The sequence below is a fragment of the Bubalus kerabau genome, chromosome 17 (assembly GCF_029407905.1).
Source record: "Bubalus kerabau isolate K-KA32 ecotype Philippines breed swamp buffalo chromosome 17, PCC_UOA_SB_1v2, whole genome shotgun sequence".
In the NCBI taxonomy this organism is placed as follows: Eukaryota; Metazoa; Chordata; class Mammalia; order Artiodactyla; family Bovidae; genus Bubalus; species Bubalus kerabau.
This window is the reverse complement of record NC_073640.1, coordinates 40,575,947-40,648,035: the sequence shown is the minus strand read 5'-3', so window position 1 is coordinate 40,648,035 and position 72,089 is coordinate 40,575,947. Positions and strand designations below refer to the sequence as shown.

General features: G+C 41.8%; 1 long non-coding RNA gene across 1 annotated transcript; it reads left to right on the top strand.

Annotated features, from left to right (window-relative positions):
• The first annotated feature begins 21,948 nt into the window (after positions 1-21,948).
• On the top strand, positions 21,949-45,067 carry LOC129632409 (uncharacterized). Its single transcript, XR_008704510.1, has 3 exons — positions 21,949-22,252; positions 43,364-43,433; positions 44,832-45,067. It is a non-coding gene; the product is annotated as an uncharacterized LOC129632409 (long non-coding RNA).
• The last annotated feature ends 27,022 nt before the right edge of the window (positions 45,068-72,089 follow it).

Below are 72,089 nucleotides of genomic sequence, written 5' to 3'. Positions count from 1 at the left end.
CCATAAGGAAATTCAGGAACAAGCGCTGGCTCACAGATGCTTCAGTATCTCTTCCCAAGAGCCGCTGTGGGAATCTGAAATGGTGAAGGGCGGGGATGGGAGGGGGTCCAAAAGCCAGCCAGGAGAAAAGGTGGGTAAGGCTATGCTGGGAAGGAGGGGAAGTGATAGGAACAATGTCTGCATGCCACAGTGCAGGGGACAGAAAAGGGAGTGCAGAAGTATGTCTATTCCATACCCTCAGCTCACACGAACTCTGTGAAGATCCCCCTGGGGTCTATGGACAAGTTTCTCCTGTGGACTGGAACTCCACAGTGAAATACCCAGAGAAGTGGCACACCTAGAATGTGGGAGTCAGTCCTGGGGCATTTTCCTCTTGCTGCTACTCAGTTTCTTCACCCATGAAAACCAAAGAACCACTTCTCTTTTCCTCTCTCCATGAGGGCAACAGAAAATTTTTAACTCAGGAAGTATGTATGGGTACCCATCAACCCTGTGGATGGTGTTAGGCATTGAGATAAAACATGGAAAAGATACATACAGGACAATCATAATTTAGTGACAGAAACAGACCCCCAAAAGAGATTATAGCAAAACGTGAGGACTTTCATGACGGAAACATGTAAAGGGTGTTATATTTCAGCACAGATTGGAAGGTCCCTGAGGGACACACAGTGGTGAAGAGATAGAACCGGGACCAGGACCCTTGCTTCTGGTTTCCAGGTAGCTTCAACAACTTCCATGTGCCTCCCTGTGTCCAAGAAGAATGGATGTTGATGCCAATCAGAATTTGTGACTCACTGTATGAGAAGTCTCATTTCATTTAAGCAAATTCAGAGCACAGAGATTATTTGAATAAAAATAATTAAAACTCCCGAAGAGTAAGTTTCAAATAACCATGGATACAAAGTACACACATGTTCAGAGAACACACACTCTCAGGGTTGACCTTCCCCAAGAAGACATGGTCCTCCATTCAGAGGGTGACACCCTCCTCTAAATCCTTCCACATCTCCAAAAAAGACCTTAGTCCTTCCTGAATGGGCTCATTCCTCTTGTGCATAGCCCTAGATGTTAGGATGTTCATCATGGTGAGATTTCTAACCAACCAGGAGAACTGAAACATTGCTAGAAATTCATTCATTTATTCTACAAATATTTATTAAACACCTACTCTATGCCATGCACTGTGCTAAGTCTAAGAATTCAGTAAAAATGTTAATTGTATAGAGCAACTTCACCATAGAGTTCTTGGAGATAACACCTAGCTAGTCTCACTCCAACCCAGTTGTCTTTGAAGACAGTAAGATTAAATCTCTTTTAGAAGATATGCTTTGATCATGAATCATTCCTCACTCAGCTAATAGCAGGATGCCTCATATTTACAGCGAAGAGCAAGGTGAACATGCACACTGCCTTCATGGGGCATACAGTCTAGTCTAGACGGGGGACAGCCCGACCCAAAATTCAAGGATTATAATTGAAACTTTGTTGAGAGCTTGGGCAAGGGCAAGCCACCTCCTAAAGGTCTGAACACGTGGACATATCTGACAGGGAAAGGAGATGCGCTCTGCACAGCTGCTTCCTCCTCACTGACTCCTCTAAGGAATCCCCTGAACATTGCTCTCCTCTGCTCCTCCACAGCGCTGCTTACCATTTGCCACTATCCATGCCTCTCCCCCTCTGCACCCCGGGAACACAGGCCATATCTAGTTTGTGTATCACCAAATTTTCATCCCCTGATATTACACAACATGCTATGAGGCACTTACTACTATCTCCATTTTACAGAAGATGAAACTGCAATTCTGTCACAGGTACGGGTGATGAGTTAGCACTGAAAGTTGATCCAGATCCACCTGATACCAAAGACTTGCTCTCAACCACTGTTCTGTCCCTTGACTCAACAGATGATTCACCTTCTCTAAGCGGATACATCTGTTATGAGATCAGTTACATTGATTTAATCAAGATACTAACTGTGGTTGAGCCAACCAGAAATCTATTTCTCTCTCATGTGATAATCTAGGGTAGGTTCAGTGACTGCACATGCTTACTGGCATTTAGGGTCCTTGCTCTTGATGCTCCGTCATCCTTAGTGCATGGACTCCATCATGTGAGTCACTATGACCAACCCCGCCTCCATCTTCACCTTCACATCCAGGCAATAGGAAGGGAAGCAAGGGAAGTAGAGAACACGGCCCTTCCCTTTAAGGACAAGAGCGGAAAACTGTGTACATCGCTTCCATCCACATCTCACTGGCCAGATCTTAGTCACATGGCCATGCCTGACTGCAAGGAAAGCTGGGAGATGAGTACCAGGAAGTCAGGTACCAGCTAAAAATTCTGACTAAACGGAAAAGGCAGAATGGCTATCTCCAAAACATGGCTTCAGGAGTTACAAGTTTCCACTTTAAAAGGCAGTGAGAGAAGTCACTGTGAAGGGGGAAAAACAGAAGTTAAGAGGAAGGAGGCAGATACATCAATGAGTATAGGTAAGCTCAACTCCTTCTCTACCGGGACTCTCTAACCACTTTCATCTTCTAAGCTCCTTTCCTTGATGATTTATTTCTGGAACAGGATTCCTGATTCTCATGAACTCTTAAATTGAAGGATATTATGGTTTCCTGTTCTATGGGCTCAATTTTCAAGATTATACCTTTGAGTTTAGTGAATAAAGGAAGAGCACTGAAGGGAAATAGAGTCCACTTCTTTGGTGCAGAATAATCTTGGGAATTTTTATTTCTAATAAAAACTGATGCTTGGGTCTGTCTCAGTCTTACAGGGAAAAAAAGTTGAAATTGGGCTTTTCCCCTAATATCTCCTCACAAGTGTACTAGATAAGGAATACCCCTTAATCTCTTTACCTTGTCATACAGTCTTTAAAACTTAAGATTAAAAAAAAAAAGCTAGATGTCTTCAATGTGTAGGTCATGATGTTTTAAAATACAATTTTTTGTAATTTCTTAGTTACACACAAAAAAGTCACCCGTCTTTGAAACTGATTTATCATGTGGAAAGGGCTTACAGAAAGTTGATATCAAACCTTATAAAATTTTTTAAAAGTCTGAGGCATTCACAAAATAAAGGCAATTAAGAAATACAGAGAGTGTAACTAATGGGCTTGAGTGAGGTATGTAATTATAAATAAACTCTAATTAAATTATTTCCCATGTCTTGGTTATTATCCACAGGAACCCATTTAAGTGAACTCACAACTGATTTTTATAAGCAGAAAGAAAATACAGACCACTATAAAAGGCATGTAGTCCTGTTCCTTTGGCCATATTTCGTTGTTAAAATGATAAAGCTATATTGATGAGATGTTTTGGGATCCTGGGCATCTTGACTAATAAAAGAGTAATGAAATATAGAGGATACGCCCTTTAGGTGGCATCCAATGAGCCGTACTCTCATATAATACCTCCCTTGTAAGTAGGCCTGGAAACTATGACCCCACTAACTAGTATGGCAAGAGTAAGGGATTTTGCAGATGTAATTAAAATCTCTCAGCAGTTAAACAAGTTAATCCAAAGGAAGATTATCCTGGGTCAACTTGACCTAATCAGATGAGCCCTTTAAAAGGAGGTCTAGAGGACCTCCATAATACTTCCCTGGTGGCTCAGACGGTAAAGTGTCTTGCTTACAAAGCAGGAGACCTGGGTTCGATCCTTGGGTTGGGAAGATCCTCTGGAGAAGGAAATGGCAACCCACTCCAGTACTCTTGCCTGGAAAATCCCATGGACAGAGAGGAGTGTGGTGGGCTACAGTCCATGGGGTCGCAAAAGTCGGACACGACTGAGTGACTTCACTCACTCACTCAGAGGATAGAAACTTCAGCAAAGTGTCTCTCTCTCTCTCTCTCTCACCCTAAAGAAACAAACTGACATGAATTCTACAGATGCACAGAAATAAATTCAGCAAACAACCTGGGGGAGTTTGGACACAGATTCATCCCTTGTTGAGCCTCCACATGAGAACACAGCCCAGCCAATACTTTGATCTCAGCCTTTTTCCCTGAGCAGGGAACCCAGCTAAGCAGAGCCCCGACTCCTAACCTACAAGAACTGTAAGATAACAAATGAATATTGTTCTAAGCTACTACATTTGCAGTAATTTGTTATATGGCAAAAGAAAACTGATACACACGGCTGGCCTGCAACATGTGCCAACATGCTGAAGGAACAGAGAGGTGTACGATGCAAAGCAAACGTTTAATGCCTGTGCGTTGCCCACCCCCAGAGCTTTTGCTCTTTGACATTGTTCGCCTGCTACTATCCTGCCTTCAATCTCAAATTAGGTTTCTGACTATGATTCAATCTTTGGCTCCCTATGAGAAATCTTTTTTATATAAAATTAATATATAAATAAATTTTCTCTTGGAGCAATGCAGTGTGGAACAGACCCTGCCAGGCTCTCTAACGTCCATCACAAAGAAAGATTACAGAAGGGAGGGGGTGGAGGCAGAGCTTTATCCTCCATGGGGAAGCAGAGAATTCATAGTGATCTTATTGCAGATGTAAAATTAGGTCAGGGGCTCTATAAACTGATTAAAGCTAATGCTTCACGCTTCCAAGGAAAACAGCCAATACAAAAGGGAATGAGCTCTGGCTGAGGATAAGAAGGAAGGAGGGCCCTCTATGATCACAGGCTGTTCAGCCATGGAGGATGCTTGGCCAAAATGAACATATAAGAAAGGAGCAACCAAAGAACAGCTGGAGAAACTTCTAAAACCAAAGAGACAGCCTATATCCACATAAACCTAAAATCAGGATGGCAGTCAGTGCACCAGTAACTTGAATATCCCAAAGTTCAGGAAGTCTTAATCACCCTGATTCTCCCCTAGGTTGATCCCTATCCGTAGCCTAGCCCTCTGGGACCTTGAGTCTTGACACATGTTTCACAGGCAGCTGTGTTGGAATATTCTGTTCTGTGTACCCTAGAGTCAACATCTTGCCAGTTCAGGATAATTTCAATGCCTGGATCAGAAAGCACAAACAACAGTTTATCCCCAAGACTCTTCTTCAATCCCCATTTGTCTCCACAGCATTACCTCCAACTTTCTTTGTTTCATCCTCTTTCCTCTTCACTGATATTTCTTTCTCACATTACTTCCCCAAAGTTACAGAAAAGCTATCTTTATTTCCTTTATATCCTAGCTGCTTCCTCCTAACTTCTAGGAAAACATTTCTTAGCTTTTTTTTTTTTTTTAATCTTGTCCACATTCTTTAATTTATCTTATGGGTTCCCCAAACAACCCAAGTCACTACTAAATGGTTAGAAAGACAGATTCTCTATAGCCAAAGAATAGTGGCAGCTTTTGCAATGCAGATGTGTCTGATTTGAATTGGTAACATTTTATTGAGTTACTAAAACATCTTGACCTTTCTGCTAAAAGTGTATATATATATGTGTGTGTGTGTGTGTGTGTATGTGAATATATATATATATATATATATATATATATATATATATAAAACTGCTTGGTAAAGAACATAGCTATTCTGATCCTAAATACTGATCTAATAACTCATGGAGAAAATTACCTAATTTACACACTTGATTTATACCACATAAGAGAAAAGAAGAGTTGGGTAAGGCTGAAGGTCACCTCTGTATGGCTATTGGGCCAAATGACTCAATTTAGACTTGAAATCAAACATCGGGGAAGGCCACCTGGGACCTGAATCACTTACATTTTCATTTCAGTCATGATTAGAGTCATTCAGTCCATTTTTAGTTCAAGGCCAGTTACCAGTAAACACTAAGTCTGGAAAACATTGTCTAAGTTATCTGGTCTACATAGAGTGGAAAAATAATAGGTCTACTATGAATTTCATGAAAAACAATGTGTTTAGTTTTGGTACAATTCTCTATGAAAGAAGTTCAATGTCAATTAAAGGTACTTAGTTTTCCTGCATGAGGATGAATATACAGAATGGTTTATGGTCACCAGCCCGTTCTCTTAGCCTCACCACTGGCTCTGACCAAGAGGGTCCCATAAAATTGGTTGCTGTGACTGAACCCTATGGATGGTGCTTACAGTAAGGCCCTAGGGCTATTCTAGGTCCATTTCAATATGGACAGGGTTTTCAGAAATTGGAGAGAAAAATAAAAATCAAAGCTCCTGATCCATCTATTCCCTAGAGCAGAACTTCCTCACCAACAACATCATGTGAACGAACTGGAGAGAAAGACTCCTCCAATCTCACACCCTTGAAGAAAATCCTTTATGGAAAAAAGCATGAGTTTTCAATGTCTCTCTAGTCCCCTACAGCAATAGCAGGAGTAAAATCTATTTTTAAAAAATTAACTGAAGTCTAAACTAAACTTTTTCTTAACTGAGAAAACCAATGCCTCTCCTAAACAACTGGTTGGCTCTTATGTATAATCCTTACCTTGTATATGTTTTTATCTCAAAATTTCTTATTTCTCCTCCTAAAATACATGGCTTAGCTACTGCACCAGGGTAACTGCCTATGTATCACTATCATACGTCCTAGGATATGCCTGGTCTTTATGGGTGCCACCAAGCCCTCCTCCCCCAGGAATGAGGGGTGACATCCTCCTGACATCTGTGCCATATTTCCATCTTGTCAATGTCATTCCTGCTTATTTAGTCAAGAGTGGACCTTAACTTAGCAAAACCAATGGAAATGAAGCAGAAACTGAGTGAGAAACTGACATGATTCAAAAAAAGCTTGAACATGAGGTAAACTTAAGCTTTCAAAAAGATATATTTGGTGGGAAAAATGGGAAATTGAGTGAACTCAGGCTGCATAAAAGGGTAAACAGAAATGGAATATGCAGGCAGGGTGTCCAAAGCATGTGTCACTCAAGAGAGGACTGCAGATCAGAGGGACATGGGTCCCCAGACTTGCCTCCTCTGTTTTACATCATCCTCAGGTTAGCTGGCAGCAGGGAAAGCTCATGGGAAATGGTTTGACCTAAGAAAGGTGATTTAATTCCAAGTCAATTCATAATTATCTCAGACAGAGGCACACGATGTTAAGTATATCATGCTACTTGTCAATAATAATAATAATAGTAATGCTTTGCTAAGAATATCTTCATCCTTGGCGGAAGGAAGGAACTTTTTTATTTTTTAATTTTTTTAAGTCTTTTGGCCACACCCCGTGGCATGTAGGATCTTAGATCCTCAACCAGGGATCTAACTCACATCCTCTGCTTTGGAAACGAGGAAACTTAACCACTGGACTGCCAGGGAAGTCCCCAAAATGGATCTTTTTACAAGATAAAGTTATTTGAGCTTCAAGAAAGGTAATGAAGATGGACAGAAGGTACTAGAAGCAGAATTTTCTAGAGTACAGAGCACTAGGCTGAGAATCATAAAATCTGGACATTATCTCTACTTTTTTATTTGGTTCACAGAATTTTTTTTTAAGACCAAGAAAGAATAAGCATTTGAGACATATTCTTATCCTTTCTTTCCCAAAATGGAAAAAGAGAGACATAATAGATGATGATGTAGGTTTGTTTCCTTAGAATATCTTCCAAGGCAATGGAGAAAAATACATGTTTCCAAGACCATCACCAGACTTCCTATGGATCTCCCAACATACTTTCCTCCTACTTCTTCAGCTTGACTTGATAATTCTTGATCTGAGTCCTAGATCTGCCACTTATGAGTTATGTGATCTTGGACCAGTGACTTAACCTCGTAAGCCACGTATTGTCAAATAGTTAGCTAACAGTACCCATGTGTACCAGTCAGAGCCCCAGCAGGAAGCAGATGGCACACTCAAAATGAGTATTCAAGGAGAGTTTAATAAAGAGACTGATTATAAACTTGAGAGCAGGGTTTTGGAAAACAAGAATTAGCACCAGTACCTTAATACTAGCAACAGCAGGGAGCCACTACGACCCCTAGACCTGAAGGGGCACAGAGAGGGAGTAATCCCTACATCCTAGGAAGAGCAGCTGCATGAGGAATATGCCAGAGAGGATCTGGGGTCTTTGGTAAAAGGGGTACAACCAACTCTTGGCCTCTTCCTGTGGAATAAATACTCCAACCACGCCTTCCTCCATCTTTCCAATCTCTTGATTTGGAGTTGCCAGATTCAACTGAGAATCACAAAGCAATAGATCCCACTGATAGGATCCAAACCAGTAGGTGTCCTGGGGCACAAAGAACAGTGAGGAAGGAAGGGGAGTGGATATGGAAGGAAGGACAGAGGGAAAATATTCAGGAGACACCTCACAAATGTCCCGAGCCCAACCCTTCTGATGGTCCTCCAGTGTATCATCCTTCAAAGTCAAGCTATACCTGAAATCCCATCTTCCATTTCAAGCTTCCAACAGGAAGAGAGATCACCTTAATCCCTCCTGAGATCCACGTTCAAAACAATCTCTCTGCAGTTTGCACATAACCATGTGCTTATCTATGTTAACACACACCTGTTGATGATTGATGATCTTTATTCCTACCTATTCAGAAAACTAAGATCATGGCATCTGGCCCCATCACTTCATGGGAAATAGATGGGGAAACAGTGGAAACAGTGTCAGACTTTATTTTGGGGGGCTCCAAAATCACTGCAGATGGTGACTGCAGCCATGAAATTAAAAGACACTTACTCCTTGGAAGGAAAGTTATGACCAAACTAGATAGCATATTGAAAGGCAGAGACATCACTTTGCCAACAAAGGTCTGTCTAGTCAAGGCTATGGTTTTTCCTGTGGTCATGTATGGATGTGAGAGTTGGACTGTGAAGAAAGCTGAGCACTGAAGAATTGATGCTTTTGAACTGTGGTGTTGGAGAAGACTCTTGAGAGTCCCTTGGACTGCAAGGAGATCCAACCAGTCCATTCTGAAGGAGATCAGCCCTGGGATTTCTTTGGAAGGAATGATGCTAAAGCTGAAACTCCAGTACTTGGGCCACCTCATGGTGAAGAATTGACTCATTGGAAAAGACTCTGATGCTGGGAGGGATTGGGGGCAGGAGAAGGGGACGACAGAGGATGAGATGGCTGGATGGCATCACTGACTCGATGGACGTGAGTCTGAGTGAACTCTGAGAGTTGGTGATGGACAGGGAGGCCTGGCGTGCTGCGATTCATGGGGTCACAAAGAGTCGGACATGACTGAGCAACTGAACTGATGCTATGTACATGGTATAGAATCATGGAACTTTAGAAATAGAATAAAGGTAATAGATTAAATTAGGGATATCAGCTACTCTTCCACTCTACAAATATTTATCAGGCTTGGATTTGACCATCTGTGCCAACTTTAAGTGACTGGTGGTGACTATCTGGAGCATTATGCTGGGAGAACAGAAAGCTGGACCCACACACAATAGGAAACATGTTTCTTGCAGCGGACTGATAGGGAAAGTGACAGCATACATACATAAAACTACTTTATCTTGTCAAACACAGACACAGGATGCCTAGTTAAATTTGAATTTCAGACAAACAGTGTATAATTTTTAGTACAAATATATTTCATGCCATGTTTGGGGCATATACTAAAAAATTATTTGTTGTTTGTCTGAAATTCAAATTAAACTGAGCACCCTGTACGTTTATTTGTTCAATCTAACAAACCCGTCCTTGACCCTGAATGAAATGCTCAGCCAAATTTGCCACTTCATACATGGGGCATCTGAGGCCCAGAGATATCAATAAATTTGCCAGTGTTATATAGCTAGCTATAATAAAATCACAACTAGAAGTAAAGGTTCTAGTGTCTCATGCTGTTCCCCATTGTCTTAGATCAAAACTTTCTGAGGATTTAGGTAAATCTGTAAGCCAACTAGCAAACCATCCCAAGCCACAAGGCCCCTAATGAGCTCTTTTAGATTGATTGAAAACATAACCTGGGAAATGTCATAATGACATTTCATAATAGTGTTATGTTAGTTTGTAATGTACAGTATATTACACAAATTCATCAAATGCTTACAGAATTAATAGCACCATGTTACCATTCTTATTCAAATTTTAATGGGCATGAACATCTATATTTATACTCAGGACTTCCAGATCAGGCAGCTATTTGGTTTCCTATAAAGACAGAAAAGCAGTGACAATCTAGAAACCTATCACAGCTAAAAAGTGAATTAAAATGTGAAATGAGAATTTCTACCTTTTCAATCACTGAAACCGCTTCTAAAGCTAAAATGTATTTAAAGGGACAAATGTTTTGCCAGACACTTTCTGATATATGAAGAAGCCAGTTATCCTACAGACATGCCCAGCATCAAGGACACAAAAGAACACCAAGGTTACTGCCTGTGACCTCTCTGCCTCTCAGTCACTCCTTCTCAACCCATATATTTAGTTCCAGTAGTCAACAGAACTCTCTCAGTACACAGCAACAGCTCCAAAGGAAAAAGATGGCTTAGCTATGTGAAGTTAGAAAGTAGTTCCATCATACTGTTCACAAGAATCATGTAAGCAGGTGTTATGATTTATCACCACCTGTGGTAGGCAGTCTCAGAATGGTTCTCAGAATTATGTCCAGACCCTAATCCCTGGAATTTGTGAATGTGTTATGTTACTTAGGATAAGAGAATTAAAGTTGTAGAAAGAACTAAGATAGCTAACCACATGACTTTATGATAGACAGATTATTCTGGATTTCTGAGGTGGTCCCAACATAATCACAAGAGCCCTTAAAAGTGGAAGAGGGAGGCTAAAGTATCAGAGCCAGAGAGAGACAATGTTAGAAGGACTCCATCAACCATTGCTGGCTTTGAAAATGGTTGGGCACCATGAACAGATGAATGTGGGTAGCTGCTAGAAACTGGAAAAGACAAGAAAACAGATTCTACCCTAGAGCTTCCAGAAATGAATGACTTTAGTGCACTGAGACCTATTTAGGGGGTTTCCCAAGTGGCTCAGCAGTAAAGAATCCACCTGCCAATGCAGGAGACACAGGTTTGATCCCTGGGTCGGGAAAGAACCCCTGAAGTAAGAAATGAAAACTCACTCCTGTATTCAAGACTGGGAAATTTCATGGACAGAGGAGCCTGGTGGTCTATAGTTCACAGCGTTGCAAAAAGTCAGACATGACTAAGAGCACACACACACACACACACAGAAACACAAGACCTATTTTCAACTTCTGATCTCCAGAATTACAATAAATTTGTGTTGCTTTAAGTCACTTTGTTTGTGGTAATTTGCTACAGCACCATAGAAAATTAAAACCTTTGTGAATTATCAACAATTAGGTAGTAATACCACTCCAGTACTCTTGACTGGAAAATCCCATGGATGGAGGATCCTAGAAGGTTGCAGTCCATGGGGTCGCTGAGGGTCAGACACAACTGAGCAACTTCACTTTTACTTTTCACTTTCATGCATTGGAGAAGAAAATGGCAACCCACTCCAGTGCTATTACCTGGAGAATCCCAGGGACGGGGGAGCCTGGTGGGCTGCCGTCTATGGGGTCACACAGAATCGGACACGACTGAAGTGACTTAGCAGCACCAGCAGGTAGTAATACACTGATACTTATCAGTATCAAATGAAATATTTAGATAACAATGTCACTCTCAAACATATGAGTTATAAAAAGTAACTCTGATATTGAGGTGAGCAATGAAAATAAACAAGAATGTAACCCTGCTATCTGGAATTAATCTAATTGGAAAAGCAGATAACAATGCATGGTTAAGAAACACACAGGCTATTGATCAGCCCAAATCTTGTAATTGTCAAGAACAGGGTAAAAGAACAAAACTGCAAAACTGAATGGGGCCGTGCTGAAGAGACTCTTGCTAACTAGTGCTGAAATGGAAACCATCAAAGATAAGGCTGCATGAGAATATAGCAAACAACAAATGGAAAGTCCCCTTGTGATGATGAATCAGAGGGTGGAGATTGGCCCTGGAAAGATGAAAGACCCTGGACAAAGGAAGAGCCAGCAGAGTCTGTGAATAGAGACCGGGAGGATTTGCAAATGCTTCATGGGCAGCAAAGGCATCTGGTTACAGCAATGGTGCCATTTAGCGGCATTGACCTCGTACGAGAACTCAACTTCCCAAAGACAGTGGCTCTGCGAAGGCAAGTCACCTCAGTGACAGGGCCTTGGTAGCTAGAGGAAACCTCAGTACAGCTTGTACAGCAGACACATCACCGTGTAGTGGCAGCAACAATGAGAACAATGGGATCAAAATCATTTCCACAGCATACCCATGAGAAAATGAATAGGGTGGGGATGTACGTCTCCCAGGGAAAGCCACAAGAATGAGAAAACCTCAAAGTGCAGCAAGTATCAGGTTCACGCAACACAAGAATACCCAGAGCAAGAACTGATCAAAACTAATTCCACAATTCAGGGATTTAGAGAATTAATCCACTTGTTCTAATCAACCAGGTGAAGAGAAAGTGCGTGAAAGAACTGACAGATATGCAGACAGACAGACATACACAAACATTCAAATGAACATGAAGTAGATATTGAGAACCATCTACAAGCAAGATTTAGAAAAATCAAAAGTGTTTTAGAGAAACCGAAATGCAGTTAACAAGTATTTGCTGAATAAATGAATCTCCAAGTGTCAGAACAATGCCTTCAACATGAAGTGGTGTGGTAAAATTTAGGGGTCATAATTTCGAGGGAAAAATGCTCATCAGGAGCATAAACTCCTGTAGTGAGAACTCCAGGAAGTTAATGGCTGCAGTAACAAACAGGGGGGTTACTCTGGATACAACAAGTTCACATTCTCACACAGAGCAATGGGAGAGTGTGGAGTTGGAAACCATTATAATTTAGTTCACAACAGAAAAATCTGAAATTCTGCCCTGTCACTTCCTAGCTGTATGATTCTTGGCGAGACAGTTGAGTCCATGTTTCCTCTTTTGTGAAAGGGAGATAGTATAATAATGATGTAAAACTCTCTGCACGTGAGGCGATAATAATCATATTATTACTTCACCACAAGACACAATTACAGCCACCAAGATTTTAAAGCCACGTAATGTAGATCACTTTGGGTTTCAAGTGGGATAATTCTCAACTACAAATATGTATCTAATAATATGTTTGAAAACAACCAGAAGATGAACATTTGGCTCGAGTCATAAGAGCAAGCCAGAAAACCTTTGCACAGCTATTATCTTGTATACAACTCTTCTCTCTCCTCTCAGCTAAGAAACAAAATCTTCCCCCAAAATCAGTTCATGTAAATTCTCTTGGTGACTGTTAATTCATCCATCTACTTCCACTTTGGTTTAAGCTGGATGATTTTAGTAAACAATTAAGACAACCTTAACTTTAGTAAACTAATGCTCAAAATTCTCCAAGCCAGGCTTCAGCAATACGTGAACCGTGAACTTCCAGATGTTCACGTTGGTTTTACAAAAGGCAGAGGAAACAGAGATCAAATTGCCAACATCCACTAGATCACTGAAAAAGCAAGAGAGTTCCAGAAAAATATCTATTTCTGCTTTATTGACTTGGCCAAAGCCTTTGACTGTGTGGATCACAATAAACTGTGGAAAATTCTGAACGAGATGGGAATACCAGACCACCTGACCTGCCTCTTGAGAAACCTGTATGCAGGTCAGGAAGCAACAGTTAGAACTGGACATGGAACAACAGGCTGGTTCCAAATAGGAAAAGGAGCACATCAAGGCTGTATATTGTCACTGTGCTTATTTAACTTATATGCAGAGTACATCATGAGACATGCTGGGCTGGAAGAAGCACAAGTTGGAATCAAGATTTCCGGGAGAAATATCAATAACCTGAGATATGCAGATGACACCACCTTTATGGCAGAAAGTGAAGAGGAACTAAAAAGCCTCTTGATGAAAGTGAAAGAGGAGAGTGAAAAAGTTGGCTTAAAGCTCAACATTCAGAAAACTAAGATCATGGCATGTGGTCCCATCACTTCATGGGAAATAGATGGGGAAACAGTGGAAACAGTGTCAGACTTTATTTTTTTGGACCCCAAAATCACTGCAGATGGTGACTGCAGCCATGAAATTAAAAGACACTTACTCCTTGGAAGGAAAGTTATGACCAACCTAGATAGCATATTGAAAGGCAGAGACATTACTTTGCCAACAAAGGTCCCTCTAGTCAAGGCTATGGTTTTTCCAGTGGTCATGTATGGATGTGAGAGTTGGACTGTGAAGAAAGCTGAGTGCCAAAGAATTGATGCTTTTGAACTGTGGTGTTGGAGAAGATTCTTGAGAGTCCCTTGGATTGCAAGGAGATCCAACCAGTCCATCCTAAAGGACATCAGTCCTGGGTGATCATTGGAAGGACCGATGCTGAAGCTGAAACTCCCAATACTTTGGCCACCTCATGCGAAGAGTTGACTCATTGGAAAAGACCCTGATGCTGGGAGGGATTGGGGGCAGGAGGAGAAGGGGACGACAGAGGATGAGATGGCTGGATGGCATCACTGACTCGATGAACATGAGTTTGGGTGAACTCCAGGAGTTGGTGATGGACAGGGAGGCCTGGTGTGCTGCAGTTCATAGGGTCGCAAAGAGTCGGACACGAAAAATAAAATTAAAAAAAAAAAAAAAAGAGTCGGACATGACTGGGCGACTGAACTGAACTAACTTTTTTTGGCCTGCCACAATCTAGTACAACTCTACCTTTCCAATCGTATTTACTACTCTTTCATTTCCTTATCCTGAAGGTTCATCCAATTGTAATTACTTTGTGTTTCCAGTATGGTTCCTTGAGAATTCGCATCTTTATGCTGACAGGATTCTTTTCCCTGCAATGGAAACTCCCCACCTCCTCTGGCTCCCCCACCTTACCAAATGCTGCTGTTGCTAAGTCGCTTACCATCCTTCAAAGTACAGTTCTGATGCCACCTCCTTCTCCATGCTCTGACACCCTCAGTGGATTTGCCTTGGGAACCCCCTGAGGTAGACACATTCTGCTTTGGAGGTGATCATTCTTGAAGCTAGAATCTGTGCATGATTCATATTTTAACTCCTCCTCCAACAGAGCTGCTAAATCTAACACAGTGCCCCTACAGGTTACCATAGTGGACAAAAATTGTTTACTGGATGGGTGAATGTGTAATTTTCTCCCATTGCATGGCAGGGCACTATAATGCAGTAGATAAAGGTCTGGGAATCAGAAGTCTGGTTTGGTCCCTAACTAGCTATGTGACCTTGATATCAAATCACTTGACATTGCTGAGCTTTGTTGTGTCATTGTGAAAAATTTAAGATGATGTAATTTCTAAAGCTTCTTAGAACTCAAATGTTTGAAGCACTAAGAGACTGGGATGATGACGCCTCATAATGGAAAGATCAAAAAGAAGATCAATTCATAGAGTCTTCAGAAAAACAGTGAGGGTGAATTCAAGCATTTTGAGGATTATTACTGATGAAGTCACATCCCTGCTTTCTCTACCTGGATCAGGCTAGGCCAGGATTAATCTTGGAAGGTTACACAGGTCCTATCCTCTAAGTAAGAGACCTTGGGGATGCTGCCGCAATAGCCTGGCATCATGGCCCCTCTCAGCCCCAGTCCCCACAGCAGAGTTGGTCAGATGAACCAAGAATCCAGATCAGCAGGGTGTGGGCAAATGAGGTCGCACTGCACAAAACATCAAACTTGGGCCTATTTTAAGTAGGGAATTTGCCCATCTGCCTTGCTTAGGCAGGTCTGGAGAAATACTGTGAGGAACTTTTACCTTTCTCTGAGGCCTCCTGCGTGGGCCACAGCCAAAGGCAGATTTCCAGACCTATCAGACCAATTATTTCACAAGTCCTTAGTCTACTGTTCCTTTTATTTCCATTACTATCTCATTCAATCAGCTCCTGAGTGCAGTGACAGGACTTGGCCTCCTTCTTTTGAGAGCTCCGTCCCTGTCCAGTCCTCATGGCCTAGGAGAATTTGTTTTGTTTTACTAATGGCTGAAATACGTTTTCTTTCTGAGATTTAGCCATGGCTCCTGGTCCAGCCACCCGAGAAGATAGTGACTTTCTCTCATTTATACAGTTACCCTGAAGGTATTTATATAGACTGTGGTCACTTCCCCCATAGACGCCTTTCTTTGGGGAAAATATAAATTACTCCTTCAGTCAGACCACTCAGGTTTGCTCTTCCAACATTCGTATCATTTTTGTGGTCTTTCTTTTATTTCCTCTACATTTTATTTTCTTCTTAAATTGTGGGGATGTAAACCAGAGCTAGCTTTCCAGATGTGGTTAGAATCTTTTTTGGATGAGGAAGAACAACACAATTCTCCGCCTCTCGCCCCTGGCCATATACCCTGTGTTTGAAAGTGGAATCCCTGCCGCCAGGGTATCGCTGAGTGACCCCTATTTAGTTGGTCATCAACTCTTCCCCTCAGGTATTTTTCAGATTCACCAGCTCTGCAGTTACCAAATCTCATTTTCATTTGCATCTTGGCTATCTGATCATGGAACTTTATATTTATTACATCCCTTTCTGATCGTGGAACTTTGTATTTATTACAAGTGTCTCCCATCTTTCACTGGTAGTTCCTGTTTCTAATTGGTGGAGGTCACCTGGCTTTTAGGTTCTAACCTTATGTGGTGTGTGTATGTTTCTAAGCTATCTAGGCTAATCTTTAAAAAATCTATTATTGCTAACAATAATAACAGACACTGTTCTCAGAAAGTTCCTGCTTTTGGAAGATTTCAATATCTTGAAAAACATGTTTCATTTTATATCCGGCACTACCTGTGCAGATACCAGAGCATTTTTTCCTAAAACCAGAAGCACTTGGTGTTCGTCTCAGCTCTTGCATCTGGCTGTATCATGTTATTCCAGAAAAAGAATTCTGGGTCCCTAGACCTATACTGATGATCTATGTGCTAGCCATTAGCCACATGAGGCTATTTAATTACATTAAACAAATAAATTTATTGAAATAAAATTAAGTAAAATCAAATAACATTTAACGTCGGTTTCTAAGTTTCACTAGCTAAATTTCAAGAGCTCAGTGGTTCAGTTCAGTTCAGTCGCTCAGTCATGTTTGACTCTTTATGATCCCATGGACTGCAGTATGTGACGCTTCCGTGCCCATCACTAACTCCCAGAGCTTACTCAAACTCATGTCCATTGAGTTGGTGATGCTATCCAACCATCTCATCCTCTGTCATCCCCTTCTCCTCCTGCCTTTAATCATTCCCAGCATGGGGGTCTTTCAAATGAGTCAGTTCTTTGCATCAAGTGGCCAAAGTATTGGAGTTTCAGCTTTAGCATCAGTCCTTCCAGTGAATATTCAGGACTGATTTCCTTTAGGATGGACTGGTTGGATCTCCTTGCAGTCCAAGGGACTCTCAAGAGTCTTCTCCAACACCACAGTTCAAAAGCATCAGTTCTTCTGCACTCAGCTTTCTTTATGGTCCAACTCTCACAACCACATATGACTACTGGAAAAAGCATAGCTTCAACTAGACGGACCTTTATTGGTAAAGTAATGTCTCTGCTTTTTAATATGCTGTCTAGGTTGGTCATAGCTTTTCTTCCAAGGAGCAAGCATCTTTTAATTTCATGGCTGCAGTCACCATCTGCAGTGACTTTGGAGCTCAAGAAAAGAAAGTCTGTCACTGTTTCCATTGTTTCCCCATCTATTTCCCATGAAGTGATGGGACCAGATGCCATGATCTTAGTTTTCTGAATGTTGAGTTTTAAGCCAACATTTTAGTGGCAGGTACATGGCACTGGAGTGACTTTGAGGAGATACCCCACATCCAAGGGCAAAGGAGAAGCCCCAGCAAGATGGTAGGAGAGGTGAAATTGCATTTAGAATCAAACCCCATACCCACCAGAGACGCTCAGAGGACTCAAACAAACCTTTTGTGCACCAGGACCCAGAGACCCCACAGAGACTGAGCCAGAATGGTGTTTGAGTGTCTCCTGCAGAGGTATGGGTCAGCAGTGGACTGCTGAAGGGGCTGGGGCTCTGGGTGCAGTATGCCTGGGTATGGCATAAGCCCTCTTGGAGGAGGTCGCCATTAACCCCACCATAGAGCTGCCAGAAGTTATACAGACTCTTGGAGGGCACAAACAAAGCCTTTGGTGCACCAGGACCCAGGAGAAAGGAGCAGTGACTCCACAAGAGACTGACCCAGACTTGCCCATGAGTATCCAGGAGTCTCCAGCAGAGGCGTGGGTCAGTGGTGGCCTGCTGCAGGGTTGGGGGCACTGCGTGCAGCAGTGGGTGCATGGGACCTTTTGAAGCAGGTTGCCATTATCTTCATTACCTCCACCATAGTTTGGCCTCAGGTAGAATAACAGGGAGGGAACACAGCCCCACCCATCAACAGAAAGGAGATACCACTCGTCCAAGGTAAGGAGCAATGGCTGTGCTTTGCTGGAGCAGCCGTGAAGAGATACCCCACGTCCAAGGTAAGAGAAACCCAAGTAAGATGGTAGGTGGTGCAAGAGGGCATCAGAGGGCAAACACACTGAAACCATACTCACAGAAAACTAGTCAATCTAATCACACTAGGACCACAGCCTTGTCTAACTCAGTGAAACTAAGCCATGCCCGTGGGGCAACCCAAGATGGGTGGGTCATGGTGGAGAGATCTGACAGAATGTGGTCCACTGGAGAAGGGAATGGCAAACCACTTCAGTATTCTTGCCTTGAGAACCTCATGAACAGTATGAAAAGGCAAAATGATAAGATACTGAAAGAGAAACTCCCCGGGTCAATAGGTGCCCAGTATGCTACTGGAGATCAGTGGAGAAATAACTCCAGAAAGAATGAAGGGATGGAGCCAAAGCAAAAAGAATACCCAGCTGTGGATGTGACTGGTGATAGAAGCAAGGTCCGATGCTGTAAAGAGCAATATTGCATAGGAACCTGAAATGTCAGGTCCATGAATCAAGGCAAATTGGAAGTGGTCAAACAAGAGATGGCAAGAGTGAATGTCGACATTCTAGGAATCAGCGAATTGAAATGGACTGGAATGGGTGAATTTAACTCAGATGACCATTATATTTACTACTGCAGGCAGGAATCCCTCAGAAGAAATGGAGTGGCCATCATGGTCAACAAAAGAGTCCGAAATGCAGTACTTGGATGCAATCTCAAAAACGACAGAATGATTTCTGTTCGTTTCCAAGGCAAACCATTCAATATCACAGTAATCCAAGTCTATGCCCCAACCAGTAACGCCAAAGAAGCTGAAGTTGAATGGTTCTATGAAGACCTACAAGACCTTTTAGAACTAACACCCAAAAAAGATATCCTTTTCATTATAGAGGACTGGAAAGCAAAAGTAGGAAGTCAAAAACACCTGGAGTAACAGGCAAATTTGGCCTTGGAATACGGAATGAAGCAGGGCAAAGACTAATAGAGTTTTGCCAAGAAAATGCACTGGTCATAACAAACACCCTCTTCCAACAACACAAGAGAAGACTCTATACATGGACATCACCAGATGGTCATCACCGAAATCAGATTGATTATATTCTTTGCAGCCAAAGATGGAGAAGCTGTATACAGTCAGCAAAAACAAGACTGGGAGCTGACTGTGGCTCATACCATGAACTCCTTATTGCCAAATTCAGACTGAAATTGAAGAAAGTAGGGAAAACCACTAGACCATTCAGGTATGACCTAAATCAAATCCCTTATGATTATACAGTGGGAGTGAGAAATAGATTTAAGGGCCTAGATCTGATAGATAGAGTGCCTGATGAACTATGGAATGAGGTTTGTGACATTGTACAGGAGACAGGGATCAAGACCATCCCCATGGAAAAGAAATGCCAAAAAGCAAAATGGCTGTCTGGGGAGGCCTTACAAATAGCTGTGAAAAGAAGAGAAGCAAAAAGCAAAGGAGAAAAGGAAAGATATAAACATCTGAATGCAGAGTTCCAAAGAATAGCAAGAAGAGATAAGAAAGACTTCTTCAGCGATCAATGCAAAGAAATAGAGGAAAACAACAGAATGGGAGAGACTAGAGATCTCTTCAAGAAAATCAGAGATACCAAAGGAACATTTCATGCAAAAATGGGCTCGATAAAGGACAGAAATGGTATGGACCTAACAGAAGCAGAAGATATTAAGAAGAGATGGCAAGAATACACAGAAGAACTGTACAAAAAAGATCTTCACAACCCAGATAATCACGATGGTGTGATCACTGATCTAGAGCCAGACATCCTGGAATGTGAAGTCAAGTGGGCCTTAGAAAGCATCATTACGAACAAAGCTAATGGAGGTGATGGAATTCCAGTCGAGCTATTCCAAATCCTGAAAGATGATGCTGTGAAAGTGCTGCACTCAAATATGCCAGCAAATTTGGAAAACTCAGCAGTGGCCACAGGACTGGAAAAGGTCAGTTTTCATTCCAATCCCAAAGAAAGGCAATTCCAAAAAATGCTCAAACTACCGCACAATTGCACTCATCTCACACGCTAGTAAAGTAATGCTCAAAATTCTCCAAGCCAGGCTTCAGCAATATGTGAACCGTGAACTTCCTGATGTTCAAGCTGGTTTTAGAAAAGGCAGAGGAACCAGAGATCAAATGGCCAACATCCACTGGATCATGGAAAAAGCAAGAGAGTTCCAGAAAAATATCTATTTCTGCTTTATTGACTATGCCAAAGCCTTTGACTGTGTGGATCACAATAAACTGTGGAAAATTCTGAAACAGATGGAATACCAGACCACCTGATCTGCCTCTTCAGAAATTTGTATGCAGGTCAGGAAGCAACAGTTAGAACTGGACATGGAACAACAGACTGGTTCCAAATAGGAAAAGGAGTTCGTCAAGGCTGTATATTGTCACCCTGTTTATTTAACTTATATGCAGAGTACATCATGAGAAACGCTGGACTGGAAGGAACACAAGCTGGAATCAAGATTGCCGGGAGAAATATCAATAACCTCAGATATGCAGATGACACCACCTTTATGGCAGAAAGTGAAGAGGAACTAAAAAGCCTCTTCGTGAAAGAGAAAGAGGAGAGCGAAAAAGTTGGCTTAAAGCTCAACATTCAGAAAACGAAGATCATGGCATCTGGTCCCATCACTTCATGGGAAAGAGATGGGGAAACAGTGGAAACAGTGTCAGACTTTATTTTTCTGGGCTCCAAAATCACTGCAGATTGTGACTGCAGCCATGAAATTAAAAGACACTTACTCCGTGGAAGGAAAGTTATGACCAACCTAGATAGCATATTAAAAAGCAGAGACATTACTTTACCAACAAAGGTTTGTCTAGTCAAGGCTATGGTTTTTCCTGTGGTCATGTATGGATGTGAGAGTTGGACTGTGAAGAAAGCTGAGTGCCAAAGAATTGATGCTTTTGAACTGTGGTGTTGGAGAAGACTCTTGGGAATCCCTTGGACTGCAAGGAGATCCAACCAGTCCATTCTGAAGGAGATCAGCCCTGGGATTTCTTTGGAAGGAATGATGCTAAAGCTGAAACTCCAGTACTTTGGCTACCTCATGTGAAGAGTTGACTCATTGGAAAAGACTCTGATGCTGGGAGGGATTGGGGGCAAGAGGAGAAGGGGACGACAGAGGATGAGATGGCTGGATGGCATCACTGACTCGATGGACGTGAGTCTGGGTGAACTCTGGGAGTTGGTGATGGACAGGGAGGCCTGGCATGCTGCGATTCATGGGGTTGCAAAGAGTCGGACACGACTGAGCGACTGATCTGATCTGATCTGAGCATGGCCCTGCCCATCAGAACAAGATCTATTTTCCCCCTCAGTCAGTCTCTCTCATCAGGAAGCTTCCATAAGCCTCTTATCCTTCTCCATCAGAGGGCAGACAGAATGAAAACCACAATCACAGGAAACTAATCAATCTGATCACATGGACCACAGCCTTGCCTAACTCAGTGAAACTATAAGCCATGCCATGTAGGGCCACCCAACACAGACGGGTCATGGTGGAAAGTTCTGACAAAACGTGGTCCACTGGAGAAGGGAATGGCAAACCACTTCAGTATTCTTGCCTTGAGAACCCCATGAACGGTATGAAAAGGCTCAGTGGTTAATGGCTATCATATTGAAAAACACAAATATGTAACATTTCCATCATCACAGAAAGTTCTAGAGGACAGTGCTGGTCCAGATAGCTGGGGCCCACTGCTTTTCCTTCTTTACATTCCATAGATGTCACCACCAGGCAGTAATTTTTTCTCTTCTTTGTGCTGCACTTTCAGTTCTCATCAAACTCTTTCTGCGTCAGTGAAGGTGGAGAACAGCTGGTCCCCATCTTCACTGAACCAACACTCACTCACTGAGAACCAGCTAGGAACCAGGCCCTGCTCCAGGATCTGCAGATAAACATTAAATGAGGTAAGGTCCTTGTCCACATGTACCTTCCATTCTATTGTCACAGCCATCAATACGTATAATAGCGTGTCCGTAGAAAGCACTAAAAGAAGGAAAAGAAAAGAGCAAGCAGAGAGAAGGCTGTCAGGGAAGCCATCTCTCAAAAGGAGATATTTCAGCAGAAACTTAGAACAAGGGAGTGAACTGTATGATGCTTTAGAGAAAGCACCTAAATTGAAGGAGGCCAAGGCCCAGGAGCAGAGAAGGCAATGGCACCCCACTCCAGTACTCTTGCCTGGAAAATCCCATGGACGGAGGAGCCTAGTAGGCTGCAGTCCATGGGGTCGCTAGCAGTCGGACACGACTGAGTGACTTTACTTTCACTTTACTTAGAGAAAGAGTAAGTGCAAAGGCCACGAGGTAAGAATAACTTTGACATGTTTGATAAAGGCTAATGTGGCTGGAGAGAAATAAGAAAGAAGTAGAGAGCTAGAAGAAGAGGCAAACCCAGATTTCATGGAGCCTGAAGCTTATGCAATTTGGAGGATCCTCTTTAAAACAAAGAATTCCAGCAAAACATTTACTTCTGCTTCATTGACTATGCTAAAGACTTTATGTAGATCACAACAAACTGCGGGAAATTCTTAAAGAGATGGGAATACCAGATCACCTTACTTGTCTCCTGAGAAACCTGTGTGCAGGTCAAGAAGCAACAGTTAGAACCAGACATGGAACAACAGACTGGTTCCAAATTGGGAAAGGAATACAAGTCTGTATATTGTCACCCTGCTTTAACTTATATGCAGAGTACATCATGCAAAATGCCGGGCTGGATGAAGCACAAGCTGGAATCAAGATTTCCGGGAGAAATATCAATAACCTCAGATATGCAGATGAAACCACCCTTATGGCAGAAAACGAAGAGGAACTGAAGAGCCTCTTGATGAGAGTGAAAGAGGAGAGTGAAAAAGCTGCCTTACATGTAAATATCATGTATGAAATGAGTTGCCAGTCCAGGTTCGATGCACGATACTGGATGCTTGGGGCTGGTGCACTGGGACGACCCAGAGGGATGGAATGGGGAGGGAGGAGGGAGGAGGGTTCAGGATGGGGAACACATGTATACCTGTGGCGGATTCATTTTGATATTTGGCAAATCTAATACAGTTATGTAAAGTTTAAAAATAAAATAAAATTAAAAAAAAAAAAAAAAAAAAAAAAAGGTCAGAGTGGGCAGTGGCTCAGTTCCTGGAAATCTCAGTCCCCTTCTCCAAAATAGTTGGAATAATTCTCCCACTTATTAGCCTATGAAATTATCCAGCTCATACAAACTGCTGCTGCTGCTGCTGCTAAGTCACTTCAGTCGTGTCTGACTCTGTGCGACCCCCCATATTTTAGGGCCTCTCGCCTTCTGAGATGGCCTGAACTCTGTGGAATATGTTTCTCCCTAAATAAACCTGCTTTCCTATTTACTTTTCAGAGCAGATTCCTCTTGCCCGCCCTCTTATATCCTTCACAAGTGTCCTATATTAATAAACCTACTTTTTGCCTGTCAAAAAAAAAAAAAAAAAAAAAGAAAAAGCTGCCTTAAAACTCAGCATTCAAAAAATTAAGGTAATGGCATCCAGTCCCATCACTTCATGGCAAGTAGATGGGGAAACAATAGAAACAGTGACAGACTTTATTTTCTTAGGTTCCAAAATCACTGCAGATGGTGACTGTGGCCATGAAATTAAAAGACACACTCCTTGGGAGAAAAGTTATGACAAACCTCAACAGTGTATTAAAAAGCAAAGACATTACTTTACCGACAAATGTCTGTCTAGTCAAAGCTATGGTTTTTCCAGTGGTCATGTATGGATGTGAGAGCTGGACCATAAGGAAAGCTGAGCACCCAAGAATTGATGCTTTTGAACTGTGGTGTTGGAAAAGACTCTTGAGGGTCCCTTGGACTACAAGGAGATCAAACCAGTCAATCCTAAAGGAAATCAGTCCTGAATACTCATTAGAAGGACTGATATTGAAGCTCCAATACTTTGGCCACCTAATGTGAAGAACTGACTCATTGGAAAATACCCTGATTATGGGAAACATTGAAGGCAGAAGGAGAAGGGGATGACAGAGGATGAGATAATTGAATGGCATCACCGACTCAATGGACATGAGTTTGAGCGAGCTCCGGGAGTTGGTGAAGGACAGGGAAGCCTGGCGTGCTGCAGTCCATGCAGTTGCAAAGAGTCGGACATGACTTAGTGACTGAACTGAACTTTAAAACACAAGAAATAAAATGAGAAATATGAACTTGATTAAGGACCTCTCAAATCTTGGAAAGGAACCATACGAATGAAGGGCCATGAAATAAACTTCACAGCAAAGCCATTTCCGGTGAAAGAAGATGTGAAAGCTTTAGATAAAGACCAGACTTTTAGGGTCTCAGAGACTATGGTAAGGATGGGAAGACACAGGATGAGGTTTTTTAGTGGATAAGGCTAGGCTCTGATTTACATTGTAAAACTGTTTTTGCTCTATGCTTTTATAGCTTCTGAGTAAGAAACTGACAAGGGAAAGAAGGACAAGGATGGAGAGAGGGAGACCAATCAAACCCGGAGACAAGAGATGACCATGCTTATGCCAGGGTCTTGGGTGGTATAAACTGGAGGGTTAAGAGGTGGATGGGAGGGCATTTTGAAGGCAGAACCTGAAGAATTGTTAAGGGCATTGATGCAGAAGGTGAGAGAAGCCTGTATTTGCAGTAAGAGGAACTAAAAATGGGCAGCGATGAAATCTACTAGGATAGTTAAGCATTAAATTTGGGGTTGAAAATCAGGAGTTCGATTTGCCCACATTTAACGCCTGCTTCTCAGACATTTAGCAGAAATGTTGAATAGGCACTTGGTTATACACATTTGATCTTCCCTGTAGCTCAGATGGTAAAGAATCTGCCTGCAATGCCAGAAACCTGGGATCGATCCCTGGGTCAGGAAGATCCTCCAGAGAAGGGAAAGGCAATCCACTTCAGTATTCTTGCCTGGAGAATCTCTTGGATAGAAGAGCCTGATGGGCTACAGTTCGTTGTGTCGCGAAGAGTCGGACACGACTGAGCGACTAACACTGCTGCTACTGCTATACACATTTAGAACTCAGAGGAAGAAAGAGGCTTAGCATACAAATTTGAGCATTATCTTACACAGATTGTATTTAAAGATAGATGAAAATACCTAAGGAGAGAATGTAGAAAGAGAACAGGGTTTAGAGACAAGTTCCATGGGACTCCAACATTCCATCATACGACCCTTTTAAAAAGCTGAAAAGATATTAAGCTTTAATTACTCTCTTTGATTCTTTACTCTTGACTTTGTGGGCCAAAAATTCTCCAAATTCAATTCTGTAACAAGTAAGGGTGGACACCGTGTCTATCTTACTTGCTGTAGAATCCCCATCACCTCACATGGTTCTGGCATAAACCCATTAAGTATTAAATGAAACTTGAGTTCATTTCTTTCATACCTTCATGCTGCCCTCATACCCATTCTGGCTTTAGAATAGCCACTCCCACGATCCATCACAATTCCTGACTTTGGTGGCCCAGAGACAGTCTAACAAAGACCCATATGTGCTGGTCTTCCTCAGTAGAAACACACAGCTCACCCCTATACCAAACTTAACTTAAATCTCTATATCCACTGTTGATGCTGATTCTAAGAAATGAAGATGCTGCTCTACACACACTCTCTTAAGACACTGCCATTTGTGAAGAGAAAGTGCATGTATTATTGAGTTTCACAGTTCGGAGCGTTCATTATGTGATGAGCAACTGGGTAATACCATGAGCCACAGACGGTAACTAAACACAAACTGTTTATCAGACCTGGACAGTGGTTTATCATAGCTTTTCTGAGTGGGAATGGTTTTCCCATTTTGTAGCATTTGTAACTCTAAGTAAGCAGTTGTGTGAATGGGTACATTTTTGCTGTAAGATGTAGTTAGTTTTCTTGACTTCCCTTAAGACTCAAATCCCATATTAATTGAACCTGATCATATTCAACCCAGAAGTCTATCTTGCAGGTTCTGCCTCCAAAATTTATCTCATAGCCATGTACTTCTCCCCACCAAAACTGCTAGCACCCTGTCATAAGCTCAGATAGCATATCAACTGGAACTCTTCAATAGCCTTTTTTTGTTGTTGTAACATGAGCCTTTTTCTTTATTTTTTAAAATTAGGGTATATTTTTATTTTTAACAGCAAAAACATTTTGTATTGGGGAATAGCCAATTAACAACATTGTAACAGTTTCAGGTAATCAGTGAAGGGACTCAGCCAAATATATACATGTTTCTCCGACAGCCTTCTAAATGGCCCCCCTGCTTCCATGCTTGCCCCATTCCTCATTTCTATCCTTTGAGTTTAGACACAACCTGGGGACAAACAAGATTTAAAACACAAGATTTGAAAAATTTTAAGGCACTTCTGTGGGAAAGGGCAGTTGAATATATCCTTCTCAAGTTTAGCACGATCCCTTAAGCTAAGCATCTTCAACCCCGCTTTGCTTACAAAGAACTCTTTAAGGATGCTCAACTGAGGTGTCTGCTTTTCCTTCTTCCTGCTAAAAATGGCTCTTGGATGCTTTTATTCTTAGTGATGCCGTTCTATTGTAGCACCAATATAGTTATATAAGTGCATCGTTTCATGCTCTATTCACCTTCTGAATCTTTTAACCCGACCTCTCTCAGCTGAGAAAAGAAATACTATGGGTTTAAATCTATCTGCTATCAGCTGCAGCAGGGTAATTCTTACCCGAGGGCCCCAAACCCTCATTTCAGTTCGACTAATCTGAACTTCTTTCGGAGGCAATGCTATTTCCTTCACTACCTGGTCTGGCTGTGTGCTGAGCCCCAGTTATATTTAGGCAGTGGAGGGGAAAAATAGGGATATTAACCTCTAACACTGATGAAAATAATAGCCACAATAAAATCGGGATGAAAAATGCAGGGGTAGTAATTATTCTGCTCTACCTTACCCCAGAGGAAATAGTTTTCAGATAGAGCCTCAGGAATTTGTAAAAGGTCCCTTCATTTGGGGGTTTATAAGGCAGGTGGAAGGGCTATCGGGAGGCAGGGGGAGTGGCCAGAGCAGCAGACAGTGTGGCGTTAAGTGATGGTGCCCCCAGCAGAATCCCTCTCCTCTCCCTCAACTCTTCAGAGGTTGAAAAATCTGAGGATGCAGGCTCTTGGAACCACTTCCCTCCTCTGTTCTATCTGGCAGCAACCTAGTGTGGAAAATATACTAGGCTATATTTCAAATAACCTAAACCAACTGGCAAAAAGTACTAAATTCTTGCTTTTGTGTCTGGCTCTTAAATTCCTGCAGACCTGACTTAACAGACAAGAGAGGGTCATAAAACTGAACCTGTGAAACAAAAATAGACCTTTCGGGACTTCTCATACACACACAGCAGGGGTGCCAAAATCGCTTTCATTTTTTCCTGTTTCCAATCATGTTGTGCTTCCTCCACACACATGTATGTCTGAGCAGGCATGGGAGAGCAAGCATCTTTCCAGGCAAGGCATGGGCCACTGAAATGTGTGGAACTGCAAGGGCTTAAACTCTTAGGGTCCCATCTTTGTGTAAAACAACAACTCTACCTTGCTACAACCTCTCCATTGCTGTAATTAATTTCAGGCACCTAAGAGAGCATGTCTTGGTTCTGTGTGCTACTCTAACTGCTGTGGTTTAAAAAGGCTTTATGCTTTGAGGTTTCCTCATTCAGAAATCAAATAATTTAAATCTAAAAAAAAATACACAAGTGCCTTCTGGCTACTGATGACAGGGAGTAGCAATAATAAAAAATAATAATAGTAAAAAATATGCAACCACGTTAATGCCAGGGACCTGGGGATGCAATAGACAGAAATGAAATTAGAGAGGAAATCATGATATTGCTGAAGTGCTGGAGTGCTGCTCTCATACTAAGACCAGGGGGATTGGGATAAGGTAAAGTTAATTGCATTTCCAGATGACAAACCTCTCACCTCTGAACTGAATGGCTCTTTATAAAAGCTATCAGTAATAAACTGTAAATCTCAGCCATGATTGCAAATAAAGGTCATCCCTTTCATGCTGCCACTTTCCTGGGCCTTATTACATTCCCGCCTGAACTGTTCCTGCTTCTTAAGGTGTGCCAGCTGTCCATATAAGCAATCAGCACGGCTTGCTTTCTTTATTTTTTTAAGGCATGACATTATCGGATTTACATCCTCACACATTGTGCAACTGAATTGGGCCAATCCCCTACCCCTGGAAGGGAAGGCAGCACCAGAGGTAGGATTACTCTTCATCTTTTCCCATGAATGTAAAGGAGGTGCTGCGTTCCCCTGCTTCACATCCGAGTACTGTCACGCTTTGTGAGAAGAGGCACACCCCACCCAACACACTGAGCTTAGATGCCGGAGCCCCATCTCGTGTGCGTGGCAGGGATCTCTGTTTTTCACCACTCCCTGGACCAACTAGCCTCCTTTGGAAAGCTGAGTTAAATTTAATTGAATGTAAATAAGTAAATATTCATTAATTTCTACTCTGTTGACGACATTGTCCCTAAATCCTTTTTCCTCAGTGCGTCTCTCCAATTCCGTCAACAACAGTAGTGAATATTTGGTGACTGCTCACTATGCACTGAGCTTGTTTTCTGTGATAGATACAGTGCTGAGTATGTAACAGTACCTCATCTAATCCTCACATCTGTATGACTGGATTCTGTTTCAGCTCCATTTGCAGATAAGGAAACTGAGGTTCAGAGAGGTACTGCCTCAGACTTCCCAAATGGTAGAGATGAGATTTTTTTTTCTCTTTAGCTGAAGGGACCCCTGGATCCTGGAAGAGACTGAGAAAGATGAAATAATACAAAACAGCAAAGCCAATTGCTGGATGCAAAGCTGACTTCAGAAGCTCACTCGCAGGAAATAGACCAGGCACTGGAGGTTACCCATGCTGGGAAAGGGAACAGGTGCACTAAACACTCCTAAAACAAAACTCTAAGAGATCCTGCACTAACCACTGCCCTTACTGCTGAAGAGCGTGTACCGAAAAAAGGCATTAGCCTTCAACTCAAAATGACATGGTTCCAACTCTGAATATATTTGCCCATCATATTTATCCATTTGCCCATTTATTCATTAAATCACCACATGACAGGCAAATAATCACCCTGTGAGATTTCAGCTTCTCTATTACCTTCCCTTGTCTACAAGAGCTATTGTGTTAAATGAATACTGAAAATACCTTGCAAAATATAAAATATTCCTCAAAAACAGGTTTAAAATTTACAACAATCCCTTAAAGAGTAGCAGCAATGTACATTATTTTGTTTGAAACTTGATTTTAACTATTTTTAAAAATCAGACAGGGAAAATCTTAATCTGAGAACAACCACTGATGATGTATTCACTTTTATCTACTCAGAGCTACAATCATTTCCCATGTGTATGGTTTTGCAGCATACGAAAGGACTTAAAAGAGCTTAATACCTTGCTCTTGCCTTCCAAGAGCTTACAGTCTCATCTAATTAATAAAAATAAAAAGATAAAATGGCAATGTAGGATTTAATCAGCAGTTCAAACTAACACAGTGAAACCATATCAATGTAAAAATAATGTCCAACAATTTGTACCTGAGTTCAGGTAATGTCAAGGTCACTTCATAGTAAGGAGTTCACTGAAAGGGGATACTCTAGATCTTGAGTAAGGTCCAGAATCTTGATTAGTGAAAGGAGGACATCGCATACTTAAAATGCAACATAGATGGTAAATAAATCTCTGAAAGGAGGAATTATTCTTATTCTGTGGAACATTAATCATAAGGGTTCTATATGGAAAATTCACAGGTGAGTGGGAAATGAACTTGGAAATTTCTGGGGAGATAAGCCAGAATTAATTGTTTTCTCTGGTATCATGGGATGCATCTGCTCTGGGGTAAGCCCCATGTGTCCTGGGTCCTGCCCCAGGGTGAGTATCCAGCTGGAATCCCCAGGAGATGGCCACACAGACTAGAATGCAGTAACCCACATCTCATATTTTGAAGACAAAGACTGTCATATGACTGTAACATTCCTAAATTCCCAAACATTTGTAAACATGTATCTTGGGAATTCTGGACATCACTTTTCTCGTTACTGACTGAGCCCAAATTCACATATCTAAAGACCACCAGGGTATGATCAGTGAGTCCAGTATTGGAATGACACACACAATCCAATTATAAATGACTGTCCAGAAGTTAATTTTTTTAGTGATGTGGATAATTCATCTGAAAAGATAGCCACAACAATGAAAGAGGAGGAGGAGGGAATGGGGGGAAAGCAGAAGGAGTGTCGTTTCATTCTGGGATGTGATTGAGAAGAAAACCCCAAGAATGAAATGGCCTTTACTGGGCCCTAAAATCCTACACAATGTTCATTCATTCATTCATTTTTCATTTACTCTACCACATCCACCCCATGTGCAAGGTGAAATGTTTAGGCTCTACGGAGGTAGACACAGTCCTAGTCTATGAGGACCTTAAGCCAGAGAATCCCACAAATGAAAATTTAAGACATATAAGCACAATTCAGGAAAAGCCGAAATGGAGCTACATACACTCTTATTGGGCAGCAACAAAGATCACTTCTGATGAACCTATTGTCCCAAGAATTACTAAGATCTTCTCTCTCTTCATCTAACTTAGACTTCCAAGTCAAGACGGGGTTTTAGCCACCATGAACTCCTACTATGTTCCAGCAAGGCTTATTCCAATTGAATTCTCATGTTGACTCATCTTTCCCTGTTAATTTCTTTCACTTATGAATAACCTCATATTTTTAAAAGTGTATATATGGCAGACTGCCTCCCATGAAAGTGTAACAGAACTGTTAAGTGTCATTACTATTCAAAGGCTGCTTTTTCAGACACCTATTTGCTATTTACAAGGAAGTCCCTGGGTACACATGAAAGATAATATCAGTTATGCTGTAACAATAATAAAGAAGACTTGCGTGTAAAAGCAACAGCTTTCACTTCTTACATATTAAAAGCTTTAGCAGTGATTATGATGAACAAAACAGAAAGGGATAATTTTCTTGTGAAGATGAGAAAATTAAAATAATTTGGGAACTATGGAGGAAGCAAGGGTGTTAAAGCTAGTTATTTGAACATTGCCTGCCTCATTACCTGAGCAAGAGAGCATGGTATCTGAATAAACCTGGAATCATTAAGTTTTGTTTTTTTTTTAAGAGACATCCATGTTTGTCAAACTTTAGTATTCATCAGGACTTTCCCTGTAGGTCTTCTGAAGGCCCCATCCCTGAAGATTCTGACAGAGCAGATCCAGGCTGTGACCCCCAAATTTGCATTTTTAGCAAGTTTCTAGGTGATGCTGCTGCTGGTAGTCTTATGATCACACTTTAGGAACCACTAATATAGATCAGAGTTTGGCAAACCCTAGGCTGCTGCTCCTCTTGTAAAGTTCTATTCCAACACAGCCATGCCCATTGTCCATATATTGTCTATGGTCATCTCAGACTACAAAAGCAGAATTGAGTAGTTATTACAGAGATCACTGGGCCCACAACACTGAGCATGTTTATTATTTGACTCTTAACAGAAAAAGTTTGCTGGGTATAGATTATAACCAGAGTCATCATAGGGCTGGGAGGAACCATCTCTAACTGGATTCTCTTTTTATTAAAAAAAATAATAATAAAAAACCTGTCCATGAAATTGAGAAAAGCTCAGACTAGAGCCCAGGTAGGGCTCGCTGGCCAGTGTAGGCCAATTCTGGTCACTTCTGAAAGACTCCTTTGGTCAGCAATCATCTTGAAGTGTCTCTTCCCTAATTATCATGAGAATTCCATTTGCTCCTTCCAGTGTTAAAGTTTCCATTTCCTAGATATTTATGTCTTCTCTTTTAGATTCAGTTCAGTTCAGTTGCTCAGTCATGTCCGACTCTTTGAGACCCCATAGGTTGCAGCACACCAGGCTTCCCTGTCCATCACCAACTCCCAGAGCTTGCTTAAACTCATGTCCGTCGAGTCAGTGATGCTATCCAATCATCTCATCCTCTGATGTCCCCTTCTCCTCCTGCCTTCAATCTTTCCCAGCATCAGGGTCTTTTCCAATGAGTCAGTTCTTCACATCAGGTGGCCAAAGTATTGGAGCTTCAACTTCAGCATCAGTCTTTAACTGATTTCCTTTAGGATTGACTAGTTTGATCTCCTTGCAGTCCAAGGGACTCTCTTAGATTATTCCATCCTTATTAGTAAAATACACCCGTGAATAACTTTCTGAGAAAAGGGACAGGAGAAGTAAATCCTATGCTCACCCTTAAGCAACAATTTGGTTATTAAGTTCTACACTGGAAATAATTTCTGCTCAATATTTATTGTTTTCTTGTTTTCAGAACTTCTATTGAGAAAGTTGATGCTGATTGGGACTGCTTTTCCCTCTGAAATTGTTTATCCCTATTTAAATGAAATTTCTGCCATATCCACTTCTGGCCTGAGTACTTGGGGGCCCTTTTTCATCTTGAGTCATCTTTTGAAATAGCACCCTATGCTTATTTCATGAATGTGGCATCTTTCTGTGTCTCCCTGTGTATTTTGCTTCTATATTTTCTTCTTTCTTCGCTACTTCTACTCCCTCTGGGTTCCATTTTCTTCTTTGTTCCTATCATCAAGGCAAAAGTTCCCTTAAATGTCTGAGTGGACATTGTTCATTCATATTTTAAAATGAAACACTTTTTTAAAAGTCCACTGGAAGTTCTGTGTGGGGTGATTTCTATATTCAGAAGGGGACCTGGTTGTTTCTTTGGGATCTCAGCTGACAGTATCTATAGATCTTTCCTCTTGGAATGATCAGCTTCCTCAGAAAGGACTCTTCCAGTCTCAAGCCTGGAGATGATAAGCCGGCTCAACAATGTTCTCCAGCCATGTGACAAACAAGGGCAAAGAAGCCTCACCATTTAGTACTCAGACTTCATTTAAGTATTCCTTGCTCAGCCGAGCTGGACTCCTCACATCAGCACCTGTTCAGCCTCTCTAGAGCGCCAAGCTTCTAGGGTAGTTGGGCAAAGAGCTCTTCATATGAAGCACAGAGTGCAGGAATCTAGAAGATCAACTGACTTTTATGCCGCTTCCACTTCTTTCTGTGCCCAGCTCTACACAGGCCCACACCCACAGAAATAGCCACTGTCTCCAACAGAAGCATCTTTCTTGTTCTAGCACCTCACACTGGCTCAGTTTGCAACATTTTGCAGACATGTAGCTCCACCTTTCTGTCTTCCACTAAATCTGTTACCATCAGTCCAGTTGTTTCCCAGCTCCCCAAATTTGGACATTTCTTATCTGCCATCCACCTCCTCTTCTGTTTGTTATCCTTCTGACTTTATGTGTTTTTATACCTAAACCATCATTTTTGTAAGGCTTTGAGAGAGGGCAGAAATAAATCCATGCTTTTAGCCACCATATTTTTGAACTACGTCTTGGTAGGAGGTACCTTTAGTGAACAAATTCCATTCCATCATTGGGGTATTTGCTCTCTAAAATGCTAAGGAATGATCATGACTGATTTATCTCATACAGTGTCAAAGGAGAAGGCAACCAAAAATTGTAAATCCTTCAATAAACTATAAGACATGTTTTTATTAAAATGCACACAGGAATCTGTATAATGGGTGCAGGCACAGATCAACCTCAGCAACTAGTCTCACACATCTCATTTTGGATGACTGAAGAAAATTGATGACAATGCCATAAATACTGTTTCAGTATTTATGAGAATATTTCAGTATTTACTATGAGAATATCCTACTGAGGATATTCTATGAAGTGGGTATTCTGTGTCTCCTGGTTTTATTCTACTATCTTCATGCCAGCATTACCAATTTGGGTGAGACCTGGGTTCATTAGATATTCAAGCAGCATTTGTTTAGTCCTGGGAGTGAAAGGGAGTAGGTTTCATGTAGCTTCGTCTTAATGAAAGTTTATTATGTTATAAATCTGATGTAATTTCAGGGGCTTGCTGCCTTGCATGATGGATGCATTACCTGGCCTAGGAATTGAAAGAACGGTCTTTGTAACATACTCACCACAAATCCCAACGTTGGACAGACCTACTCGATAAATCTTCTTCTAGATACTCTGTCTTCTTAAAGTGTATATATGTGTGTATACGTATGTACACACATGTGATCTGTATATACATATTTTAATCAGCCAGGGGACCAGCAGAAGACAATATGCGCACACTCAAATAGGGTAACTAAGGAGAGTTTAAAGAAGGAACCATTTGCAGAAGTGTGAGCTTGGTTTATGGAAACCCCGAAGAGATGGTGAAGCACCTTGGGGTAGCAAGGTACAAACCATTATCATTCCTAGGCCTGAAAGTCCCAGGGGAGGGTGAGGTTGATGAAATCTGACAAGATCAGTAGCTGTGGGAGAGGGCTGGAGCTATGGTCTTCAACAGAGAAATGGAACCAATTCTGAGCCAGAAAGCGAGGGAGCCAGAGGAATAAGTACCACAACCTCACTCTCCTCCTGCCTCCCATTCTTTTATTGAGCCCTCTTATTACTTAAACCAAAGTAGAAGCTGCAAGACAAGGATGAGAGTGTTGCAGTCCTAAAGGTCATCCTGTGAGGCATAGTGAGAATGGTCACTTCAGTTCAGCCGCTCAGTCATGTCCGACTCTTTGCAACCCCATGGACTATAACACACCAGGCTTCCCTGTCCATCACCAACTCCTGGAGCTTGCTCAAACTCACGTCCATCAAGTCGATGATGCCATAAAATCATCTCATCCTCTGATGTCCCCTTCTCCTCCTGTCTTCAATCTTTCCCAGCATCAAGGTCTTTTCCAATGAGTCAGTTCTTCACTTCAGATAGCCAAAGTATTGGAGCTTCAGCTTCAGCATCAGTCCTTCCAATGAATATTCAGAACTAATTTCCTTTAGGATGGAGTGGTTTGATCTTCTTGCAGTCCAAGGGACTCTCAAGAGTCTTCCCCAACACCACAGTTCAAAAGTATCAATTCTTGGGTGCTCAGCTTTATGGTTCAACTCTCACATCCATACATTCCCACTGGAAAAACCATAGCTTTGACTAGAGGGAACTTTTTCAGCAAAGTAATGTCTCTGCTTTTTAATATACTGTCTAGGTTGGTCATAGCTTTTCTTCCAAGGAGCAATGGTCTTTTAATTTCATGGCTGCAGTTACCATCTGCAGTGATTTTGGAGCCCCCAGAAATAAAGTCTGTCACTGTTTCCACTGTTTCCCCATCTATTTGCCATGAAGGGATGGGACTGGATGTCATAGTGAGAAGAGTGGAGAGTATAAAATAAACATATAAGAGATTTTGTACCCTTGAGCCCCTCTAAGGATATAGCAATGACCAAGTAAGGACTAGAAGTAACTAAATGTTCATTTCATAAAGTGACTTTACAACAGGCTTCTGCTGTTACATTGTTTTGCCCCATTATTTTTTTCTTTGTTATGTGTTTGCTTTGCCCATTGGGTTGTAAGCTCCCTAAGAGCAGGGGCATGCTCTTTTATGTTCCAGCCCACTGCTTGGCACACAGAGACTCAGTAAAGGAAGGAATTGATAGAAATCACACCAGTGAGTGACCTCAGTTTCTTCATCCACAAAATGGGAATGCAGGGAATGCGGAAAGATACTAAACTACATGACATAATTGACTCCAAAATAATCCGTGTGGTCAAAATACAGTGATGTCTTGAATAAAAGGTGTTAGAAGGCACTTCAAATATTATAATAATTTTATTGCTACTATTATAGACATGTCCAAATAGGATCATAGCAGAGTAGCCGATCTGTTCCATAGTAAATGCATTGCCAGGCAGCAACCGTGCAGTCAAAACATAATCAGTCAACAGAACATGCTTCTTAGGCCTCAAAAATTTCTCTCTCTCTTTCTCCCTTTCTAAGATGGACGCTCAAGCCCTAGGCAACATAACCACTGAGGTTTTATTATAAAATACATTTCAAAATAATGGTTGCAAGTCTTGGAAGTAGAGAAGAAGATGAAAAAGAAGAAGTAAACAAGGCCCTTTTCTCCTACTAAATGATAAATTAAAAGCAGCACTTTGCTGTTCTGCCTCATTTATTATTGCATTGCACTCTCGCCGCTAGAGTTAAGGTTGTGTCAGCGTTTCCATTATAAACCCCTATTTTCAAGGGTTTATAATTCAGCCATAAAAATTTGCTCCAGGCTGAAACTTGTCATGCAAAAGGTCTCATTGTAGGACCCAACTTAGGACAAATTTAAAGGAGGAAGAATTGAGTTGACTGGTCTCAGGTTAAAAATGGGAACAAAAAATTGTCCTAATTTGTTGGCCCTTCTCTCAACTTCAGAATGATTCTTGAATCTTAGGGAAATCTAAAACGCCAGAACGAGATGAGAACATGAGTACATTTTCTTACTCCCCTGTGAAAACAGTCCCTCTCAGCACAAAGTAACACTAAATGCAGAGACATATTAAAAGTCAGTTTACCCCATATACTCCCGCATATATAATTTACATATTGCTACTGATATACATATTCTCTGATATATTGGAGAAGGGAACGGCTATCCACTCCAGGATTCTGGCCTGGAGAATTACATGGTCTATACAGTCCATGGGGTCACAAAGAGTCAGACACGACTGAGTGACTTTCACTTCCCTTTCACTCATTGATATACAAGGGGCTTCCCAGGTGGCTCGGGGTAAAGAATCACCTGCCAATGCAGGAGAAGCAGGAGATGCGGGTTCAATCCCTGGGTTGGAAAGATAACCCCTGGAAGAGGAAATGGCAACCCACTCCAGTATTCTTGCCTAGAGAATCCCACGGACAGAGGAGCCTCTCACGCTACAGTCAATGGGGTGGCAAAGAGTCAGATGTGATTGAGCACACATGTACTGATTTAAAAAACTAGATCACTTGTCTGGGTGTCTGTTCTTTGGTTAGTTTTTGTTTTACAACTCTTGTAAAGTGTAAAGAATGAACACAGCCACAGAAAGAGTCTCTTGGACTGCAAGGAGATCCAACCAGTCCATTCTGAAGATCAGCTCTGGGATTTCTTTGGAAGGACTGATGCTGAAGCTGAAACTCCAGCACTTTGGCCACCTCATGCGAAGAGTTGACTTACTGGCAATAACCTCAGATATGCAGATGACACCACCCTTATGGCAGAAAGTGAAGAGGAACTTAAAAGCCTCTTGGTGAAAGAGAAAGAGGAGAGTGACAAAGTTGGCTTAAAGCTCAACATTCAGAAAACTAAGATCATGGCATCTGGTCCCATCACTTCATAGGAAATAGATGGGGAAACAGTGGAAACAGTGTCAGACTTTATTTTTGGGGGGCTCCAAAATCAGTGCAGATGGTGATTGCAGCCATGAAATTAAAAGACGCTTACTCCTTGAAAGGAAAGTTACAATCAACCTAGATAGCATATTCAAAAGCAGAGATATTACCTTGCCAACAAAGGTCTGTCTAGTCAAGGCTATGGTTTTCCCAGTGGTCATGTATGGATGTGAGAGTTGGACTGTGAAGAAAGCTGAATGCAGAAGAATTGATGCTTTTGAACTGTGGTGTTGGAGAAGACTCTTGAGAGTCCCTTGGACTGCAAGGAGATCCAACCATTCCATCCTAAAGGAGATCAGTCCTGGGTGTTCATTGGAAGGACTGATGCTGAAGCTGAAACTCCAGCACTTTGGCCACCTCATGCGAAGAGTTGACTTATTGGAAAAGACCCTGATGCTGGGAGGGATTGGGGGCAGGAGGAGAAGGGGATGACAGAGGATGAGATGGCTGGTTGGCATCACCGACTCGATGGACATGAGTTTGAGTGAACTCCGGGAGTTGGTGATGGACAGGGAGGCCTGGTGTGGTGTGATTCATGGGGTCGCAAAGAGTCGGACACGACTGAGCGACTGAACTGACTGACTGATGGCATCATTCTGTCTCTGTGTACACTGGAATCCCAGATTCAAGACTTATTCCATTGGTGGTTGTCAATCTACATTATAAATTTATTTTCCTGGCAGGTTAAACTGTATCCAAGATGCCATTAGAGACATACCAGCTTGCAAAGTGGACAGTTGAGTATGGGACGCCAATAATGCTCAGCAGCAATTATAAAACTCATTTCAAAAACCAGAAAAAACAATTTTTCACTGGCATCGTGCACAAGTCAGAACTGAAGAGGGCTCACCCACATGTGTTACAGGTCAAGAGCAGCTTTTTGATGCTATGGTTCAAGCCTTGTTGAGCTGAGCTTCCACTCCAACATCTGCTTAGGCTGACAGAGCTTTGTGGCTTTAACTCCCAGACTTGAAGCCAAATCTATTGATCAGTGGGCCTTAGACTTTCATGTGCCTCAGAATTATCCTACCACCAGAGTCTCTAATGCAGTCTGTAGGCCAAGAATTTACATTTCTAACAAGTTCCCAGGTGCTAATGATGCTGCTGGTCTGGGAACTACACTTTCAAACCACTGGTGTGTATCTTTCAAATGTGTATTAATGAAAATAAATGGATGGTATAGTATTCCAAATGACATAGGATCCTCAAGTACTGTCTTCTTGGGGTGTTTCAAGGTATCTTAAAATGAAGTCATTTTAGATCCTAGAATCCTTGTAATGGTATAATGATCTGTAGTTTACAGATGGGAGAATTAAGGGCAAGAGCATTGTCTAATATCATGCAATAAATCAATAGCAGCGTCAAGATGAAGAATCAAAATTCCAGACTCCTAATTCCACAGTCCAGGTGTGTTCTGACCTGTGCTGGCCAAGTGGCCATTCTTCATAACGTGAAATAACAGCATGTGCTGGCCACAGATGATTTTAAATAGAATCAATATGCAGCATGAAAACGGACCATTTTTAGAGCCATACGGTATAACGATCTACTTTATACCTTCACTCACTGTATTTCAGTAATTGAAAAGTATACCTTAAGAATGCAACATGAATACGGGAAAACGGGCTCTTATTTCCAGGGGTAGCGACCATGCGAGCCTAATGTCATCACAAGAGAGCACCAAGAAAAACCTCCTCCCACAAAGAAAAATAGCAGGGTAACAATAAACATCATCCTATCTCACTACAGCAACTAAGAAAGAGCTGGCAATACTAAATCACAGAAATAATGTGAAGGGGAAAAGAAAAAGACAACTGCAGACAAAATAAGAAGGGAAAGTTTTATTAATTCTAAATATGCTTTCCCCATTGGGTTTACACTAGCATTTGTCCTAATAGGTTCCAGATGTTCAGCCGTCCTGTAAGTAGCTACCTAGGATAAAACAGTAGCTTGCCTCCTTTAAGTTAAGAAGGTGAAATCGTGGACCTTGCGGCTGATTTACAGTTTAGTTAAATCAGAGCCCACAGCATGAACAAACGGGATCGGCGAGCAGTGGGTGAAGGCGAAAATGGTTGTTAGAAAAGGCTGGCGGCTCAAGAGTTAATACCAACCTTTTCTTTGAATGCAGCCTTCTGTAGTAGCTAATGAAGGTAATGAAATATGACATGTAGTTTGGCCCTTGACCATGGAGTGCACCCCCCTCCCCTCTGTGCTGCGAACAAAGCCAAAACAGATGTAGCGACTTCTGTATGGTTTGGGGTTGACGTTTGTTACACAGAGCAGGTCACCACGTACATTCCCAGAACGTTCGCTTCTGACACACGCGGCATTATCTGAGAAAGATGCTGCCTTTGTTTGTGAGGTGGGAAGAGAAGAGAGGGACTGAGCGAGCAGACAGGGGGACTTGAGCCTCTATGAAAATTCAGCCAAATTCCCCTCTTGTTCTTTGCTCTGGTTCTCAGCCATCATGTCCCTGTCCGTTCCCTCCCCCTGACGCTCTCTAAAATGGAAAAACAACAACAACAAAAAAGCCTTCTGTCCTTTAGGGAGAATAAAGAGACAGCTTTGCTTCAGCAAAGGAGCTTTCAACGAGACTGGATTTTATAGAAAAATCTCCCTGTACATTGACCACTGGCCAATCTTTTAACATTAGAAGAAAGGGAACAATAACGGGTGTGTTTCACCAAAGGATGGTTTGCACTCTTATTTCGGAAAGTCACCTGCGTCTATCACAATTGACAATGATCAGGAAGAATCTCCTTGGCAAACAACACCAACATTTTAGGTTTTCTGACTCTTGTCAGTATCTGTGCCTGGTAGCCCCATGCAAGTGGACAGGTCTCAAATGAATGTGCTATGCTTCTTGCAATAAAGAGCGCTTGGCTTGGCTGTGTTGCTAATCCTAATTGCAGCTGTGCTGGATCCAGCGTCTCTGCTCTTGAGGGCCATTGGACTATTTGTGTGATTTTTCCCTCCCCGAGGGATCTCACTCAAATGGTTTTCTTTAAAGAAAATTTCATCAAGGCTTGGCCTAATACAGCATCTATTCTTTCCAAAGGATCAGATGTTCAGCAAAGTTAGGGCAAAAAAGAGGAGTAGGAGGAAGAAGAGTCCTCTGGACAACTGATAGCCTGTTTCAAATGTTATTTATCATTCTCAGCAGAAACACTGACGTGCCTTTTGAAACGGGATACTGTACCTTTAACCTTGAATCTGAACGCATTCTTAATTTGGGATGCAAGCTGAGGTTCAAAAACGGATAGCCTTTGGGTGGTGGTTGGGGGGAGGGGTGTGGCTGGATTTATTTATGAGACGTGTGGAAAATTTTGACATCACAAGCTAGAGCCATTATTCACTTGTTACATGACACAAGATTGGCTCTTTTAATGCAGCAACATCACATAAAAAAAATTTGATTTTATCCTCTGACAGCAGGCTGGTCCTCTGCTGCTCACTACCCACCTACCCCCACAAAATGTAATCTTTTGAGGTTAAAGGCCACAGGAAAGTGATTTAAGTAGGCTACGGCTTCCATAAGCAGGCTACGGCTTTCATCAGATCCCGGAAAACCGGGTTTGGACCGAGCTCCCTCATTAACAACACGCTGCAGGAGGGTGGGGACCGAGGGCTAGCTGGGAAGGAGGCTTTTCTGTAATGGGGTTCCCCAGCCCACCCCACACCCCTTTCAGCCCTTCACCAGCACAGCTGCTTCCTGATGGCTGGGTAAGAAATTGATGCGGACTCAAAGCCGCTCATCAATTTTAAGAACCATTCACTTCTGAGGCATATTAGCCCAGTCCTTTCTCCAATTATGCGAGACGTCCGAGGCATAATAAGAATCAGACCTGGAGGGTATAAGACACCCAACGCTTTCAGGATGTGTCATCCTTTATTCAAACCATCTTGCCCCCACAACTGCATCTTATGACCAGGAGACAATCCTGGGAAGTCCTGGGACCCCCACTTTGCAAAGGAGGGAACTGAAACTCTGCAAGAGTGGCCTGATGTCATACATGTACAAGTAGCCGATATATGACCGGAACCTGGACCTTCTGACCTAAAAGCCTCTCATCTTTCCTCTTCAGCCAATTTTTCTATACCTTTTCTGCATCCAACAGAAGCTTGTGAAGGACCAGAGACTACATTGGGCACTTTTATTTCATTTGAACAGAGTTTACAGATTGCATGGAAATTTCTGTCATCATGCATCCCGCATCCAAACATGTCTTCAGTGTCAGAATAATGCCACAAGGTCCAAAGGTTTTGAGTTCGGTTCCGAGGCTAAGGGAAAGAGGTTGCCTCATGTCTTCATCACAAAAAAGAACTCAGTCTCTAAAACTCCTGCCTTCTGAAGGTATTAGGAACACACCCAGGACTGAGTGGCTACATTTTTCTTGGCAACAAAAGTGTGAGTCTGCTAAAGAGCAAGCTCAACGCATGGAATAAGAACTGGCTGGAGCGAAGGCATACCCGGAGCTGAATCCTCTGGGCATCAAGGTCTGCTGGCGAAGGGATAGTGGGAGTGGGGAGAGGCTGCCTGCAGGGAGGAGGCTGAGAGAAAGGGCAGATATCTTGAGTATCTGGCTTAGATATGATATATCACAAAAACTCTACCCAGAGTCCAAAGACTATCCCCACAACTTGGCTGTGTCTGGAAATATCACTGCTTGAGTCAAGCAGGTTCCTTGTCTTCATTTAGAAAATTTGTCCACTAAGGTAGCCAAGGCAGGCTGTTCAACAGTTTATATTGTCACATTCAGGGCTACGATCTGACACAGTCTCAAGCAGGTTGCAAGCCAGAGTCAATCTTCAGTGGTTTTTGATGAGCCTGGAATCAAAGCTTTGGTTGGTGAGAGGTGAAAGCAAATGGAGAGGTTTTCTGTGTTATGAAACCCTCGACCACACCCACCAAGAGTGACAACATGTGAGGGGTCCTGTAAGATCTTACAGAGGAGGGAGCCCTGCCATTTCTGCTGAGCTTTCAGAATGCCCCATTCCCCATTTTGACACTGATGATTAATCCCTTAACTAGCCCAGAACTGCTTCTGGAACTTCATTTCTTGACACCAAATGTTAATAAGTGTGAGTTTTAAGATTCTTCTAAGTATGACTGAAATGCAATCCTGCCTGGAGACAGGGATCACCCCTCCTGCTTCCCATCAGGCTTTGCTGTGTAAACCACTGATACAAGTGGTACCCTATGAAACTGCCAGTATTTGAATGGTTTTGATCTACAAAATAGGCAAATTCATAGATTTCAACCTAATATATTTCTGAGTTTGATAAATAGACAAGTTTAATATACAGCACAACTTAGAGCATTATTTCTAGTAGAAAGACTTGTTATATAATGCCATGAGCATATTATGTAGCAGGTGTCTAATTTTCTTTTACTTCTAAAATGCAAAGCATTGACATTTTTATTACCCATGCTCAAAAAAAAAAAAAGATTAACAAAAAATACAAAATATTATCAAAACTATTAGGCCTTTGGCATAATAGTTGCCAATTTAGCAATGAAGTCTAAATAACAAGCAGAAAGACTTGGAAGAATTGAGTCAATAAAACTCTAGCTGTCCTGACAAAATGAAGAAAAAAAAGGTTGCTGGTAAAAAAGAAATTAACCAATCTCCTCATATTCTCACTGCTCCTTCTTATAGCCCATCATCCAAGGAAAACAGCCCAGGCAGTGGAAAATTACTGTTTTCCAATAAGAGAGACCAACTGCAGCAATGTTGTTTTTATTTCAGAAGAGCACACATCACACAAGACGAGAAATGCTACTGGGATCTAGAAGTCACCCAACACCACTGAAAAGAGGTAAGGACCTGACACAGCTATAGAATACAGAAATGGAAAGCTTTCAGATGTCTTGCAAGGCTGTGGCCACCTCTACAGATCCTAGTAGTTGGAGTGCATGACAGAGCATCAGCAGCTCAAGGTCAGCCAGAGGTTATGGTACCTTGGCTGCTAAGTTCCGTAATAGTCAAGATAAAGCATACTTGGGAAAGTGGGGACACTTACATAAGGAGATGATGGAAGGGACCAAAACCTGGCTCACAGCCTATTCATGAAATCCTGTGGGAAAAAAACATTTTAACCCCTGTCTTGCTGGAGCTTAAACATGGCTTTGATCCTGTGCGATTAAGACTTTCCAGGTTGAAGAAATGTTACTTGGAGAAAAAAAAAAAACAACTTAACAACATCCATGCAGGTAGGTTGTAGCAGCCAATGGAGGGGGAGAAATAGTCCAAATTTTAAAGAACCAGGTCACACGTTTGATGTGGTCTCATGACCTGCTCCTACAAGGTTGTGGCCTTCACTGAACAATGAATGTTTCTGGATCTCTAGAAATGACAAAAGGCATGGGACCCAGGAGCCCACCTGGGGCTGCTGATTGAATGTATAGTGTTGTTGAAAACAATAAAGTTAATTATTCAAGACTGTAAGTCCCAGGGAGGCCAGTGGCAAACATAAATCAGAGAGGGCTGATATTTTCCAGTCTGAGTCATTGTGTGCCAATGAAACACAGAAACTAACCAGGGCAGAAGAGGCTGGGTCAGAACTGCACCTGCCGTGCAGTGGGGAAAGAGCTCTGGCACAGCCAGGGAACCTGGGCTTTGTTTCTGGTTCTGTGTGACCCTCAGTTTCATCCAAAAACTGGGATGACAGGAATTACTGTGAAGATAAAGTATACTAATGTACAGGCAACACAAGCTGAGAACTTGAAAACTTTCAGTAACTATCAGGTATCAGCATCAGTATTAGCACTGTAATGTTGAGACGGATCACACATTCAAGACTGGGTTCTCCCACTTGTCACTATGGTTAGGAAAAAAGAAAAAAGGTCTGATGTGGCTGGCATCAGAATTCCTTGTACAGAGAGAATGATCATTTTAAGGAAAATATTCTTGATAAGGTGCTTGAGGGGAAACTGAGATCTTGAGGGCCTGAGTCAGAAGGAAACATAGGAGGTAGTTATACTGAAATGCACACAAAACTGGTGGAATTTGGATGGGGGAGTGGGTGAGAAGTGGAGAAAGGAGGAAAAAGACGAAAGAGTCTTGCCAAAAAGGTAGGAAATGGAAATCCAAGCTAAAAAAGGGACCAGATGGTGATATGTAAGTGCTCCTGTCCTACCAAAATGTCAGTAGTCGTTATACGAAGCCCACACACACTTAAATAAACCCACACCTCTTATGAGTGGTTTGTCTGAAGGAAATTTAGGAAGATGCCTGAGTTACTCGGCCACATCATACATCACAGACAGCAGAAGGCCATCAAGACAACGTCCAAGATGAACTGACTCAACAGAAGCAGGAACGAGGAAGCAAGAAATAACTACCGGGATGCTTCAGCCCCTTGGAAATCTGCAGAAGTATTGTCAAGGGTGTTATATTTACATGGGATATTTACAGAGGGTGAGAGTTTAGCCATCTTACCTAGAGATGTTTGGACATGAAAACCTTGCCTGATGTCTGAGTTACAAATGGTCTGCTAAGATTAAATCATTAGAAACATACTTCTGCTGCTGCTAAGTCACTTCAGTCATGTCCGACTCTGTGCGACCCCATAGACGGCAGCCCACCAGGCTCCCCCGTCCCTGGGATTCTCCAGGCAAGAATTCTGGAGTGGGTTGCCATTTCCTCCTCCAATTCATGAAAGTGAAAAGTGAAAGTGAAGTCTCTCAGTCGTGTCCGACTCTTAGCGACCCCATGGACTGCAGCCCACCAGGCTTCTCCATCCATGGGATTTTCCAGGCAAGAGTACTGGAGTGGGGTGCCATTGCCTTCTCAAACTCTCCCTATGTCCAGTGCCCCACAAATAAAGCTTCTCCAAGTCACAACTGTCTTCAAAGCTTCCCCCGAAACTGAAGTGTCTATTTAAAATTAAGAGGAGAGTGTAGAAGTAAGCCAGCGTCTACACCTGCGGTGAATGCTGTACTACTCCGGAGACACAAACCAGGTAAGGCAGAAATACTCTTCTTTCCTTACAGGACTCTTGAATCCACACCCACCACTCAAGCAGCTTTGAGAGACATATATTCTCTCTGACCCTCAATCTCTTTATCTAAAGATGGCACTGACCAATAGCCACTTTTAAGAGTGGATATAATGATTAAATGAGAAACATGCAAATCAAAACCACTATGAGGTACCATTTCACGCCAGTCAGAATGGCTGCGATCCAAAAGACCACTAGCAATAAATGCTGGAGAGGGTGTGGAGAAAAGGGAACCCTCTTACACTGTTGGTGGGAATGCAAACTAGTACAGCCACTATGGAGAATAGTGTGGATATTCCTTAAAAAACTGGAAATGGAACTGCCTTATGATCCAGCAATCCCACTGCTGGGCATGCACACTGAGGAAACCAGAAGGGAAAGAGACACGTGTACCCCAATGTTCATCGCAGCACTGTTTATAATAGCCAGGACATGGAAGCAACCTAGATGTCCATCAGCAGATGAATGGATAAGAAAGCTGTGGTACATATATGCAATGGAGTATTACTCAGCCATTAAAAAGAATACAGTTGAATCAGTTCTAATGAGGTGGATGAAACTGGAACCTATTATACAGAGTGAAGTAAGCCAGAAAGAAGAACACCAATACAGTATACTAACGCATATATATGGAATTTAGAAAGATGGTAATAATAACCCTGTGTACGAGACAGCAAAAGAGACACTGATGTATAGATCAGTCTTATGGACTCTGTGGGAGAGGGAGAGGGTGGGAAGACTTGGGAGAATGGCATTGAAATGTGTAATATCATGTATGAAACGAGTTGCCAGTCCAGGTTCGATGCACGATACTGGATGCTTGGGGCTGGTGCACTGGGACGACCCAGAGGGAGGGTATGGGGAGGGAGGAGGGAGGAGGGTTCAGGATGGGGAGCACGGGTATACCTGTGGCGGATTCATTTTGATGTTTGGCAAAACTAATACAATATTGTAAAGTTTAAAAATAAAATAAAATTTTTAAAAAATGAGAAAAATCTATAAAACTGTTTTTGATAATGGTAAGATACTATGTAAGTGTAAATGATGTACATCTTTTTTAAAAGCAGATAGATGAATGCCTAAGTAGGTCTGTACTGCGAGAGCAAGCACCAAGCATTTAGGATGAGGTCATAAAGCATCTAGATACAGAACTCAAATTGTGGGAGGTTTCTTTGGGGCAGCCTTCTCACTTGTAAAGGTGATAAGAGGGGAGAGATGCTCATTTTGCTTGGGATATTGGTACCCAGGTATCTTTTACACTTGTTGCTTCTGTGGATCTTCTTAGGAGAGCTAGGACTCCATATAGAACTTCCCAGGGGAAGAAAATAGCCTCTTCCCTTCCTTCCAGGAAGAAAAGGCACAGAAAAAAGCAACTCAGTTTTGGCTACAGTTCTGTCTTGAAAGCTCCAGAAACAAAGAAGGATAAACACCAAAGGTCCCCTCCTGTCTCCAGGTTTTGAAGCTGCTTCTAGCTAAGGTGTGAAGGTTGTGGGAAAGGAAAAGAATTTTATCTTTTGTATTCGAAGAATCCAAAGACCCAATATTGATTTTTGGCCATCGTTACCAAACACGCACAATAGTAACAATAACAATGTGTAGAAATCATCAGTGGGAAGATTATTACCATCACGGAAGTCAAATGAATGTGCTTATTAGGGGCTGTGAGGGTGGTGCAAGAGAATTCTTTGTTGGGTCATAAATTATTGCTGTAATTTGTGATCTCTTTTTCCTCCTTCTTCCTCTTTCACCTTGTTCTGAAGCCCATCCATGAATTCTATTCATGCCAGATAAAATCAAAATAATGAAACATCAGGGTTCCTCCGGGATATCAGCCCCTGGTGCTTGCTCAGCTGGCCTCGCATCTCATGTGGCCGCGGCCGCATCAGCCTCTGAGCCGCTCGCCTCCAGCTGCCCCTGGGCAGCAGATCAGGAATCAGGCAGCTTCTGAGCCGAAGTCTGTACCACATCCACAGCCAAAGGAAAACAAGTGTCCATGCCCCCCTGGGAGAGCAGGCACAGGGAAGGGACACCGCTTTCTGAAGATGATTTCTGACTCACTGACTCTATAAAAGGCCCATCAGCTGGTGTGTCTAGTTCTTCGGCCACTTGCCAGCCCTGGCGGTTGTAAACCCAGGGCTGCTCCCTTCAGAGTGCAATAACTACAGTCTCCTAATAATGAACAAAACCAACATCAGTGACACTGCCTGGAAATGAATGTTACCACTTAGATTCTAATAAAAGAGAAGTTGGAACAAGCTGTACTAGGTGCCTTTTATTTGTACTTATATTCAATTATATGGCATATGTTTTTAGTGAAATTGTTAAAAAGGGATTTGTTTATTTTCAGCGGGCTGCATCTTTTATCCCCACTGGTAATAACGAAATTTTAGTCACTTGCTCAGGCCCCTACCTCTGGTTTATTGAGCCCCAGCATAGGGAATGACATACATATTTTCTGAACAAATTAACAAGACAACACCAGCCTCCTTAGCTGGGAGGCAGGTTAAGGGGGTATATGTGAATGTGGCAATAGATTCAGTTTCTCCATAAATACTGGGCTTCCATCTTTATATTGCTCACTGAAAAAATTACTCCTGAAACTATTGCATCAACCATAGGGGTATAAGACAGAAGACGGAGGGCTAGACCAGGAAATCAAGGCATATGGATTCAAATTTTGGCATATCACTTCATTTCCCTGTATTTCCATTTCCACAGCATGAAATGAGTAAAGAGGTCCAAATTCTTGCTCTAAACTGTGACTCTGAATTACCTTCAGAGTTCTAGAAGTGGTCAGCGTCCCAATAATATGATGATATATGTGCTGATGGGTCCATCCGACCCTGTTTTCGTTTACCAAAATCTACATATAAATCCTATTACTATTGTGTCTGTGGTTGTCATAAATCCACAAGGACTGTCAGTGTACATCAATATGCTGGGAGACTCGAATGTGCCCATTTCACTTCTCTCTGCCTCAGTTTTCTTGCCTCAGCTTTCCTGTAGCTCTGATGTTCCAGCCTTCTCTGACAGCTTAGTCACAAGGACAGGGAAAATGTGTATGAAAATCTAAACATTCACATCTATCCTTATCATTAGAGAAACAGTTCACCTGAGAGCCTGCCTCCTTCTAAAGTCATCCCTGTTTATGAAGGACAGAACATTAGTCCTGTCAAGGGGAACAAATTACTCAGTTACCGAAGAGACACACTGAAGTCCTCAAAGCCTGGGTCTGTAGAAACTACATCCTAACAACATGACAGATGCAAAATAAATAGCGGATTTTAATTAAATCGATTCTGTATAAAATCCAGTTCCCGGGATGAAATAACAAGAGGTATTAGAGACTTCTCATGACTCTTTCAGAGTAGGGGGCCAAAGAGAGACAAAGCAAAGGCAATGAGAGATAAGCTTGACCGGGAGGGGTGTGCTAGTCTGCCTCATGGCAAACTGGATATTTGGGTATGGACAAGTCCCAGAGTAAGAAATGGCCTTGGGATACTGCTGTGGTTGCTGTTTAGCCGCTAAATCGTGTCCGACTCTGCAGCTGCACAGACTGAAGCCTACTGTGTTTCTCTGTCCATGGGATTTCCCAGGCAAGAATACTGGAGTGGGTTGCCATTTCCTTCTCCAGGGGAACTTCCTAACCCAGGGATCAAATCTCCTACAATGACAGGTAGATTCTTTACTACTGAGCCACCAGGGAAGCCCTTGGGATATTAGGAAACACCAAATTATTTTTTAATAACCACTACTTTCAATAACCTCATTTTGAGGTTCAGAGCATCCCAAATGTTTTCTAGTAGAAGTATGCTCGGCATTGCTGATAGAACACAAGGTTTGCAGCCCACAGGCAAAAACCTACTGTAACTCAGGGAGAAGAGTGCGAAGGGCAAGGCTGATGGAGATGGTGTCTTGGTCTTAAGTGTGTGGCAGCAACAGACGCTGACACGTTACACTGTAGCCACAAGAACCGCAAACGGGACCTTGCTCTCCGCCCCAAAGACCCTGACCTATCCAACTCACTTTTTTTGATGAGCACCACATCCAAAAAGCTGATGAAGAATGATTTCTAAGCAAGATAAAAAAAAGAGAAAGAAATCATAAAAATAAGCAGCTATATCAATCTGCAAGATTAATACATGCTGTATTCTCATATGTAGCCAAAGCATTATCATTTTTAACACACAAAAGAGCTTCTATTATGGTCAAGAAGAAAAATAAAACATAGTAGGAAAATAAGCAAAGAGACGTGAACAAGAACTTGGAGAATGGGGGATGCAGATCGTCCGCTGAATGTATGAAAGATACCCAACCCCACAGATGGTCAGGTAAATGCAATTAAAGCAACAAGGAACTATCTCTGTTAAATACAATTACTTCTTTATTGACAAAACTTAAAAATACTGAGGACATCCAGTGCTGGGGACAATATTAGGGACAAAAGTACTCCCATCTATTTCTGAAGGAAATGTGAATTGCTCCATTTTGGAAGGTAATCAAGCCATGCCTATTAAAGACTAAAAATTCATTTACTCTTTGACATAATAATCACATTTATCAGAATCCACTGGACAGAACTAAAATCACCAATATATAAAAATATGTATGAGGATGTTTATTTAGGCATTGAATATCATAGGAAAAAAACCTTGATTCACCTAAAAGTCTATGATTAAGGAAATGGGTGACTGCATTCTGTTATACCCAGTCTATAGGAAGTTATGAACCTACTAGAAAGAAAAAAACCTAGAAAAATGTTTATTATACCTTCGTCAGTTTTAAGAAGTACACTGCAGGGCAATCTGTATGATATAACGCCATTTTTGTAAAATAAAAGTAAAGTCTGGGTATGTGTACAAAGATAATGATACAGAAAGATATCCATCACATTTATTGTTGCTTAGTCACTCGTTGTGTCCAGCTCTTTGCGACCCCGTGGACTGTAGCCTGCAGGCTCCTCTGTCCATGTGATATCCCAGGCAAGAATACTGGAGTTTGTTGCCATTTCCTTCTCCAGGGGACCTTCCCGACCCAAGGATCAAATCTGAGTCTCCTGCACTAACAGGTGGGTTCTTTACCACCAAGCCACCAGGGAAGCCCATCCAACAAATTACTGAAAGATTAATTACAAGGGGTGGTAGGAATGAAGAGGAAGAGTGGATCATTGAACATTTTTCCTTTACACATATTTATATACTTCTATTTTATTTGACTTGCTACAATAAGGATATAATAAAAACCACAGTAATTTAATATAAATGCTAAAACAATAGCAAAAAGCTACATCAAGTTCTAGCAGGTTTTCCAGTAAGGATCTATGGATTTTAAGCCAACTAAGGACAGTCCCATGGTCCCACATGGCACTTCTCACACAGTTGATACTCAGGAAATACTGAATGAATGAATATTTGACATTCAAAAAGATTTATTGAATGTGGCTGGAAGAAGGTATAATTTCATGATCCAAGGAAAGCTTCATCTTCACCCCTCCCATCTCCATCCTTTAAAAAACAACAGCTTAGTATCTGGAAAATTATTTGATATAATTTACAACCCTCAGAGGCCTATTAGAAGCTTCTAGCATCACAGCAAATGTGAGCCTCTTACTGAAAAATATGTGGGTCTTGTACAATGCCTGGGCCCACCTGGGAGAAATGCCACTGCTTCTATTTCATTTGAGGGGAAAGAAAGTGAATTCTTCACCTTTCTGTCATATTGTAACATCACTGAAAAGCTATTTTGAGCCTTTCTCCAAACTCTATGAAATCCTATAATGCCAAAGCACTAAAGACACACACACACACACACACACACACACACACACACACACACACACATTTATTTGTGGCTTCAATTCTTAAGCAAGGGAGTATACTTAATGTCAGCATATTATCTGCTGCTTCTCTGACACTGTATTTGAGAAAACATCCGGGCCATAACTCTATCACTGTACCTTCAAATCTTCTTCATAAATATCTGTTTATATATCTGTATCTATTTATGTCTATCTCCTCAAGACTGCTATATCCTAGAAGGCAAGGACTATGATGTCTTTGTCTTTGCACACTGTAGGCACTCAACCGGTATGCACTAAATGGATGGATGAGTGAAAATCACTCATTGTTCACTCATTTACACAACAAATTAACCGAGTTCCTATGATGTACTGGGCACTGCTCCAGCAGTGGGATACAGCAAAGGACTAACGAGTCAAAGTCCCTGCCTTCATTAAGCTTGCATTCTAGTTGGGGAGCAGACAACAGCTGATACATTCGTAACACAATGCCTAGCGGCATGTGAAAAATAGTGTAGCAGAGTAAGGAGAGAGAGGGTGACAGGAGAACGTGTCTGGCTTGGGTGGTCAGAGAGGGCCTCTCTTAGAAGGTGACATTTGATGAGATGGTGACATTTAAAAGAAATGAGGGAATATATCAGCCATGTACATATATGGAATAGAACACTTCAGGCGGAGGGAACAGAAAGGGCAAAGGCCCTGAGACGGGAACATGATCAGAACGTTTGAGGGGCCTCCAGGAAGCTCATGTGACAACAGCACAGTAAGAGAAAAAGAAACCAGAGTCAGAGGCGGGGCTGGACCCTCAAGGGTTCTGAGGCCATGGGTTTAGTTCAGCTGGGTACGTGGAGGGCAATGTGGGGAAAAGCAGGCTGGGCCTCATGTAGGAGTACACAGGTTTTACAAGAAGGGCAAGCTCGGGGCTAGGGTGGGGGGAGGTGACGGTCAGGTAGTTTCAACCTATAACACCTATATACACTCGTGGATGGACGGGAGCGTGGACGTAAAAGAGCCACATGGTGACATACCGCAGTGAGGTTCCAACGCCTCACCTGATACTTGGAGCACAGTGACCTTTGTTTCCTCATGCTTCTTCCCTTATCATCATCATCTTGACAATCTTCATGCAAAATCTTACATCCTTTAAAAATTGGTGAAAGGTGCCACTCTTCAAAAATGAAACCAAGGGGAGACTGCTCCCAATCCGCCTCCCCAAACCCCCTCCAGCTTCTGCACTGCCCTGATCTTGTGTTCAGGTTTTACTGTTTCTGGACTACAGGGAATCCATCATCTAGTCAGCAGGTTTGAGCCTTGCCCAAATGAATGGCCGTGTTCCACCCAATTCCATCCACCATGTGGTAGGGCAAGGAGGATGAGAGAATGGCACTGAGGGATTCCACCTGAGCAAAATAGCTGTGATGGAAAGCAGAATGTGAAAAAATGTAATGGCTACAAAGAAAAACTGTGACTTGTGAGAAGAAAGTAGTGGGCACCTCCAGGTAAGGACTTCTGACATTTGAGATGTGGGAACTGATATTATCATCAAAGTCATGTCAGAAGCTGAGCTATGTGCATGCATAACATTCATTACTTTACAAACCTTTCTCAAACATGACGCAGTCCATCTGACACTGACATCCTTTGACTGGTTTCTCTCTTTCTCCCTCCTTTCCCTCTTTCTTTCCTTTCTTCCTTTTATCACTGCAAGAACATTCAGATCCACTGATATCCAAATTTAGGAAAAATCCAGATATGGATTTGGGGAATATTTATAACCATCAAGCTAACTGAACCAATATAACTTAAATGCTGCTAAAATTATCCATTTTCTTAAGTAAGATACTTCATCCACCCACTCAAGATTCTAGCATCTCATTTCCTTTTCAATGTACCTTTCAAGCAGGCATTATGCAAGGCATCCTGCTAGATTACATGTAGTTTTTTTTTTTTTTTAACTGTTCCAACAATTCCTATGAACCTGGTACTATGATTGTCACCATTTTACATTCAAGGACTGTAACTTTCTCCAAACCACACACTTAGCAATGGAAAATCCAGGATTCAAAGCCAGGTTCTAAAGGCCCACACTTGGGAACTCACACTCATTCACCCTCTCAATATTAACCTTTCTGTCAGGAGCAGAGAAGGGGCAGGAAGGGAGGTGCATGTTGAAAACAGTCCAGCTTATTTCTGGAGAATACTCCATGATGAGAACTTTGGAAGAAGAAGGGGAAAATGGTGAAAACCATACCCCTGGACTGTGACTACACTGTTATTACCAGAATGAAACAACTCCTTTGGGAGAATAATCATGAAATGAATGCTGTAAGGAAACTTGTTAAATTTCATTCATCCCATTTTGGTAGAGAACATAATGGTAGATGGTTAAGATTCTTGGTTTATTGTTGTCATTGCCGTTATTATTATAGAATGCTGCTCAGTCACTTCAGTCATGTCCGACTGTGCGACCCCATAGATGGCAGCCCACCAGGCTCCCCCATCCTTGGGATTCTCAAGGCAAGAACACTGGAGTGGGTTGCCATTTCCTTCTCCAATGCATGAAAGTGAAAAGTGAAAGTGAAGTCGCTCAGTCGTGTCCGACTCTTAGTGACCCCATGGACTGTAGCCCACCAGGCTCCTCCATCCATGGGATTTTCCAGGCAAGAGTACTGGAGTGGGGTGCCATTGCCTTCTCCGTATTATTATAGAATAGTTTTAAATAACAGAAAGAAGAAAAGTTGAACATGCTAAGAAAGCAGTCTATATAAGTTTCTGTAAGACTTCTTGTATCTTATGCTCCAGATGGATAAAAGATGATGAAAGAATAGAAAGTGAGAAAGAGACAGATACACAGCCTCAAGCATCTAGGGATTTACAACTTGTGAGCATTCAATAAATGTCAGTTGAATGAGACTGAACTGAATAAAATTGAAGGTAGTACACCTGGATGGGAGAAACCTGGGTAAGAGATTTAAGAGCTTGAAGCAGATACCCCTGGTATGTGATGCGTAGCCATTTAAACTATTAGTTTCCAGGGGGAACAAAAGGAGTCTCCAGAAAGTCAGAGAAACATTTTAGAAGAGAAGGAAGAATTTAGAGCTAGAAATGAGCAGACAGTGTTCAGAGTATACAAACTACAAGGGCAGTAACCCAGCGTTCTAAGTAGCCTTAGAGAAGACCCTGCTGGAAAACTGTTTCCAAAGAAGACATACAAGTGGCCAACAGAACAGGAAAGGTACTCTTCGCTACTAATCATAGGGAAGTGCAAATCAAACCACAATAAGGCATCACCTCACCCCTGTTAGAATGGCTATCGCCAAAAGGAGAAGAGGCAACAAGCATCAGTGAGGCTGTGGAGAAAAGGGAATGCTTGTGGCCTGTGGGTGACAATGTAAATCGATGGAGCTACTATAGGAAATAATATGGATTCCTCAGAAAGTTAAAAATAGAACTACCATATGATCTAGCATCCCACTTTTGGGATCCAAAAAAACTAAAATCAGGATCTCGAAGAGATACCTGCACTCCCGTATTCATTGTAATATTATTCACAGTAGCCAAGTTATGGAAATAACCTAATCGTCTGTCAATGAACGAATGCATAAAGAAGATGTGGTATATACTTGATAGACTACTCAGCCATAAAAAAGAAGGAAATACTGCCATTTGAAAACACAGATGGATGCTGAGGGCATTATGCTAAGTGAAATAAGTCAGACAAAGACAAATATCACACGATCTCACTTATATGTAGAATCTAAAGAAACAAAAATAAACCCATAGATACAGAGTACAGCCTGATTGTTGTCGGAGTCAGGGGTTCAAGAGGAAGTGGACAAAATGGGTGGTTTAAAAATCTTAAAAAGAAAAAAAACCTACTGAAAAAGGAAGCCAGCCCTGAAGATCTACATCTACAAGCTAAAAAAATCATAGCAGGGACTTCCCTGGTAGTTCAGTGGCTAACATCCTACATGCCAAACTGAGAATTTGCATGCCACAACTAAAGATCCCTCATGCTGCAGCTAAGACGTGGTACAGTCAAATAAATAAATATTTGTTTTTAGTCATGCGGCTGCTGCTAAGTCACTTCAGTCGTGTCCGACTCTGTGCAACCCCATAGATGGTAGCCCACCAGGCTCCTCTGTCCCTGGGATTCTCCAGGTATAGCAAACTACTATTTTGAAAAGCAGAACTTAAAGCACTTGATTAGTGTTAGACAGATTCTATCACATAAGGTTTTTTTTTTAACTTGGGTTTATTTTTTTCTTGTTATTGTTTTTATAATGTATTTGTAATCAGCAATAAGTGTGATGTTTTCTAAAGAGCAAGGGGCTGATGAAAAGATGGGAGGAGGAAACCACATGGCAGATTCTTGCTCTCCTCAGCTGTCAGAACAGAGGTGACCCCGCCACCATCCTAAGGCACAGGTAGAGTTCCCAGGAGGAATTAAAAGCCCTTTTTAAGGCTGTTCCTGAGGCTGAAACTTCCTTTCACTGACAAGCATTATCACAGCTGTAATGCAGGTCAGCTGCACAGGGCGTGTGCAGTGTACAGAGCTGCAGCAATCTGCCTGACATGCGATGAAAACGCACCTGATTCAGGCAGGTGCCACTGCGTGGAAGCCTGCCCCTTCCACGGTGGGGAAGAGGTGGCATGGTTGGCAGTCTCATTCAAGTGGGCTCAGGTCCCCCCACCTAGGCCTGAGCATGCCCATCAACCACACAGTTGTTCCAAAGCCCAGCCTTGAGTTGTCACAAATGTACAATCTCTGCTGTACACAGCTCTGTGTTTCATGGTGTTTATTCTCACTGAGGCTACGTCATCATTTAAATTATTAACAGTGGAAGTGCATTTACCAGGGGAGTTGGAGTTATATAGGATCTTAAAAGCAGGGAGGTGGGACAAAGTGGGAATGCAGTTTCATCTCCCTCATGTGAATCACTCTTTGCAGCCTCTGATCTGTGGGCTGAACATGCAAAGGAGCAATGCAGGGGGAGGGGTAGATTTTAAAGTGAGTTTCTTGTCCCACTCTGCTCATTAAAAAAAATAATAATAAATTATCTCCATTACCTAACCTGAGTTTTCCAATAGTTTTCAGAAATCAGGAGACTATCAAAACCCTATTTAGTCTGGAAAAAATGATTGCCCTGCTCAGAGTTCCCTGTGGTCACCTGCCTTCCCTCCTATCTATCTTGACTCTGATATGGGGTTGGCCAAAATGTTCACTTGGGGTTTGAAAATCCAAATGAACTTTTTGGCCAACCCAATACTTTGCTTAGTAGTAGTACAGGGAATTTAAGAAAATTTTCTGCAACCCACCTATTGCAATGTCTGCCTCCTCATGTCTGCCAAAAATGTGAGAAGCAAATCTACAAAGAATTGGTTACATGCACTTTCGCCTTAGAATGTCTTGGCTGTTGGATGCTAGATCTGAGGCTTTTTTCATAGTATTTATTTTCCAGAATGCCCTAAGCCGCTCCCTCACTTAACCTACTACCCCACAAAAGAAAGTGAAATTGTATGACTCACACACAGCTCTGCAAGAAGGAAGCCCAACAGCTCAACCAAACCATCTCTTGCCATTTTTAATAAACTGCATTATGGATCAGTGTTAAAAGTGTCTGGGCCCTCTGATGGAAAGTCCTCTTTCAGAGATAATCAAAATTTTTTTTATTTGCATAGAAAGTCAGTTTATGAAAGCACATTTTAAAAGATTATTTGATTTAAGAATAAAGATGCATAAAAAAGTCTTCAATTAATTGGTCATTAACCCAGATAACCTCTAAGGGCCCTTTCCAACTCAAACATCCTTTTATCTGAGTTGTATTTGTCAAACTTCCAATTCAGTATCTTGCTGGATTACTTCAAACGGTAATAATATTTAAAGTTTCTATAGCATTTTATGAAGTGTTTCAAAATGCTTTTACATACATTATCCTACTCAGCCCTTCCTGAAGCCCTGCTGCTGTTGGTAAGTCACTTCAATCGTGTCCGACTCTGTGCGACCCCATAGAAGGCAGCCCACCCAGCTCCTCTGTTCCCAGGATTCTCCAGGCAAGAACACCAGAGTGGGTTGCCATTTCCTTCTCCAGTGCATGAAAGTGAAAAGTGAAAGTGAAGTCGCTCAGTTGTGTCCGACTCTTAGCGACCCCGTGGACTGCAGCCCACCAGGCTCCTCCATCCATGGGATTTTCCAGGCAAAGGTACTGGAGTGGGGTGCCATTGCCTTCTCCCCTGAAGCCCTATGAATTGTGTTTATCATTATCCCTGCTCACAAAAGAAGAAATAGAAGCTCAAAGAGGTGAAAAGACTCAGCCAAGGCTATTAAACTAAAAAATTGTAAGCACTTGCGTATTAACTGTCAGGGAAGTTTAGGACTGAATTCAAGTGTAGACTATTATTAATTGGCAACGTGGTCTTAAGTAAATCACTTGCTGTTCTGAGTTTTGTTTTGTCAATCTGTAAAATAAGTTGGTTAACTATATGCTCTCCAAGGTCTTTCAAATCCCTAAAACTCTACAACCTATTATTCTAAATGGTTCCTCTCTCGGTGACTTGTACCTCTATCCAAAAATAAGAGAATAATATGAACAACCCAGGAAGGTTGAGATAAGAACAGTCGGTGTAGTACGTTCAAGAACTTTGCAAATACAAATATACCAAATGAGAAAAAAAAATGTAGTAGAAAGCTCAGAACATCATATCTTAATATCCCCTTTATAGTGTGAAAATACTAAAACTCCCACCTCCAATGACAGACGTTTAATTAATACCGCTGTCCCTTCAACATGATGAAAATCAAACAGAAATGTGCTACTGGCTTAGTTCTCTTAAGAGACCACATCTAGCTCTTGCTTTTCTCCTGAATTGGATTCCTCAGTTTGAGATATTTGAGTGTACCTCATGCAAGGCTCATAATTCTCTCTTCTGTGTCAGCTGAAAGTGCCATGTGTAGCTGGAATTTCCCAGGGCACAGGAAAGTCATAGTGTGGCTAATTCCCATTAAAACATCAAAGGTGATCTTCAGCCCCTTCCCTTTCTTACAGGCAGGAGATTACCTCTTTCATAAAGACTCTGTTCATTCAATGCCTCTTTGGGGAGTTCAGGGCTTTACTACCAGATGGGAGCCCAAGTCCCAAGTCTCCCTGGATTCTAGCTGCCTTGGAACAATTCTAGCTAAGTGTTCCTATGTGTCAAGACTATGCTTAGGTTTTTATCTGCATTCCACCCTTGCAACAATTCAATTATTGTTAACAGATGAGAAAGCTGAGGCACAAAGAGGTTAAATAAATCCCCCAAGGTCATATGATTAATAAGTGGTTGAGTCTGGAATTCTAACCTAGACAGGTTGATTGCAAGCCTATGGTAGTCTTCATCACCAAGGCAGTGGAGACACTTCCAAAGGGATGAGCTAAATTCCCATGAGTGGAGGCATCCAAGCACAGGCTGTGTGCTGTGCTTAGTTGCTCAGTTGTGTCCGACTCTTTGCGACCCCATCAACTGTAGCCCACCAGGTTCCTCTGTCCATGGGATTCTCCAAGCGAAAATACTGGAGTGGGTTGCTGTGCCCACCTCCAGGTGATCTTCCCAATCCAGTGTTTGAAACTAGGTCTCCCCGCATTGCGGGTAGATTCTTTACTGTCTGAGCCACCAGGGAAGCCCAGGCTGGGCCTCTCTTCAAACTTTAAGATCTTATGGTTGTAAATCTCTTTAAAGCCCTCTCAGCTTCCCCTTGGGTGCCTGTATATCTATTCCTGACACCCTATCTGTGTCCTCCTGACATAACGAACTGTCCTCTCCATCTTCTCATAACACTGTTTATACTTCTATTAGAGTATTTGCCACACTGCACTATAGCAAATAATGTTCTTCCTCCTCAAGCTGGCTTCGCATGAAGAATCCTAATGACTGGTGCATTTGTTTGGGGCAATTACCATGTTATAATAAATAGATGGAGTAGACACCTCTACTTTGCCATAGTCCTACTCGCTCCCCACTGTCTTACCACCTGCCCTCTGACAGGATTTAAGATTTAACACCTATAAGAATTATTCCTTTTTTGATAGTATAGACTATGCCTGTTCATTTTCAAATCCTCCATGCAGCCTACTGCAATGCCATAAAACAGCTCAATAGGTGTGTGATGAATAAATAATTGAATAAACATATAGACATATGATGACTACCAATTAGCCTGAAGATCCACTGAGTGCAAGGGTGGCAGGAAAGGCAGAAACTCATTGGGTAAAGTTCCGAAAGAGGAGCAACCTTTATCTCTTTATGCCTGTTAACTCCATTTATAATGCAGGTATGATAGTACCTACCTACTTCTTGGTAGGGTGCCACATGAAATAATTAGTTAATGTCTGTAATGCATGATCCGCACTAAGTAGCAGATATAGGTCTGACTGTGAATGCTCAGCTTTGGGCCTCCAATGAATCTACTTTAAACAAACACCAGGAGTTTGAGTCTTTCCTTCTGGCTCTACAAACATCTAACTTCCAAGCTAGGAATTTGTAACAGCTTCCCTCAAAGCTAACCAATTTCTCTCTCTCCTCTCTGTTGTTTCTATTTTGTGGGTGTGTTTTACACACAAAGAGAGAGAGAGACACACACACACACACTCTCACCCCTCTGTCTCTATCCTATCTCTATCTTTGTCATTTTAGGCTAATATTTGAGTGGGAAACAAGATTCACTGGTAACTGAGCCAGGATTCTCAACTGGATAGACAGCAATGGCAGAGCAGCAAGGCAGTCCATGACATGGGGGTAGTGGGGACTCCCTCTACTGGGGTAATGCTCTCTTTCTTGATCTGGAAGTTGGTTGCACAGGTGAAAATCTTTTGAGTTTCACACTTATTTGTGTACTTTCTATATATGTGTTACATTTCAATTTTTTTAAAAAATTTAAGGAAAAAAAGGCAAATCATGCAGTTCAAAAAGCAGTGAGCATGACACCTGTCTTCCCTTGTTAGAACCTAGAGCCTTTTCCTCCCACTCATTTCAGTACTTTTAACAACCTTTGAGATAGACTCTCCTCACAAGCCCATTGTGTAATGGTTATGTAGGTATCCATGGCTCTTGCACTGAACCGGAAGTCTCCCTCATTAGCCATGCATGCGGTTCTCTGCACAACTTCCTTCCTTTTCCTGTACCCCATACCCATTGGTCTCCCACAGTCAGGGACTCCCTCCCAGAGCAAAGACACATCAAGGCTATCAGCTGGTTCCCTTGTCAGCTCAGCTCCAGGCAAGATTTTTTCCCTTGTTTGTCTGGAGCTTTGGTTTTAATTTGTAATATTTGCTTAATCTACTATTAGTTGTGCTGAATTTAATTTAACTCATTGCAGCAATTCATTTCTTTCAATCTTCTATTATCGGTTATCACGCTTAAGTTGTAAGTGATTTGCCTTCTCTAATCATCAAGTAGGAGTCTTTTGACCCAGCTGGTTTTCCTTTTAAGTAATATATATAAATATAAATATATATTCAACTGCAGAGGGGCAGGATGATGGCAAAGTTAATGGGATCCATAGCCTCAATTTTTTCAATTGGCTTCTATATTCAAAATGAAATCAGATCAAGTGATGATGAGGAGTTACTTCTTACCCCTAACACTGTCAACTGGCAGATACAGAAACAACAGTCGCCAGACAGATCTTCTGTCTATAAGTCTACAAAACCAATACCACACAGTAATTATTTTAAAAAATTAAAACCAAAAACAAACTATACCTCTAGCTTGCTTAAATACGTTGGATGAAGTAATCTTGGGATCTTCATGATTTAATGAAAAAGTTGCTCACCATGTAGACTCTTGCAAAGATAGCTTTCTAAACAATTTTAAAAATAGTTAAAAATGTATGATGGGTGTATTTTTCAAATGAAACTTAACACTTCTTTTTATGGAAGGTGTTTTGACTTTATGCAGTTCACAACCACTAGAAAGTATCAATCACATCCCACGTATATGTTCCTATTATGTTGTAATCAATTCAGCTTATTCCAAAATCTCCACTAAAAAAGTCATCATACTTAAAGGTAGGGTGATAGACATCAATTTTATTTTTCTAATATAATGGGGAAATGCCAAAGAGTACATAACATGAGAATGAATGCAGCCCAATGCCTGGCCTATAGTAAGCACTCAACAAATACTAGAACAATGAAGACAACAGTGACCACAACATAATCTATTATTATTATCTGTAATATCCCATCAAGTTTGACTTCCTTTTCTCTGTGGTAAAACATGCCACCAGAATGTGTCTATCCGAAGCTCCCACTTCCAAGCAGAGTAAGTGATCCTTCTGATCTAGGTATACCAAAATGCTTTTCACCAGGATTGCTGACTTCTGGAGCCAAACTCAGTCTTAGTGTAAACCTAAATTTAGCAACAGAAACCCCATGCAGGAAGTGGCTTCTAGGAAATCCTTAAAAGCAGTCCTCACACATCCAAGGTACATAGAAAATGTTTCAACTAGTTCTCTCTCTAAACAGAACATCCCACATTGTGTCAATTGTGCAGAATTTATCTGGAAGAACCTTACAAGGACCCAACTCTAATCTACTGTTTATCCATCTTTTAATCCCCAAAGAAAACAATTGTCATCAGGTTTTCAGGTGTTTGAAGACTTAGGGAAAGCTACTACTTTTCAAGTAACTAAAATGTGTGACCCTAGCCTTTAATGGGCTCAATACCTATGTCTTCACATATAGGATAAAATGCTAAAGGACGTGTTTGACAGGAGACACTCAGAATCTCAATCTACAAAATCAGTCAGCCCAAAAAGACAAAACAGAGAAAAAGAAGAAATAGTTACAGATGACCTAGGTATAGAAGTAGATATAGATACTGACATAGACATAGACATGAAATGGTGGGACTAGATCTCTTTCAGCTCTGTTATTCTATATTAAACTGTCAAGTTGATACTTGTAAAAGAGATATTTAAAATCTAATTATGGAGATGACAGAGTTATGAAATATAAATAATCTAACATAATCTCTATATCAAAAGGAAGTATATGAGAAAGGTTTAAATGTGTCATGTGAGCTCACTGGAAAGTGGTTTCACCATGTATCTAAGTCAGGAGTCCGTGGCTGTGCTCTAGACCCACAAGCAAAGTCTATCCCATCCCCTCATTTTGTAAATAAAGTTTCCTGATACACAGCCACTCATTTATGTATTGTCCTCAGCTGCTTTCACGGAGAAGGCGATGGCACCCCACTCCAGTACTCTTGTCTAGAAAATCCCATGGATGGAGGAGCCTGGTGGGCTGCAGTCCATGGGGTTGCGAAGAGTCGGACACAACTGAGCAACTTCATTTCATGTTCACTTTCATGCACTGGAGAAGGAAATGGCAACCCACTCCAGTGTTCTTGCCTGGAGAATCCCAGGGACGGGGGAGCCTGGTGGGCTGCCGTCTATCGGGTCACACAGAGTCAGACACGACTGAAGTGACTTAGCAGCAGCAGCAGCTGCTTTCAACCCTATAGTGGCTGAGTTGAGAAGTTACAAAGAGAGTGTATGGCCCACAAAGCTGAAAATATTTACTACCTTGCCTTGTACTGAAAAACGTTTGCTGACCTCTGATCTTTTAAAAAAAGGTGTCACAATGGATTTTTTTAAAAGAGCTGAGTCTTGAGGGATGAGTAGAAACTGAATAGGCAGAGGACTCTCACAACCGGGAAGCTGATGAGGTGGGTGAGGTGAGGTGAGTGAGTGGAGGTGAGACTGGGCACTGCAGGGCATAGAAGATGCCAAGGGCTGAGAGGCACATGCCAGATAACCATGGACATCCAGACAAAAAAGACTGCACCTGATTCTGCACACAGTCAGTCATTACTAAGCTTTCTGTGCAGAGAGTTGACAAAATGAAAGTGAAGATTTAAGAGAAAACCAATCAGATATGGATTGAGATGCGAGGCAAAAGACATTTAAGGCCTAAGCAATGCAGAAGCTGTGGCACGGGCTTGAAGGCATGAGTAAGGGAGACAGCAGGAAAATGACCTAGTACCTGTTGGGTTTGGGGATGGGGAAGGAGGCAGGCATGATCAAGGCTGCCAACCAAGGTAACCACACAGCTAACCAGCTTGCACGAGGGCACACACATTGGTGCACACTATCTCTTGTGGTGACAGCAAAAAGCATGTCTGAAAGTTTCATGCTATGAATCAAGCCCAAAGCAATTCTTAAGTACAGGGTAAATGATTTCAGTGATTTTTATTTTCTTTTTTCCCCCCTTCTACTAATCAATGTAATACACTGACTCATTCATCGTATTGCAGGGAAGGAGAAAAGCAGCATTTGCTGCTTCTCAAAGTTGCTCTGACAGGTCCACACCCTGTCATCACTAATCCTACAAACCACAACAGACTCTCTTTTAAAGACCTCAAGCAAAGAGATGACTATTATCATCTTTGGGGGGAGTTTCTCTACCTATTTTCCTTTTCACGTTACAGACCCCCTAACAGTAAGTCTTAAAATCTCAGTTTTGACAGGCAGATTGTGAAGTTCAAGTCGATTCCTCATTTTTCTGCTCTGGCTGCAAAGGAGGAGTTCCTACAGCTTGGGAACATTCATTTGGTTCTCTTGAAAACAGACAGGCTGGCTCCCCATGACTCTTATGTTACAAGGCCCTCCGCTCCCTGGTGACAAGCAGCATCTTCCATTGCAAAGTCCTGGACATCGTTCTGGGAACCCTTTGCCCAGATACTCATTAGTACTGCATTAGTCTGTAAACTCAGAGTGAAACGCCTAGTTCAACTCGCTCTTACTTGATGTACTTGAAAGGTCTGGTGAATTTATGGCAGGATAATGTGGAGCCCAGCACCTATTTATGAGTTGATCATTTGTACCGAACCCCCCTCAAAGTGCCGAAGGTTACCATTCAACCAGGCCCTGCACTAATGCCACTCGAAGGCCAACAAAGCCAAGTGTATGAAAGTTAAAAGCATTAATAAAAGTGTGACTTATAAATTACTTCATCTTTGTCACCCTTTTTGAAATGGGGTGAGAGAGGCCAGGGTAAATTTATTTTTTAAGTGCTTTCCGAGACCTGAACGGGTCAGGCTTGAAATGCTGTAGTCTATAAATCATTCTTTGTAGATCTGAGGGATGCTGCTGCATCATAACATTAACAAATATTGATTTATTCTATCATTTGCAACTGTTTATGGAAAAACTGAGATCCGACTGAATGTGGGAAAAAAGCAAATACTTATTTAGGGGCAATGCAGCCAATTAACACCTCTAGTTGCAAGAGAGAAAAAGGAAAATGGCTTATAAGGAAGTTCATGGCAAGGTGATATTCATCAGGGTAGCTGACATTAATTCAGTCCCCACTCCAATACCATGGAGATGGATGGATTCCATGCTAAGCAATTTTAGGTACAAATTACATGTATAAGAGGTCTTCTCAACAACTCGGCATCATTATATGATACCAGCCAGAGCTCTTACAAGACTCAGAATCCCAGCTCTTTCAGGAAAGGTTCAGTAGGGGCTTCAGACATATGGCAACTGCCAAACTTTATATCAAAGCATTAAAGAATCAGACACCCACGCACAATTCAACTACAAGTTCTAAGGAGATTCTTTCTGGGTCCCTGCTAGTGCAACGAAGGACGACAAACACCAAATGGATTCAAGGAAAGGCAGGTAAAGATGCACACTGTAGTGGAGAGGGCTCATGCCTCTGAAACTGCATTCCAAATCTGTTTTCAAACTTTACTTGCTCACAGTTTGACCAGTAATGAGATGGACATCGACTATGCAGAGAAGTTCAGGAAGCTGCAGAGTTTCACAGAGACAAATAATGACAAAAACACACGTGATGACTAAGAAGACCTGACTTGAACTCCTGACAGTGACTAATACATATGAAATATGCAGGGATAGACTCTGAAATAACCATAAACTGGTAGATTGGTTCTGGAAATCTATGCAATGAACTTGATCTCCATGCCCAAGTAACTCTTCAAGTACCTCATGCATCTCCTTGTATCTGGTGATAAAACCAGTTCTGTAGTACACCATGCAAGCAGCCGTTGCTCTGCAGTGAATTACCAATGGCATAGCATAAGTGAGACTCCCTCTTAACTATGTAGCCTAGGAAAATATTCTCCCAATGCCAACAGTAGCTGAGGTGACATTGGAACAGAAGGTTGCTGTCAAATGTTACTCAAGGAATCCCATCAGATAACTCCATCCTGTGATCACAGATTCCCAGCATAATACAGTCAGTCATTGTTCTCCCCCCTGGGCCGGCATCAGGGTCTCATCTGTTTTGAGGTGTGGCCAGCAGCACACTCAGCAGGTGCATGGATCAGGAGCACTGATGATCAGAAATTCCCAAAAATCTTTCAAGAAATCAATCTTTACACTTCCCAATGTCTCTGTAGTTTAACTGTGCCTATTAACCTGTTAGATGGCCACAGGTAAATCACAAATCTCCTGAGCTTCAGAGTCCTAGCTGTAAGATGGGAACTACCTCCATTGATTAGAATTATGACAATTTGAGATAACGTATTAAAGTGCCTGGCATAGTGCTGGCAATGTACGGGGCTCTTGAAAGTGATAGGCTGTCCAGGACCTATATCTGGTATGTGAGGTCTAAGGGATAAGGAGGCAAGATTACAATGTTTTCATTTAGCCTCTGTCTAAACTAATGCCTGGAAATTTAGAGGCATGTTGGGCACATACATCCCTTTTACTATCCACAGCCAACATATAACTGAGGGAAGATATTTGTTAGAGTGCTGGGCTCAGTGGGAAGTCAAAAATACTGTAGTGTGAAATGCGCATACGTGGACTGACCTTTCCAAGTGCAGCACTCACACACTTCTGAGATGCCCATACATCCCAGGTCATGCATGTTAGAGTGGATGCAGCCCAAAGACCCCACAAGAAGGGATTCCTGATGCTTGGAGGCCCATTCCAAAGGGATCTGCCCTCTACGTATGCCTTTGAGCACAGCTAAGGTGCTGCCTCCTAAGGGAGTGCCACACCTGGCCCTTCATGAAATCTTGAGCCACAAAAAGGACCATCTCTGCTGGCATTGCCACTGACCAGCACAACAACGTGTAACCAAAATTTTCTAACAGGATCCAATGCCAACCTGGGTGAGATTTCTCTTTCCTGTCTGTGCTCCTCAAGCATCTGTTTTCTCTTTCTCTTTGAAGCTCTCACACATCAGGGGAGGGGCTGGGAATCAGAACCCAGAAATGGGGCTCTGATCTCCATTCACTGCACCACCCCAGGCTGAAGGCTTTCTTCTCCAGAGGTCCAGGAAACACACTATAGTTCAGTCACATTAGGTTTCTGCCAGCTAACTTCCCTGAGTTTCAAAGGAAAAACACCTATTCATCCCAAATTCACCATGTTATGACTTTTGTAAAAGACCTATAACACAATTAATAACACAATTGCATCTTAACTCGAAATTTTCCACTTGGTGGCTTTTCTCAGGTTGGCTGTCATTGAAAAGGCACCCTTTACTATCTTTTTTTTTAATTAAAAGAAATACTAAAGGATGCTATCATGCTTTATTCTTGGGTGCTAATGTCCAGTTGAGTTCTGCTCAGCACAGATATTAAAGGTTCCCCAAGTAGGAAGAAATCACTGTCATTTATTGTAAAGTTTGTGCCTGGCAGTTGATGCTGAGCTCAATTTTAAAAGAAATCAAATATTTGGATGAAAGTACCACAGTGTGGCATGTGGCATAACCTATAAATTTCTAACTAATGCCAGAGGGAGTCACAGCTGGAAGTCCATGTTACTTTCAGATATTGAGAGTAACAGTAGCCATTAATTTTTATTCCTTAAAATATTTATTAAGCATATATGTGCAAGCTCTTAGACAAAACACTGAATCTACCATAAGTGACTGAATGAGTCCAATCATTCAAGCACTGATTTGCTCATGCACTCATTTTCTTTTCCAGTACATTTTTCTTGAGCATTTACTATATGTCAGTTCTGGGCTACATGCTAGGGTTGTACACAGTGAGCAAAACCAAGCCTGATTTCTGCACTCATGGTCATTAGAGGCCGGTGAGAAAGACAGACATTAAATACCTAGTCATAAAAATTAATAGGAAATGGCATTTCAGCAAAGATCTATGAGGTGTGTGAAGGTTTCAGTTCTTATAATGGGGGAGTTTCACCAAGTCCGTGAGATCAAGAAAAGCTTGTGTAGGCTAAGACCTTATGCCAAAGTAACAGCTAATCAGGAAGGGAGAAACGGGGGAGGAACACTGCAGGCAGTGGGAACAGTATGCTCAAAGAAAGGGAGTGCAGTGTGTGTGAGGAACCAAAGGATGAAGAGAGAGGCCACAGTGGAGGAGGGAGGGAAAGCCTGACAAGAATGATGAGACAGGGACACCATCCCTGGGTCCCTCCATCCCTCGGGATAACATAACTGATTAGACAAAGATACCACAGCCAGATAAAGATTCCGACTAAGGCAGAAACAGTAGCTAGAACCTCAAGAAAGGCTCCAGAAGGGGTTCACCCCTCAAAAGAGTCTAGCATGAGGGCTGGCTAAATTCTACCACTGCCCGTTTCAATAAGTAAAGTGGTTCTGGAACACAACCAGACCCCTTCGTTTATAGTGTTAAAGGCTGCTTTATCCGTATGATGGCAGAATTTGGCAGCTGCTACAAAAACCACCGGGCCCCCCAAACTGAAAATATTTACTCTCTGGCTCTTTACACATAAAATTTGCTGAGCTCTTTTGACTGAAAGGATGAGGAGGATTTGGAATCAAGGGATGAGAGCAAGTGTGTTAGTACCTATTGCTTCTGGCACCTGGAAGAAGGAAACTTGGCAAGCCCTTTTGTGGATGCTCTGATTGACTAAAAGAACCACAGACGGAAAAAGGCACATTGCACGTATGTTTAAGGACACCTCAGAAATCACACAAAACAAGATTCATGCACTTAGGCTCATTTTGCTTCAAAAAAAAAAAAAAAAGCTATATTCCAGGAAAATTGATTGCACATTGGCATCTCTCAAAGTTTGTTCCCTGAAAAGAATCACACATAGACATGATCCAGAAAAGAAAGAAATAAAAGCACTGTGCTCAGATAAGTTTGAAAAATGCTAGATAAACAAAATTGAACCAGCTTATTCATTGCAGGACGTATCAGAGCCTTTAGTTTACCATGTGCTTTGTAAATCTCCAGGAGAAAGAAAAATTTACGCTGTGTGTCTCAAGTTTATTTCATCACAGACTCCATTTTTCCAGCAATGTGTTATCAGGCCAGAGTTGCTCAAAGTATTCTTTGAGAAACACAGCTAAACTCTGAACTAAGCAAATCCTCTTTTCTTAATTGTCTCTAAAACAGTTTCAGAAAGGTATTTCCTCTCAAATTAACCTCAAAACTGTCAGAAGAGGAAAGGAAAGGCAGCAACCTAAAAAACTGTGAGTATCCAGGAAGTTAAATCCCACTCCCTCAACCTCTACAATTCCTCCCACATGAACCCTTATATTTTGTTCCCATTTCCTGCTTTAAAAAAAAATCTCCAACGTTCCGTGACTCAGTTTTTAACGCTACAAGAATTTGCTTCTTTTATCTTCCATAAATTGACAACATTAATAAGTTGCACTGGGCTCAAAACTTAATTCAAAGCATCAGTTTATGAGAAATAAATGAACATTTCTAATTTTTTTGAATAGACTGTCTCACTGCATTCTAAATTCTGTATTCCAAGTTACTTTTAAATACTATAAAAAATACTGTCTCTCCCCACCAACCCCTAATTATTCAATATGCAAGTGAACTACAGCCTGCAAGGCCCAAAGTCTGTAAGAAATCAGTCATGGGCAAGACAGCCAGCTGCACTCCCTGCTCTCAGGTCCACCGTCTCCACGCGCTGGAGAAACAGATCCGGCATTGGGCAGGCCAGTAACAAGCTCAAAGACTGACATTACCCTCAAGAATGCGAATGTTAGCTATTTCTCTTTTCTTTCAGTCACCTCCAGAAGACCCAATAAAAGGCCAATAAACATTTTCAAAGGCAACCATAAATATCTACAAACATTCTAGACCCTCTGCTGGCAAGCAACTCCCAGGGTATTCACAGCCCTGGAGAAATAGGCCAAATTTTCCATTCCCAAGGCTAAAGGGATTTGAAAAGGGCAGTGGAAAAATCACACCATTGATGGTGAACATCCCTGAAGGCAAAGTCCTATTTCAGAGTCTGGTACTGACGTCCAGAAGCAGCAGGCCATGTGTCCACTCTGAGGTCATCACATATTGGCAGAGAATCCCTGCAGGGTTGGAGCAGCCCTGGGGGCTCTGATGAGAGGTGCTAAATAAATTAGTGCTATCGTTTATTAGAGCATAAGAAACAGATGGGAATGGGCGAAATGACAGCTGGAAGAGTGAGGCTTCAGCAGATGAGTGTGTGCAACGCTCGGAGATTCATCTACATGATGTCTATTAATGGTAACGGGAACTGCTTTCCTAGGAACGTATCTACATGCTACAACTTCTTGCAAATTCATTCCTTGACTTTCTCTCCTTCATACAGATGGTTAATCTAGTACCTAATTATAAAATAATTAGCAATCCCACAACTTTCTCTTGTAAAACTCTCCCACCAAGAATGATTATTTTCAACTCGCTGCTCCTTGAACCTGCAGGGGAGGGCAAATGAACACAGAGGAGGAGGCAAAGGGGCAATGGATTGGGAAGAGGGAGGGAGGGAGAAAGTTTGCTTATTGTACACCTTCCTTCAGGGACAGGGACAAGCAGTTGGACATCCATTTTCTCCATCTGCCCAGCACTGACCCTCCCTGGTGGCAGTTTTGTGCTATATAGCATTCTGGAAGCCATTTGTTTTTGTTCCAGATGGCACCAGCCCTCTGGATCTCTGCTAGTTGTCCATGTTACTCCCCAGTTCTTAAAGAGTCAAATTTACTTTGGGCTGTTTGGACATAAGCCCCGATGCTCACGTCATAAAAAACACTAACCTAAGAGCCTAAGAAATGGGATAAAGAGCCCACAGTTGCCTATTTAAAGACTAGGGTAACAGGCATACATAAACATAAGACACAATATATTCAATAAGCATATTTTGATATCTAATGTCTAATAAATGGAATTATTTTAAGCAATGTCCTTTTTAAGCTTTCAACCTATTTTTTTTTTACCATGTGTCCACGTGTTGATGTGTGCATGCTGGTATTATACATTAAATATATATACATACACACATCTGTTGTTCCTTTGAGGAATGTTGCTAAACACGTTTTTTCCTCACAAATTCTCTCTGTTACAGTGTCTGATGATAAGTGTTAGATATTTTGGGAGAATTTCAAAATGAGAAGGCAGGCTGTCTGACACACACATTTATTATTTTACTACCATCTAAGTCAAGGTCTAAATGCAGACTTACACATAGAAAGTATAATGGAACAAAAGTAATTCCTGCCCAAACTAGATTTTTAGAAGTTCTCAAAAATAGGTTTAGATCAGTTTTATGTTGGCTTCAAGAAATGTTTTCAATAATTTATTTAGAATTGGTTACCAAATCCTTGCAAACTAGGAAAAGAAATATAAGGCATAGTTCTCAAGGAGCGCAGGATCTTGATCATTTGAGAAAGAAAATCATGCAAAAATACAAAGACAATAAGAACAATATCTATGTATTGAACACCTACCAAGTATCAGGTAACTTACTGTATGTGTTTGGTGATGTTTGTATGTGTGTGTATACATACATATACATATAATATTTATTATGTACATATAATCTCAATTGCCCTACCCCAAAAATAAACTGTGAGGAAGCTACAACACTCTAAAATGAAGAAATGAACCTCAGAGAATTTTTTAAATTATGCCATAATATTCCATATAGTCTACTGATGCTCTGGAAAGTAGGAGGAAGGAATGATCAGTAATGAATCTGAGTCACAAAAAGAAGTTTTCTGGAAAAACTGGCCTCTAGAAAATAAAGGAAACAGGGTTGATTCTGGAATGGCTGGATGGGTCCACTCACTGCCTAAGGCGCTATCTATCTGGCCTTTAGTCATGAAATGCTTTTCTTAATCCCTTGGTGTGATGGGGTTCAATAAATAACACCCCTCTTTCTCACCTCACTCTTAAACAAAAAGAGAAATAGTAGAATAACAGCGGAGAAGGCAATGGCACCCCACTCCAGTACTCTTGCGTGGAAAATCCCATGGACTGAGGAGCCTGGTGGACTGCAGTCCATGGGGTCGCTGGAAGTTGGACACGACTGAGCAACTTCACTTTCATTTTTCACTTTCATGCATCAGAGAAGGAAATGGCAACCCACTCCAGTGTTCTTGCCTGGAGAATCCCAGGGACAGGGGAACCTGGTGGGCTGCCATCCATGGGGTCACACAGAGTCGGACACGACTAAAGCAACTTAGCAGCAGCAGCAGAATAACAGACGAATGTCCAGACATCAACTTTACTAATGAAAAAGGCTAAGTTGGAGGACATATAGCCAAGCAAATCCCACAGTTAGGTGGACATCACAGACCCACAGAATGGTAGCATATCAAGTGCTCTTGGAGGGAAGGTGCATCCCAAGAGGAAAAAGCATAGAGCCGAGTAAACACCTTGCTCTTTCTTCCCAAATGTAACAATCAGCTAAATACCTGCCTACTGACTCAGAGTGAAGCCAGGAG